Source organism: Pinus tabuliformis, chromosome 9 (genome assembly GCF_031772625.1).
Source record: "Pinus tabuliformis cultivar Carrire ecotype Pingquan chromosome 9, CPIR1, whole genome shotgun sequence".
NCBI classification, from domain to species: domain Eukaryota; kingdom Viridiplantae; phylum Streptophyta; class Pinopsida; order Pinales; family Pinaceae; genus Pinus; species Pinus tabuliformis.
This window is the reverse complement of record NC_142307.1, coordinates 665,570,450-665,642,538: the sequence shown is the minus strand read 5'-3', so window position 1 is coordinate 665,642,538 and position 72,089 is coordinate 665,570,450. Positions and strand designations below refer to the sequence as shown.

The window sequence follows — 72,089 nt, the reverse complement described above, 5'->3', positions numbered from 1 at the left end:
AAACCCAATGGAGACCTTGGTATGAAACCAAAACAGGTCTCAAAAGGAGATCTCTGTGTAGAAGAATGTTTAGCATGGTTGTAAGCATGTTTCACATAACATAAGTGTTCATCCCAAAGCTTGGGATGCTTGCTGCAATAACCCCTAAGCAACTAGATTATTGTTCTATTGACTACCTCTGTTTGGGCATCTATCTGTGGATGAAAGGTTGTGCTTTTCTTCAGTCTGGTGTCCATTAATTCCCATAGACTTGACCTTCCCAACAAATCAGGAGTCTCGATTAGATACTATGGAAGTGGGTAACCCAAAATGCACCCAGACATGCTGAAAGAACAGTTTCGTTGTTTGCTCAGTTGTAATCTTCTTATTACAAGGTATTAAAATACACATTTTGCTGAACATGTCCACAATAACATATAATTAGTCATGTCCCTTTCTAGATTTTGGCAATCCCCCAACAAAGTCCATGGAAACACATTTCCAAGGGCGGGAAGGGACTGGCAATGGAGTGTACAAGCCTAGTTTTCTATTGCTGGGCTTGCTTTTAGCACACATGGTACACCCTCTTACATATCTATAAATTGTTTCATGCATTTTTGGCCAATAACAGTATCTTTGTAGTTGTGCAATTGTTTTGCTTACCCCAAAATGACCCGATATCAGAGAAGTATGTGCTTCCCTAATTATATTAATTCTCTCTGTTTGTGGAATGCATAGCGTTCCCAAATGATACAAGAGTCGGTCCTTAACATAGCAATCCAACTTTTCTACCTTTTTTCCATTACTTAAAGCTGCATATACATCTTTAAAGTCTATATCTTGAGCATATTTTTCAATGTAGCTTTCATGCATTACCGAGTTATGCTTAAGTATAGTAGATGCATTTATGATTGGTTTGGACAACATATCTACAACTTTATTGGGTATTCCCTTTTTATATCCAATGACTAAATGAAACTGTTGTAGGAAACCCATCCACCTATAGTGTCTTGATTGTTGCAACTTAGTTTGTGAGTGTAAATATTGAAGTGGTTGATGATCAGTATGTATAACCTTTTCTTTGCCCATTAAGTAATTTTTCTGCTTTTTCACACTCTGGACTAATGCATACAATTCTTTATCATATGTAGGATAATTAACTACTGCAGAGTTAAAAGTCTCAGAATGGTAGCCTATCGGTTTACCATGTTGCATCAACACTACTCCCATGGCATAATTAGTGGCATCTGTTTCGATCTCAAATGGTTGTTGAAGATTTGGCAATGCTAGTACTGGTGCTGTACTAATTTTTTCTTTCAAGGTGTCAAAGGTTTTCTGCTATTTTCCTCCCCACTAAAACAGCTTGTTCAATCCCGTCAAAGCATGTAAGGGAGCCACAATTAAGGAAAAATTAGCAATAAACTTTCTCCAATATTTTGTTGCCCCTAGGAAGCTTCTAACTTCAGTAGCAGACTTGGGTTTAGGCCAGTTTACAGTGACTGCAACCTTAGAGGGATCTATCTTCAATTCACCACCCCCTACAATATGACCCAAATAATTCAAAGATGTTTTACCAAATTCAAATTTTGATAATTTAACATAGAGATTTTCATTTTTCAAAACATCTAGAGTCTGCTTCACATGCTTCAAATGTTCTTCCAATGTTTTACTGAATACAAGAATGTCATCCAAATATACAATTACAAAATCATCAATAAAAGGCCTAAGTACATCATTCATTACTCTCATGAAAGTGGCAGGAGCTTTAGTTAAGCCAAAAGGCATAACTAGCCATTCATACAACCCTTGCTTTGTTTTGAAAGTAGTCTTCCATGCATCTTGCTCTACTACTCTGACCTGATGGTAACCACTACGTAGGTCCAACTTGGAAAAGTAAATAGCCTCTTTCAACTGATCCAATAGATCATCAATGCAAGGAAGGGGATAACGATTCTTGATCATTATTTTATTCAGTGCTCGATAATCAATGCACATCCTCCACGAACCGTCCTTCTTTCTCACCAACACTATTGGAGATCTGCATGGTGATGTGCTTGGTCTTATGAACCCTTTCTTGAGCAACTCCTGTACCTGCTTCTTGATTTCTACATTCTCTAAAGCGGATAACATGTACATTCTGATGTTGGGCAATGGAACATCTTGAAGCAAATTAATATCATGTACAATTTCCCTTTTTGGTGGCAGACCTTTAGGTTCTTGAAATAAGATATCATATTTTAAAACAAATTTTTCTAAATCAGCTTTTTGTTTAGCATCACAGCCCTCAAATACATTGGTTTTTTCAGGTTTCTTTTCCTTTACAATCATTAGTAAAAATTGCATGCATGAATTTACAATCCTTTTCATCTGCCCTGAGTTTATGAGAGTATAATTATTTTTGAGTTTGTGAGCTCTTACAATATATTCTATTCCATCTTTAACAAGTTGATACTTATTTTCATCTCTATAGAAGATGGCTTTCTATCACACAAGTAAGGACTTCCTAAAACAATTCTACATATATCCAAGGGAATTACATCCAACTCAACCTCATCTACAAATGTTGAACCAATGGAAAACCTAAGTTTACATTGTCTAGTCACTTGTAGCCTTGCTTTATCACATAACCAACCCAATGGATATGGTTTCTTGTGAGGTGTGGTTAGTAATCCCAGTTTCTTTACAATTGCTTCAGAAATTAAGTTTACTTGTGAGCCACTATCAAACAAAGTATCAATCTTTTTATGCTTGGAAATAACTCTAATATGAAAAAGCTCATGTCTTCTTCTCCCATTTTCTTCACTATCAATAGTTTGGGCAGAATTACTAGAATATGCTTCAAAAATTTTACCTTGTATACCTGTGGTTGTGATGGTTGTTTCATCACCTAAGTCTGACCCCAAATCTCTCTGAACAGTAGCAACAACCTTCTTCTTCTTGCCATTGAACTTCTTGGGCTTTATCTCCAGATGCAAAGAAGAGCAATGTACATCATCATGTCCATCCTTCTTGTAGTGAGTGCATGAAGGTTTGGTTTTTTGTACAACATTGGCCTTCCTTTCTTTCCATTTCCGCTTCCTCTTTTCCTTGTTCTTGCTTGCAGTTGGTTTTGATGATCCCCCAATCTCTGGGTTCACATTCTTGCCTCTAGCCTCTAGATGGGTAGCTTGAACAAATACTTCATCTATGCTAGTAGGGTTAAACATGAGAATGGTGTGTCTCAGATAACTATGTAGCCCACCTATATACTTTAGCAAAGTTTCAGGTGAGTCTAAATAAATTCCTAGAATCAAAGAACTTTTTCTAAACTCTTGGGTGTGGCTTTATAGACTTTTCCCTTTTAATTGGTGAAGAGTTTTCCAATTCATCATAGCTTGCTACATATAAGCTAGTGGATAATTTTTTTTTTTTAATTGCAGAAACAAATTCACTCCAGACAGAAAGAATTTTACCATTCTTCTTCAAGTCAGCTTGTGTCCTGCCTTCCCACCATACCAAGGCAGTTCCTCCAAGGCGTAGGCTGGCCAGCTGAATCTTACTTCTATCTAAATCAATGCTCTACACACCGCAATACACATCAATCTGTCTGATCCAGTTATCTAGCTTCTCTTCATTTAACTCTCCATCATATATTAGCAAATCAAATTTAACGTCTAATTTAATCAAAGATTTTTTCTTCTTTTTATTTTTAGGGCTATCAGGTGGTGTGGGAAACTTCTCTTCTTTCTCTCTGCCTTCAGAGTGGCCATCTCGAAGAGATTCTTCTGTTCCTTCGTCATGTTTGGAGGTTGAAGAATCTCCACCTCTACCATTCTTAAATTCTCTATACAACCCTTCCACCATGGCTCTCATGGTCATGAAACTGTCCATGAACTGAGAGGCTGATTCAAAAGGATTTTCTTCTGCCATTTTCCTCCTAGGATAGAGTCTACCAATTTCTGGGTTAGTTTCAATCAATTCTCCTTCTCCTTATTTAATCATTGATCTAGTTATCATTCACAAATAGTCCAACACAAGTTTGTCTAACCTTAGCAACCTAAAGCTATGATACCACTTGATCTGATAATGAGATCTAAGACAATTAATAAGGTATTACAAACCTATGTGCATGGATTTACCTATGTCATTTTATGCAATGGATTGATAAGATTGTGAAATGCACAAACAATAAAGCAGTAAAACAAAACATAATAGGCAACACATAACACAGCAAATTTAATAAGGAGTTCACCCAATACTCCTAGGCCACATCTCCTGGTCTAGCCTTGAATGGTGGCCTCTCTATTATGTCTTCAGCAGAGTTCTTTTTACAACAATGAGCTCAACTTGAGCCTCATACACAACAAAATACAATAATAAGATCTTACTTGAACCTCTCAAGTTCTCTATGAGTACACAGACTCCCCTAATGCTCTCTGTCCTAAACTCTCTCTCGAAACTTGCCTAAATACTGCTCTCTGCCCCTTATTCTCTCTATCTGTAGCTTTTAAAGCCAACTGCATTTCCTATTCGTTTCATATCCTAAGCTCTCAGTCTCCCCGACCTCTTGCCCACCTCGAATTCCTCTTACAGCGTTATGAAATCATCGCTTAATGCCCCAAAGGGGAGGTGGCCACCATTTCCGTAATGTAAGAATGCCTCAGGCCTCTTGAACCTTTGAAACTATTGTGCTCTGTTTCCTCAGTGGAAATGCATTCTAATAGAGAAATTCACCAAAAACATGATATGTCGGACTTCAAAAGTCCTTCAATACACTTCATTCCCCTATCAGGTCTGCCTATCGGTCGTTGTCACTTATCGCAATGGCTCTATCCCTCTGTTTCATAAATACATTTAAAATTGCAAAAATGCATTGGAAAAGGCTCTTCCCCCGACTTGAAATCATATGTAATAGCCTTAAGGTACCCTGTCAGGTATGGCTTATCACATCAGCGCTCTCCGCTTCACATTTCGTTTAACAAATGAAACTGCGAAAATACATTAAAACATGGTGTTTGGCAAACTTCAAAATCCCTGCAATCTGGCTCATAATCTCATTAGGTATGTCCATCGGGTTGCATATATGTATATACACATACCCCCGCTCCTGTGGATCTGCCAATTGCGATCTGGCGATGCAACATTGGCCGTTGATTTGTGCGCTTTATCGATGGTTCTCGTTGACCTCGCCAATCGCTATCGCATCACTTATGAGTTCCCCGCTGATCGCAGTCGCAACTCTTATATGGGCTCTGCCGATAACACCGATAGCCACCACTGATAGCGATCCGCCGATCAGATCTGGACTATTGATCGGCCAGATCCGACGACTACTATGTATGCCACCATTCTGCCTCCGATAGCTCCTTTTTCTTCATTTTCACAGGTTTTTGGCCTCCCTAAAATGTTTCTCCACCCTGATAAGGGTGTCCCTCTTTCGATATTTTAGATCCTTTAAAGGAATTTTTGCCTTGGACACGATTTTTAAAATTTTCATGAAGACTTAGAGGGAATACTTGGATCCATTTGGATCAATCACCTATGTTAGAACTTCTTTCACTGTGATGTTGATCTTCTTGTTGTTTCATTTGATTCTGTGACAAAGTGAGGTTATCCTTTAAAAGTTGGAGAACTTGTTATTGATGCTCAATGTGATCTTCTACTGCTTGAACCTTAGAATTTTCTATTATAGATGATGTGATGGATGGACCATGGTTGATATCCATAAAGTGACATAAATGGGGTCATCTTTGCTATAGCATGGAAGGAAGTGTTATACCACCATTTAGCCATAGGTAACCACTTGAACCATTGTGTTTGTTTATCATATACAATGAAATGAATATATCCTTCCAAACATTTGTGCACTATATCAATTTTCCTGCCAGATTTATGATGATAAGATGAGATATGATTTAATTCAATACCAAGACAAGAACGTAATTCCATCCAAAAATTTCCAGTGAAAATGGGATCTTTTTCACTTACAATAATCTTTGGGTTTCCACGTAGCTTTTGAATTGTTTCTATAAATGAAATAGAACTTGTACTGGCTTTAAAAGGATGAGATAATGTACAAAAGTGTGCTTACTTGGTAAGTCTATCAATTACCACCATGATGACACTATTTCCTTCGGACTTGGGTAAACCTGTGATAAAATCCATTGAGACCTCCTCCCACCCGACGCTGACTTTGAACGGCTAAAGGTTTTAACAAACCCAAGATCTTAATTGTCTCAACTTTATTTTTTTGGAAAAAAGACATTATGCCACAAACTTTTGAATATCATATTTAAGGCCATCCCAAAAAAATTCCTTCTTGACCTTATGGTAAGTTTTTTAAAATATTGAGTTCCCTCCTAAGGGGGAGGTATGCAATTCCAATTGAATTTTTTATTTAAGTCGAGAATTTCTACATAGATATAAGAAATCTTTGTACCATAATGAATCATTTCTCGAGATAAATGTATAATATGTACTGGGATCTTGCTGCAGCTTTTGAATGAGTTTCCACACCTTTTCGTCATTCTTTCATTCCTTCCTTCAGTTATCTAATAAGGTTGGATAATAGAATTGGAATTGAGAAATCCTTCCACGTCCTCATCCTTTCTTTAGAGTGCATCTGTAAGAAACAATTTCTTCCCTTTTTTTTAAATGATTTCAAATTCATAGTCGAACATCTTTGTGACCAATATTTGTTGCTCTTATGAAGATAATATTTGTTCCAAAAAGTATTTAAGACTATCATGATCTTTTTTTACCTTGAAGTATCTTCCCATTAGGTAAGGTCGCCACTGCTTTAGATCATGTATTATTGCCAACATTTTCCCTTGATTGGACGACTTTCAAAAGAAATGGGTCTTCCTTATTGCATTAAAACAACACCAATTCCATTTCCTTTGGCATTGCATTCCACAATAAAGGTTTTTGTGAAGTTTAGTGTAGCTACGACCAGTGCTTGGAACATTGTCCTTTAAGATGTTCGAAGGCCTTAGTTGCTACTAGAGTCCAAGAAAATGCATATTTATTTAGTAATGTTGTTCGAGAAACTTCTATGCTCTCACAATTATTAACAAACTTGCAATAATACCTTGTCAACCTGAGAAATCTTTGAAGATGTTTTATGGTTGTGGGGATTTTCCATTCCTTAATGGCTTTAATTTTGTTAGGGTATACCTTAACACCCTCATGAGATACAATATGACCCAAATATTCCACCTCGTGTACTCCAAATAAATATTTGGATATTTTTGGATATAATTATTTCTCCTCCAATAGTTTTAGAACCCTGTCAACATGCTGAACATAATCCTTCCAGGACATGTTGTAGATTAGTATATCATCAAAAATTACTAACACAAATTTTCTAAGGAAGGGTTTGAAAATGGAATCCATCAAACCTTGAAATGTGGAAGGTGCATTAGTAAGGCAAAAAGGCATGACCAAAAATTCATAATGACCTTGATAAGTTTTGAATGTTGTTTTTAGAATGTCTTCAGTCTTCATTCTAATTTGATGATATCCTAGACAAAGATCTAGCTTGGTGAAGTAAATTGCTCCATGTAATTCATCCAACAATTCATCAATGATAGGAATGAGAAATTTATCTTTAATAGTGATCTTGTTAATATCTGTTCGTTTGTGTTATATTCTTTCCACGACTAGCCTCCCTAGTTAACCGGGGGGTTAGAGGGGGGGTGGATCCCCCCCTTCGTTTCATCGAATGCACAATGGGGGGGTCGCAAGGGAGTTTGAGGGGGGTGGTTAGCCCTCCTCTCTGGGTCCGAGGCAGTGCCCCGGGGAAATTTCTTTTGGACCCTATATTAGGTGGGCAGACCTATCTATGGTTTTGTGCGTGGTTTTATGCACGATGGTTTTCGGTCCATGGTATTGGATGCTTACGCATGTATATATATATATATATATATATATATATATATATATATATATATATATATATATATATATATATATATATATATATATATATATAGATATATATTGTAGCATTGAAATGAACATAATGAAAAATCAAGCTAGTAGTCCCGGTTTTAGGATCTATGGGAAAATCTCTATGTATATGTGTTTTATGTGTTATTCTCTTGATTGTTTATTTTCTATTTTTAGAATTCGTATGCAGGTAATTTATGTATGGGGTTAAAACCTACATTTGGTATCAGAGTTGTTTTGGCTTCAAGGGGACACCTTTGTTCCTGAGGGGATTCGCTTGGGCTTGCGGTAAACCCTGTTCAGTAGGAGATCTATGGGATCGATTCTGGTGGTGAAAGAAGATGGTGAGCAATGGAGAGATAGATATCGAGAAATTTAATGGTCGAAGTTTTGAGTTATGGAAACTCAACATGGAGGATGTGTTGGTGGATAAAGATCAGTGGATCATGGTAGATCTAGGTACTAGACAAAAGGGAATGTACGATGAAGAATGGAAGAAGTTGGATCGGAAGGCAAAGAGCACAATACGATTATGTGTCTCAGATTTAGTATTGTTGAATGTATCAGGGGAAGCTACGAAAAAGTTTTTGTGGGACAAGTTAGGGACTTTGTACCAATCTAAGTCTCTAGTGAATAAAATGTTCCTACATAAACATTTGTATAACCTGAGAATGAAAGATGGAGACTCGGTGACAGAGCATCTGAATGCATTTAATACTGTGGTAAGTCAGTTATTATCTGTTGATATTAAAATTTCATATGAAGATAAGTGCATCAGTTTGTTATGTTCTCTACCAGATTCGTGGGATAGTCTAATTATTACAATAGGTAGCAATGCAACTACCTTGCAGTTTGATGAAATAGTCTCATCCTTACTAATGGAGGAGATGAGATGGAAAAATATGGAGAGCCAGAATGGTGATTTCTTTTTTGTATGAGGAAGGTCGTAGAACAAAAACAAAATTAATTCATCGAGTGGGAGAACTAAATCTAGAGGTAGATCTAAATCTCCAGGAAAACTTGTAAAGGTGTGTTGGAAATGTGGAAAGGAAATACAAAAGGGACTGTAAATCTAAAGCTCCTGACAAAGGAAAGGGATTTGATTATGCTCCTTCCGCAGAGGTGAAAACCACCTCAGATGTAGGTGGGGATGTGTACTTGGCTTCTTCAAGTACACATGTAGATGATAAGGCGTGGTTGATTAACTCAAGTGCATCCTTTCACTTCACTCCCCATAGAGAGTGGTTCTGCGAGTATGAGAAATGTGATGGTGGTGATGTATTCTTGGGGGATGACAGGAAGGCTAAAATTGTTGGTCATGGAAACGTTAAGTTGAATTTGCAAGGTGGAAGGATTAGAACACTTCCAAGTGTTATGCATATTCCTGCATTGGCCATAAATCTGATTTTTGTAAGCAAGTTGGATGATGCAGGTGTAAAAATAGTGTTCGAAAAGCATACATGCAAGACGGTTCAGGGAGCACTGGTATTGATGCGAGGAGTTTGGATTGGAACTCTGTACAAGTTGCAAGGTAGCATTGTTGTTGATGGGTTCAATAGTTATGTGGTTCCTGAAAGTGGAGCAGAAAATCTAGTGGTCTCTGGAGAAAATACCATGTTATGGCATCAAAGTCTTGGACATATTAGAGAGAATTGCCTTCGAATAATTCATGGTAAAGGTATAATAGAAGGTATCACCAGTAGCTCTTTGGATTTTGATTTCTATGAAAATTGTGTATATGGGAAGCAGAATTAGGTGAGTTTCCCCTCTAGTGGTAAGAGGGCGAAACAGATATTAGAGCTTGTGCACAGTGATGTGTTTGGACCTGTGAAGGTTCCATCACTAGGTAAGTCTATGTACTATGTATCATTTAAAGATGAATTATCAAGGAATACATGGATATATTTCCTTAGAAGAAATCTGAAGTTTTTGATAGGTTTAAAGAATTTAAGGCTCTCGTGGAAAACCAGATAGAGAAGAAGATAAAGGTGTTGAGGACAGATAATGGTGGAGAGTTTTGCAAGAAGGAATTTGAAGAATTCTGTAAGAAGTGTGGTATAGTATGGCATAAGACTACTCCATACACACCTGAGAAAAATATAGTTGCATAAAGAATGAACAAGATGTTGATGGAAAGGGCCAGAAGGATGCTCAATGATGTCGGGTTAGGACAGGAATTCTGGGCAGAGGCGCTGGAGATTGCATGTTACCTGGTCAACAAATCCCCTTCATCAGCGCTAGAGGATAAGACTCCACAAGAGGTATGGACTAGCAAGAAACTCTCTCTTTCACATCTAAGGGTATTTGGATGTGATGCATATGTACATGTTCCCAAGAAGAAAAGAACAAAGTTGGATAGTAAATATGAAGAGTGCATCTTTATTGGGTAGAAGGATGGTTTAAAGGGTTATAAATTTTGGAACCCATTAACAAGGAAGGTTGTGTACAGCCGAGATGTGGTGTTCAGAGAAGTGAAATATGTTATTAAACATGAATTCCAACTAAAGGAACCTGAGAAGATGGAGTTTTACCTAAACGAGGAAGAATCAGACTCTACAATAGAATAAGAATCAGAATATGACCATCCACAAACTCCGGTTGTGAGAATATCAATTCGAGAAAGAAGGCAGCTAGAAAGGTATAGTCCATCTAATTTTTGTTCAAATTTTGCTTTATATATTACTGATGATGATCCCAGAACTGTGAAGGAAGCGGTAGATTCAGAGGATGAAAAACTATAGAAAGAGGCCATGGTTGATGAAATGGAATCTTTGCACAAAAATGAGGCTTGGGATCTGGTGGAGTTGCCAGTTGGAGGGAAAACCATTGGAAGAAAATGAGTGTTCAAGAAGAAGACAAATGTAGAAGGAAAGGTAGAGAAATACAAATCTTGGTTGGTAGAAAAAGGTTATTCCCAAGTGCCACGAATTGATTTTGGTGATATTTTTTTTCCTGTTGCCAAGGTAGCTTCTATTAGATTAATTTTATCTATTGTTGTTGCTTTTGATTTTAAGGTACAACAGATGGATGTGAAGACAACATTTCTTCATTAGGATCTAGAAGAGGAGATCTACATGAAGCAATCTGAAGGCTTTGCAATAATGGTAATAAAGAACTGGTATGCAAGTTAAAAAAGTCTTTGTATGGGTTAAAACAGTCACCAAGGATGTGGTATCATAAATTTTATACATTTATACGGGGACTTGGCTTCATCAGAAGCAAAACATATCACTGTGTGTATTTTAAATTAATTGGTGACCGTGTTATTTATTTGGTCTTATATGTGGATGATATGTTGCTGATTGGAAACGACAAAGAAATTTGACATGAAAGATCTTGGTGCTACAAACTATATTCTGGGCATGGAAATTAAAAGAGATCCAACAAAGAGGAAGCTCTGGTTAAACTAGAGGAAGTATGTCGAGACAATACTGCAGAGGTTTAATATGTAGGATAGTAAACTGGTGAAGGTTCCTATTCCTATAGGTGTGAAGTTATCTGCTGAACAGTGTCCCAAGATACAAGAAGAGGAAGAGAACATGTCCATGTTCCATATGTAGGTGCAGTCGGTAGCTTGATGTATGCGATGGTCTGTACTAGACCAAACATTGCACATGCAGTGGGAGTATTGAGAATGTTTATGTCAAAACCAGGGAAGGAGAATTGGACAGTAGTGAAGCGGGTTTTCAAGTATTTGCGTGGCACTAGTGATTATGGTTTGTGCTACCAAGGAAGACCAAGATCAGAAAAAGTTTTGGATATGCATGGCTTTGTTGATGTAGACTGGGCTAGAGATCTAGATTAGAGAATATCTACAAGTGTGTATGTGTTTAACATATTTGGAGGTGCAGTCAGTTGGATGAGTAAGAAACAATCTATAGTGGCACTATCAACTACAGAGGCACAATACATGGCATCCACTCATGTAAGCAAGGAATTCGTTTGGTTGTAGATATTGTGTTCAAGTATGGGGTTAGTACAGGGAGCTATAAGGATAGACTGTGACAACCAAAGTGCAGTTTTCTTGGAAAAGAACCTTGCTTATCATCCAAAGACAAAGCACATTGGTACTCAGTATCACTTTGTCAGGGATGTGATACAAGACAAAAAGGTGTTGCTGGTAAAGGTGGACACTTTGAAGAATACTATAGATGCATTGACAAAATATGTGAGCTCTGAGAAGCTTTCTTGGTGTAGAGAAAAAATGGGGGTTGCAGGGGTGGATAAATGACTAAGCTCTCCTATGGCCCATTGTGAAAAGAAAAAAACAAGTGGGAGAATGTTGGGTTGTGTTATATTCTTTCCAAGACTAGCCTCCCTAGTTAACCAAGGGGTTAGAGGGGCAGCAAAGTCCCCCTTTGTTGCGCTAACTGTGTAGTAGGGTTTAAGTGGGGTGGCTAGCCCCCCTTTATGGAGTCTGGGGCAGTGCCTCAGAGGGAATTTATTTTGGACCCTATATTAGGTGGACGGGCCTACCTATGGTTTTCGCACATGGTTTTGGGCACGATGGTTTTTGGTCCATGGTATTGAATGCTTTGGCATGTATATATATGTATTATAACATTGAAAGGAACATAATGAAAAATCAAGCTGGTAGTCCCGGTTTTGGGATCTAGGGGAAAATATCTGTGTATATGTGTTTTATGTGTTATTCTCTCACATTGTTTATTTTCTGTTCTTAGAATTCGTATGCAGGTAATTTCTGTACGGGGTTAAAACCTACAATATCCCTATAATCCATACAAATACACAATGATCTATCCTTCTTGTGCACCAATACTAGTGGAGAAGAGAATGAACTTTGGCTAGGTTACATTATATCGGGCTCTAGCATTTCTACAACCATACGTTCAATTTCACTCTCTTGTGCAAGGGATATCTATAAGGCTTGATATTTCGAGGAACGATTCCTGGAATCAAGTCAATAACATTATCATGATCACGAAAATGTGGGAGGCCTTTGGGAGTCTCAAATACCTTTGAATGATTGTCCAAGATTCTTTGGAAATTTGGAGAAATGAATGATTTCTATGCTTGACCATATAGTGACAATAATTGTGTAATTATGTCTTATTTTTCTTTCTTCACAATATTTTTCATGCCATTAGATATCATTATCTTCCCTCATTTCCTTGTGATGCCCCTTAATTCAATTTCCTTTCCCTCCCAGGAAAATTTCAAAAAGAAATCTTTAAAATTAAAAGCTATTATCCCCAATTATTATAACCATTGGACTCCTAATACAACATCAACACTGGCCATTGGAATGGAAAGCAATTGACTATTCAATACATATTCCCCCATGGTTATATTGATATTATAACACTTCCCTGAGCAATTTATAGTTACTCCATTTGCAACCATCACTTGAAATTCAAGTGCTCTATATAGAAAGAAATTCAATTCCTTGGTTATATTACAATGAATAATATTATGGGTATTACCTGAATCGATCAACACTATTATCTTTTTTTCTTGATATATCCTTCTATATTGAGAGTTTGAGGAGTGGTAATTCCTGTCAATGCATTACAAGATATGGTCTAATTAATTTCTTCTTTCTCTGGGGTTCATCCTTGTTGTAGATCCTCTTCTTTTGATGTTTCTTGTTCCTTATCTTCCTCCTCTTCACAATCTATGTAAAATAATTTCTTCTTAGCACACTTATGACCCTTAATGTATTTTCTATCACAATTTTAGCGAAGCCCTTTTTCTCTTTTTTCCTGCAGTTAGTGTGGTGTCAACTTTCTAGGTTGTGGGAGGATAGGAGCAACAACACTTCCATATTTATAGTTATGAGTGTTATACTTCCTTGTTGCCATAATTTTTCTTTCAACATTTATTTCCACCTTGAATGCTTTCTCCAATGAATCAGGTTCCCAAAGGTGAACCTCGTGATGGATGTTACCCTTTAAATTCTCTTTGAAGACATCAATCATATGCTCCTATGGAATATCATTTACCTTGATACTAAATCTTTGAAATTCCTCAATGTGCTTTGCCATTGAATCTTTTTTTTTGAGATTTATTAATTGAATAAAGGTGGTGTTTCTCTTTATATCCCAATAATGTGCTACTAATTCTTCCACAAACATTAGCCAAGTGACAATTAATTTACGCGAAAAAAATTGTCGATACCACAAAAACTAATTTTGTTCAAAATATAAAGATGCAATACATACCTTTTGTGTGTGTGGCACATCATGTATATCAAAGAATTGCTCCATCTATAGTATCCATGTTAATGGATCCTTACCATCAAACTTCCCCTTGTCAATCTTTGGAATGTGGCGGGTCTTAAACGCAACATTGGAGTCTCTAAAATCATAACTCATATTCCTTTTGTCCTCATCATGATTTTCATGGATTACCTTGTCACTACTCAGAAGCCTTACTTGCAACAACTTTGTCAAACCTTCCAATTTGACATTCATTGCATCAATGTATACTTTAAAAACTCCCATATATGCTTTTAAACCATCCTTAAAGCCTTCCATGTTTCCTTTTATTTTTTCTTCTAGACCATTTGTCTTAGCTTCTAGTTCATTTTTGGTCACTCTTTGCAAGAGAGAACTTTGTTGCACTTGGTCTCGTAATTTTGATATATCATGTTGCATTTATTCCTCTTATTCATGTTTCATAGTAGAGCTTTCTAGTTGCTTACTAGGTGTTTCCATTTTTTTGTTTCAAGGAATTTTGGAATCAAACAATGATATCTATGCTTCACTATGCCCTTTGAATCACTTAAAACTGACTTTTCAACAAAATTTGAGTAAAATTTAGAAAATACGCACATTTTTTTTTCTTTTTAGGAGCTCGATATTGAAACTGTTGTATCTATATACTTTAAGATCTCCAAGGTCTAAAATTTCATCTTGTTCTAGCCCCCCGAGTCTTATTTCCAATGCCATAAATCAGACTAATATTGGACTCTTCAAGGAAAAATTATTCCTAATATCCCACAATCTCCTGATTATAGAATGTTTTAGTAGAGCAAGCTTGTACAAAATTCCACATGTCATTGTTTTGACCTTTAGCCTTGAAAATCATACACAGAAAATTATAGTCCGTGCACTTTCAGTCACTTTTTACGAATTTGAAATTTGATTCTTGGAGAGAAGGTTATGACGATTTTCCTTATGTCACCTGTTTGAGATTTAATTTTGGAGCTTGCAAAAACCATAACTTCTTTGGACCGTATCATATAAAAAATAGAGAACCAAGATCTAAAATTTGTGCACAAAGTTCACCAATATTGTTTCTTCGCTTGGTAAAAATTTAAGCTTCTAAAGCCTCGTAGAAAAAAATTATGGAAAAAATTCCAAGATGACCTGTTTGAAGCAGCAAAACCCTAGAATCCAAAGCTCTGATACCAAATGTTATGGAACCAGATCATAAAAAAATAAAAGATAGATCAATGACTTACGAATTATCCTCTTCAAAGGGGAAACCTCCTTTACATCACATAAATGAAAAATCTTGGATGATACAAATAACAAGACCTCCTTTCTATATATAGGTGTCTAAGGGGTCACAATATAATTAGAGCCTACATAAAATTAATAATGTAAGGGCACAATAGTAACAATAGTGGGATTATATGGGGCATAGCAATAACAATATGGGGGCTACATTAACAATAACAATAAGAAGGTTACAGTAGCCTTATAGGGACCTTACATACTATTGTAAAGGTAACAAAATAAGATTTCCAAAATTATATCCGATAATACAATTTGAGTTATGAAATTAAAGAAAAAAATCCTTCAAAGATAAGGCATCCAAATTGGGCATAAAAAATGAAAAAATGAATATTTCTAACAATCTACATTTTCCAATATTTACTTTAGTCATATGTAGTCTCCCCTTTTCCTTGACATAAATGATAACAACATTTCCAATAATTCCCCTTTGTCATTGATGGAAACCCTTAGTCAGTTCTGCAAAAATACTGTAGAACTCCTTGTGTACATAATTATTCTTATACCTGCAACTTCTCTAGCTTTGACATGAATGGAAAATGGATACTCCCCTTGAACTTTCCCTTCTCCTTATTTGTAACTCTTCTTATGTCTACAAATTTTCTTAGTGTCTATAATTATTCATCTATGTGCAACTTCTCTTAGTGTTGCAACTCTTATCTAACTACAAATCCTCTTAATAACTACAACTACTCCCTTTGTCAATTATCTTTACTTATATTTGCATATTTTTCCCCTTTGGCATCAATGGAAAATTGTTGTTTTTACGTTTAGATAGAATTTATTCCCTTGAGATCTTAACAAAAAAAAAATACTTCCTCTAATTGTTTACTTCTCCTTTGTATGCAAGTAGGCTCCCCATATTAAGGTTATGTCTATCTACCCCTACATACAAAATTTCCTCTTATATATCTCTATTTTTTGGACTGCTCCCCATTTTCTTTAGCTTTTTTTTACTTCTTATTTTTTGAATTTCTCCCCCCTAGGGTTATGCTTCATTTTGTCTACAACTTAATTATTTTGAAATCAAGGGAATTCTCCCCTTGAACCAATGCATCTCTTTATTTGTAACTCCCCCTTTGTTCTTTTATTTCCAATTGAATTTCACCATTCACTTCATATTCAAATGTTATTTCATATACTACAAAAGTTTCCTTTCATCATATTCTTAATATGGCCCGAGGTGTTGCAATCCCTCACTTATTCTTATATTTATCTTTTACTAATAAGATGAGGGAGATGCAACTCTCATACAACAATCTTCACCTTTAAATTTATTAAGGACATATATACTCTATCTAAAGTCTTGGTTTCTTTTTTTCACTAATCTTCTAGAGCCTTCAATCCTTATTTTATAACCCTTATAATAAAATCGACCACATACCATTTATCAACCATCTGAATTACACATAAAATATTTTGCTTTGAAATTTCAACAAACATGACATCTTCAACTTTAGTTTTTCCGTTGTCGAGGCAAACTATTTTGTTGTCCATTATCTTGGCTGATGTTCTATTTCCAAGAGAGACATTACCATCATTGAATTCATTTGAGATTTAAATTTACTCATATATCCTATAATATGATGTGAACACCCACTATCTACATACCATTGACTTTCTTGCCTTTAAACATATATAGCTAGTCCACATTCTTCTTTATTTTCTCGTTTTATTCTCCACAAATTTGTTATTTCATTTATATTTCTAATAATATCCTCTACTCTAGTTTGATTTGGAAGATTCAATACACTGATTCTATAATCATGGGCTTTGTGACCAAAAGTATTGCACTTGGAACATTCAATATGATCTAATAAGGGGGAAAATTAATTGTAATTTTTTATAACATTCTCAATAAAACTTCTAGGGTTGTTGCTCACACAACCATTCATTAATATCTTATATTTTCTCCTACTTTTGTTTGTCATATAGTCATTTATTACATTAGCTCTGTTATTTATTATATTATCACCAGAATTATTACATGGAAAGTAATAACCATAATTTTGTTTTGGCATCTGGATGAGAAGGGTGTCGAGTCATAAAAAGGGTCTTTTTCACCTCTAATTACCTCACATTAACTTGTCAATCCAAGAACGATTTGCTATCTCAAAGAGTGCACTCAGTTTGAGGCTGTCATTTGTCAGAGTAATGCTAGTAGTATAGTGCTCAAGGAAACACAAGAGTACACAGATGCTTAAAACAAAATCTACTTACAGCAAAGCACTTTAAGACTTCAATCATGCATTCAAAAGACTAAGTAAATTATCAGTCAAGGGTACAGTAGTAATAACTCATCCCTCTGTAAACTGATGTAACTAAAGACAATCAAGGAACAGATGATCAACCTGGGAATTAGACAACGAATGTCAATGCTCACTACAGTTTTAGATCGTTCAACGCAATGGCAATGCAAACAACAAGAAATGGAACAACAACTAGAAAATGTAACAGCAACTGATTCTTATAAACAGCAACACTTTATTTTAGAGTAATAAGTGCAGCAATCATATACTACAGAAATCAGAGAGCAATCCTTACTCTAAGAACAAATCAAATAGCAAATGGAAATAGAATGGCAACCAATTAGCAACGAAATATAGAACAACGCTTAAAGCCAATTGTGAATGTCTAGTAAACCGAAATAAATAACACACACAACACACCTTGGTATTGAGAGAAACAGTAATCTGAATCTGATACCACAAGTATTAATCTCAGTTATAACAGATAACGATCACAATTCGTAATGGAAAAACAATGTTAATTAAACAACAATCGTAATTAAGTATAAACCATAGATTAATACAGTAATACCAACTTAAGAATATTACAGCCTGGTTACTCTATAATTGAACAGCAATAGCATTCTGTAAAGAACAGTAATGTTACATCAATAATTTAAAGGAACATCAATGTGTTATAAAGTCAAAATAAACAATACAATATTCCTGTTACAGAGAGCGATATTGTAAATATAACAGAGCCGTGATATAAAATAACAAAACACATCAGATTACCAAACAAAGCTGATAATGAAAACCATGCACGAACTAAAGATAATGATACAGGAGCAAGTGTTCCACCAGGGCCGGGCCCTTAGCCTCCAGGGATACACCGCTTGAGATTATTCCAAGATCAAAGATGGAACAACAACTAGATTTATATTAAAGCATTCAAACAAAGTTATAGTGGATCACCTCTCAACGAGAGTCAATGATCAAAGTTTTAAATACAACGAGAAATTACATAAGAGTAACAACAACCATCCCCTGGGCTAGCAATGCTACCCCTTTTTATAACAAACGAGCGGAGATATCAATGATGCAAAAATAGTTAAGATTGTGATCCCTCAGGATCAGAGGATCCTGAGGGATTCACCAAATTGTTAATTCCAGTTATCCCTTTGTTCTCTTGCACTGATTCGATATCTCCTTTTCCTTTCCTTAGTTGATATGCTTCAGTTTGGATCGCCTTGTCTGCATATGGTTTCCTGCCACAGGGACAACAGTTAACTCTACTCTGCCTTTTTCCTTGGGACAGCAATCTTTCGTTTTTCCCTTTTTCTACATAAAAAAATGGCGATTATTAGTTATCTTGTGTTACATATAAATCTCATAGATTTTGTCATAATTTCTTCTTATTTACCTAGTTCATGATGCAAAGGGATTATGAGTTTTTAAAGAAAATATGACAAAACAATCAATAAAACATACCTTTTTCATTACTCCACACACCCCCCTGCTTACTCCTTTTCATGCCCTCATGAAAACATTGTAGTTGACATGTAAGGTAGTGAGAGAGTAAGCTGGAGACGGGATCTCATGTGGTGATCTATAGCCATGATGCCTAACTAGGTGTTCAAAAAGATGGTCTGTGTGACCCTCAAGCATCTCATACAGGGCTTGGTACCCAGGTGCAGGGTGCCAAATAATCAGACTCTTGAACCTATATCCTAACCAAGATGGCCCTACCCTCAAGATAAGTTCACCATAGAGGCTCAAGCGATCAGCAGCTAACTTATAGTTTTCATAATTAAATGGTTCCATGTGTTAAATATTCGGATTAGAGGTCTGGTATCGAAATTTAGCAGCTGCAATGGCAAGGTACTTTGTAGAAATTTTGAATAATAAACACATATTCAACAGAGATTATCTTGATTATGCACTATTGCGGAATACATGCACAATACATAAGCTCCTCTACGTTGATCAACAATTTAGCATCATCAAAAACAATGAAACATCAATCGCATGCACACATTAACACAATATGTATCCCGGGGAAAGCTTACAGCTGAAAACCCCACACTATATGTATATTAATGATTGAGAACATGTAACATTACATAGTACAATACTCCTCACAAGTATCCAGCACTATCTCCACCTGTTACACACAAACCAGCTCAGACCTGAACAAGTCACAGGTTCAAATCTTCTCCACTGCTTTGCCTGCCTCTATTGCACATTACCTGTTGAGAATCACTCACACTGGAAATCACGTGAGCACAGGCTATTCTACTGGGCAAATAATACGCAATACTCATTGGCATACTCAATACATTGCTTGTGCAAATCCTCATGCACAACTATAGTCACAACTGATAGCAATCTCAACCTCTAACACCTGTCCCTGTTGAACTATACATGCACTGACATGCAACTGAATTAACTGATGTATTCTTTAGTTGCTTTATGAGTTAATAATTAGTTTAACAACTCATCATTAGTCTATTTGTAGTTAGACTAATTACAACTAGTTTAACCAAATCAAACTGAACACAACTCCATCAACTCCACAATCAACTCCACCAAACTCAACTGCATGAGTTCTAACTGAAGTCCTACATGCAACAACTCAACTGACCCACAAAGAAAGCATATTTCCTTCTGACAGCTACATGTGCCACATTTGTAGCTCAAACTGAAGTGCTCCAAGAGGATAAGATAAAGTTTATAGTCTAAATATTATTATGAGACAATAATATTAGACCTTTCTATTTTTAGCTTGGCGTCTAAAAATAGACTTTGATCACTCCTGCTGTGAACCAGAAAATAGAAGTCCATCTATTTTCCCCAACATGACCAATCATCCATAAACAACATTCTGTAGCTCATAGACTATGATCCATATGTCTAAAACTAGACTTTGCGCCATAATTTGCCTGCGGGCCCACTTAGTGAAGGCGACTCCTTTCCACTAAGCTCCATCATCTTGTTGCATTCTCAACACTCCCTCTCAACAAGATATGGATTATCAGCAACCCCTATCCTGCCTCGGTGGTATTCGAATTTTCTCCTGGTGAGCGCCTTCGTCAAGATATCAGCATCCTAATCCTCCGTTGGAATGTATGAAAGTAACATGATTCTTCGCTTCACACAATCTCTGATATGATGGTACCTGATGTCAATATGCTTAGATCTATCATTAAATACAGGATTAGCCAAGATTAGAGTTTAATGCAGCTCTAGTTATCACAGTAAATCACAGTAGAATCCAAGTGAGAACCGAACAAATCGACCAGAATCTTCCTCATCCATATAGCCTCGCATGCAGCCAAACTTTCTGCTATATACTCGACCTCTGCTGAACTGAGTGCCATAGATCTCGACTTGCTGCTGTACCAAGAAACTGTTGTCGACCCGATACTAAAGACCCCTCCTGATGTTCTCTTTCTGTCCGTTGGGCTCCCTACCCAATCTGCATCCGTGAGGCCACATAGCTTCACCTCATCCTCCTATCTGTACCACAATCCATATCCCGATGTGCCTCTCAAATAACGCAATACATGCTTGCCCTCCTTCCAGAAGATCTTGGTTGGCTTAACCATATCTTGTGAAAGATGGTTAACAACATAACATATATCGGGTCGTGTATTGACCATATACATAAGTGACCCCACCAACTGTCGATAAATAGTGGCAACCACTTCTTCTGCTGAAGTGGCATCCTCCTTCCTCCAACCACCAGGAAGAGAAGTATCAACAGGCTTGCAGCCATGCATGTTGAACTTCTCCAGTATCTCCCGAGCATACTTACCCTGAGAAACAAATAGTCCATCACTGCGCTACCAAATTTCCAATCCTAGGAAATAATGAAGGAGGCCCAAGTCCTTCATCTCAAACTCCTTAGCAAGATCATCCTTGCATGAAAGTATCAACAGCTCATAACCCGTTAGAATCAAATCATCTACATAAAGTACAATGATAAGCAACTTACCCTCCACCACAATCTGGTATAGGTTAGTATCCGCCTCACTCTTGGAGAATCCAAGTCCGGTGAAATAACTGTCTATCTGTGTGTACCAAGCACATGGTGCTTGTTTCAACCCATACAGTGCTCTCTTGAGCCTGCACACATGTGACTCGCTGCTGAAGATCTCAAAACCTTCGGGCTACTCAATGTACACCTCCTCCTCAATGACTCCGTTGAGGAACGCAGTGTTCACATCCATTTGATGAATGTGCCATCCCATCTGCACTGAGAGAGCAAGAATCGTCCGTATGGAAGAATACCTTGCGACAGGTGCAAAGGTCTCCTCATAATCGATCCCCTCTATCTGTGAAAAGCCTCGGGCAACAAATCTTGCATTGTACTTCTCCACACTGCCGTCAGCTGCCTGCTTAACTTTGTAGATCCATCTCGAACCCACCACTGATTTCCCTTCTGGTCTAGGAACAATCTCCCATGCATTGTTTCTGACAATAGAATCATACTCTTCCACCATGGCGTCTACCCATGCGGGATCCTCCACAGCTTCCTCGAAAGAGGATGGCTCAGTCACAACACATTTTCTCATAAGATCCATGTATCCAGTGTACCGATCAGGTGACTGTCTCTGCCTGCGTTGGGCTGTAGGTGGTCCTACAACTTTCTCTGCATCTTGAGCCAGTCGCTCAGCTTCTGTCAAGCACTTTCGTCCTCTGATGGTTGGCGTTGCATGAGTGGTTTCTTCCACTCCATGAACCTCGTCCTGTGGCTGATCCACGTCCTGAAGCTCATCCTTAGGAACTAATAGCTCATCATCTGCATGCAAGTATAGCTCCCTCTCAAGCGAACACTTCATGGCTTTCTCCTCCTGAAATTTTATATCCCGTCGCACAACAGTTTTACCACTATCTGGCAAATACACACGATAGTTGTGGAGCGTATCAGTTTACCCCACAAATATCCCAACTTCTGCGGTCGGCTCCAACTTCTTCTTGGCATCCTTCGTCACATGCATGTAAACGTTAGCACCAAAAATCCTCAAATAAGAAAGATCAAGCTTCTTACCAGAATAAGCCTCCTCGGGTGTACTCATGCCAAGTATCCTGTGAGGACAATGGTTCTGCACATAAATTGTTGTATTGCATGCTTCCGCCCACAAGTGAAGGGGTAGGCCCTGATCATGCAACATCGCCCATGCAGCACCCACAATCGTTCTGTTCTTCTGCTCAACAACCCCGTTCTGTTGTGGGTTATGGGGAGCTATGAGCTCTCTTCAAATCCCTTCTGCCTTGCGGAAATCCTTGAACTCATCAGAGATGTATTCACCACCATTATCGCTCCTAAGAGCCTTCACCTTCTTCCACGACTCCTTCTCGACCAGTGCTTTGAACTTGCAGAACTTTGAGTATGTCTCGCTCTTCTTCTGCATGAAGAAGATCCAGCACTTACGAGAGAAATCATCAACAAAAATCACATAATACTTGTGTTTTGCTGTCGAAGCTACTGAGAAAGGTCCACACATTTCTGTGTGAATTCTCTCAAGGATCATCGTGGCGTGAATATCCTTCTCGTGAAAGGTGGCTTTCAAAAACTTTCCCAAAGTACACCCCTTGCACTGATCTAACTGCACAAGAGTGCCTTTAGGAAGCCCTGTAGTGATCTGCTGTAGTATCTTCAAGGCTCCATGGTGAAGGTGACCCAATCTCCTGTGCCATAGCTCGCCATCATCCCGGCTCACCAATCCTTCTGCCTGTCATGCCATTGCTGCGCATCCATCTACATGCAACTGATAAAGGTTCCTCACTCGAACCCCTATCTTCTGGGTTTCTCTAGTTGTCTTGCTGCGCAGGAAAGCTTTTCCCTCGCTGAAAACAACATCATATCCCTTGTCCTCTAACATCGCCATAGAGATAAGATTCTTCTTCAATCCTGGAACATGCATCACTTCCTTCAATACGAAGGGTTTACCAGACTCCCTCTCAACAGAAATGGTACCAATACCGGTCGCATTGTATCTACCATCATCGCCCATCTCGATGTGCACTCCAAGATCTTTATCCTCCAGATCGAAAAACAGATCTTGATCTCCTGTCATGTGAAAATATGCACCACTATCCAAGAACCACAACGATCCCATCACACTTGAAACCAAGCATGTGATCAATGAAAAATCAAGCTCAAACTGCGAGGCTAGAGCCTCCCCTACTACAAATCTAGCAGCTTGTTTGTTCTGCTTCTTCTGCGGACAATTAGTGGCATAGTGTCTGTGATGGTGATAGTGAAAGAACTTCACCTTGGACATGTCCTGCTTCTTGCCTTTCGTACCAGACTGAGAAGCTTTCTTGCTCTTCCCCTTCTTTGCTTTGGCAACCAAAGCGCAATTTTCTTCATCAATTCCCTTTGATGAAGATCCATCCCTGGTATTCCGCCTGATCTCCTCCTGCACAAGATCTGACCAAAGTCTCTCCCATCCTGGCAATTTCTCCCGACCATTGGTAGAGTCCTGATAGGAATGCCAACTCTTCAGAAGACCAAGGAGAGCCAAGCTCACCAAGTCCTCATCATCGACAGTCACCCCAACACTTCCCAACTCATCTCTGCACTGAGTTTATCCTTGAGTGCCAGCTTCCTCTGGTCGCTCTTGCTTTGAAATAGATCTGTCAACGCTTTCCACATCAAGTATGGAGAAGCCTTTCCATGCAGGTTGGACACAATTTGATCCTTCACGCCCTCCAATAGAATCCTTCGACACTTTGCTGTCTTCTTTTGCCAAGCATCAACCTGAGCAGCATCAGTAGACTTTGGAACATCAGCCTCTATGAAATCCTTCAGCCCATTATCATCCAACACTGCCTCCATCATGTCCTTCCATGCAATATAGTTCGAGCTGCCCTCAAGAGCATACTCCAATCGCAATCCATTGAAAGACATTGCCATGTTGATACCAAGAAAACACTGTTGCAAATTCGAATTCCACCAGCTCCAAACTCAACTGCCTCCGATCTAAGATTCGTGAGAATAAAGTATTTCTCGTACAGAGATTGACTGTATGGGCTTTTACCGGATATCTCACCTTCCAAAGGAAGGATGAATCCAGAGGCTACCTGGCCCGATTATAGACTCTGCCTGAAGAAATAGAATGTAAACACTTTCTGAATAGTAGATCTGATGATCAACAGCTCTAATACCATGTAGAAATTTTGAATAATAAACACATATTCAATAGAGATTATCCTGATCATGCACTATTGTGGAATACATGCACAATACGTAAGCTCCTCTACGTTGATCAACAATTTAGCAGCATCAAAAACAATGAAACATCAATCGCATGCACACATTAACACAGTATGTATCCCGGGGAAAGCTTACAGCTAAAAACCCCACACTATCTGTATATTAATGATTGAGAACATGTAACATTACATAGTACAATACTCCTCACAAGTATCCAGCACTATCTCCACCTGTTACACACAAACCAGCTCAAACCTGAACAAGTCACAGGTTCAAATCTTCTCCACTGCTTTTCCTGCCTCTATTGCACATTACCTGCTGAGAATCACTCCCACTCGAAATCACGTGAGCACAGGCTATTATACTGGGCAAATACTATGCAATACTCATTGGCATACTCAATACATTACTTGTGCAAATCCTCATGCACAACTATAGTCACAACTGATAGCAATCTCAACCTCTAACACCTGTCCCTGTTGAACTATACATGCACTGACATGCCACTGAATTAACTGATGTATTCTTTAGTTGCTTTATGAGTTAATAATTAGTTTAACAACTCATCGTTAGTATATTTGCAGTTAGACTAATTACAACTAGTTTAACCAAGTCAAACTGAACACAACTCCATCAACTCCACAATCAACTCCACAAACTCAACTGCTTGAGTTCTAACTGAAGCCCTGCATGCAACAACTCAACTGACCCACAAAGAAAGCATATTTCCTTCTGACAGCTGCATCTGCCACATATGTATCTCAAACTGAAGTACTCCAAGAGGATAAGTTAAAGTTTATAGTCTAAATATTATTATGAGACAATAATATTAGACTTTTCTATTTTTAGCCTGGTGTCTAAAAATAGACTTTGATCACTCCTGCTGTGAACCAGAAAATATAAGTCCATCTATTTTTCCCAACATGACCAATCATCTATAAACAACATTCTGCAGCTCATAGACCATGATCCATATGTCTAAAAATAGACTTTGCGCCATAATTTGCCTGCGGGCCCACTTAGTGAAGGCGACTCCTTTCCACTAAGCTCCATCATCTTGTTGCATTCTCAACATCCTTAATGGTAGAGAATTATTCTATCCCTTGCCGATTGATTGTTGTATGAATGGGTCCTAATGCTTCAGTCATGCCCAGAGTCCTCATGAGACTCTTGTGTTTATTCCATAACTGTAATGGATCTCTAGGCTCAGCTCTTACCCATAAGTCTAATCCGTCTTCTTGTCTTTGGAAGGCACTATACACTTTAATCCATTTGATTTGATTAACCCCAAATGAAACAAATCACTGCGCTTGGATAGCCCCAACGAAAGGGTCGGGGTTCTGCTCTGTCTCTTGATCTAACACGAGGTTGTGCAGATAAAATTCACACAATAGTCTTTGAACCTTTACTCCATAGTGCTTACAACAATTTATGAAATCATCAATAGTATCAATTTGTATAGGGGATCCTACGTTGACAACCTTAATTTTCAATTGCAAATATCGTTCCATAAAAAACAAGGCATAATTCTTAGCAGGGGCTCTACATGCAACTTTCTCTTCTTCCTTCCGCCATCCTTCAAAAGCCTGGCTTTCGGATAGATTGACATTCCTTAGCTATTGTTGTAATTCTTCATACATTTCTCGAGAAACCGTTTGTTTTGTGGGTTTTTCTACTACTTGTTGAGCTTGCATCAAACCCTCTCGTAGGATTACTGTCCTCGGATCACTATCCCACGTAGTAGTGGCAAGTGGAAAATTTATTTGAATCTTCTTATTGCGTCGCCTCGTGTTTATAGTCTGCATTCCTTCAGAGGAATGTGCCTCTATCTAAATTTCTTTATCACAGGCTGATATATCATTTGTTTGCACTTCAACATGGGCAACAGTTGAATGTTGTTCCTTTGGCTTTTGAACGACAGTCTGCACTTCAACAGGGTTTTGAACGGCAGACTGTTCTTCAACAGTGTTTTGAATAGCAGACTGTTCTTTGTCATGGTTTTGAACAGCAGGCTGGATGTGGGTCCTCTGAACATTTTTTCTTGGGGGGTCTCACCAGAGTGGTTGCATGTCTTACCCCTGAAGTCCTTTTTGCTCTCTTTCTCATTTTCAAAACCCTGATTTGTTGTCGAAGTCATCCTATCACATTCAGCAATCTTCGTTGTTCTTTTCGAAGTCTTCTAATTTCTTTTGTTTCCTTAGAAAGAACAGTTTTCTGTTTAGTCGGGCCTGGGCTTGGCCAATTCCCTGGTTTTCTTCTTGGGGTGCTCCTTCGTTGTTTTGTTCAGGTTGCTTCAGAGTAAAAACCCTAGTTGGATCTGTTATTTCTTGGGTGACTTCTTTTTCCACCCCTTCTTCTTCCTGGAATTCTTCTAGTGTAGTCTCGCTGGGAACAGAGTGTTCCTCCTCTATATCACTTTTCTCTCCTTTCATACCTTCATCATGAACAAGATGATTCTCTTCTTCTACTTCCCTGTCACGTAATTCTTCAGGTGCATTCTTGTCCTGAGCATAATGCTATTTTGGTTCCTCTTCAATATGGAGGCCTAGTGGGCTGAGAGGTTGGGCATATTCACCCATATTGGCCAATTCATCCTCTTGCAATGTATTTTGCAATGGGATATCTTCATGTTGCTCTGTTTCTACCTACTTCTACCCAGGCTGCTCGGCCTTTTCCTCCGTTTCTACTCCCTCATTTCCTTCCAATCCTTTCTCATTCTCTTCTCCTTCCAATTGCGGGGGTTGCTCATCCCCTGAATCAGCTATCTCCACTAGTTGGCTAGTATCCCATTGGGAATTTTCCAGCCTCTCTCTAATCCATGCCAATCTGATTGATTTCCTCCGTTTCAATGGTCTATCTGATGTACAAGTTGCATGCTTACGTTTTGGGGCTGGCATAGTCAGTGCCCCTTCTATCATGGCAATTAGCTCTTCCCAGCTGCTCTGTTTTTTAGAAAGACTGTGGCTAACTATTAGCCATATCAGCCCATGGTGACTTACTACCGATTCTACATGTTGTGATTTCCTCATACTTCGGGCGACATCATGAAGTAATGAATTTAAAAATGCAGGTAAGTTCACAAATCATTTCTCTTTTAATACAGCTAAGAGTTTAAGGTGTCGTAGTCTTACCACGTCTTTCCTACCTTCACAGATGATGTAGCTCTGGATGATCTTCGCCAATTCTGCCCACAGCTCGCCCAATGTTGCTGGTAGGACTTCCTTTCCTCTGACTGTCAGGTTCTGGCCTTCATCTTGGAATATTTTCATGATCTTACGCAGTCTCTCCTTCTTTAGAGTCCACACAGGTCCAATGGCTGGAAATCCCCAGACCTCTGCAATTACATCATCGGTGACTGCTATGTGTCTCCCTCATAATGTGGAGTGATATTCTTGCAAGTTGTGCAAGAATTCTATTGCTACGGTATCGTTGGATTCCTGTAAATGATTAACATAAACTAGCCATCCTACCCTTGCCAGGATTTCCCATGCAACATTAGAAACTATCAATACCTGTGGTTCTCTCCGAATTGATCTCCCTCCAATGTTTTAGCTCACTGTAAAAACGTAGAGATGGCAATGGAACAGCACGCTGTTCAAACTGTTAGAAATACAGAGGAAATAACGAAACAGAAGGGCTCGTTCAAATCTTGGGTAACTTACTAATTGCTACAGAGCATAATATGGAAATGGCTTAGGAATAGCAAGCCATGCAGATTGAAAACAATATACTATTGAGCCTTGCTATTCCCAAGTAAAAGTTTGCCGAATAATAGTCTGACACGTATGCCAACAAATTATGAGGTCAGCCTCCCCCCTGCAATGTGATACGCTGTCCTTGGCCGTCAAATGAGGGAGCGCGTGCCGATCTGCCATAGTACAGAGTCATAAAGAAACAACGTATGCCGAAATGCCATGTTTTACAAAAGGCGCAGATTGCCGAAATCGAGGTATATAGTAGGATCACTTAACAAATAAGAGAATTCTATGATATGATGCGACGCTGGGAGGATAGAACAGCTGATGGGCACAAAAAGTCTGATGCGTTCATTATCAACATTTTCCATCATGATTGGTTGTAATAGATTTTCATGTGTTTAATGGTTCGGGGAAATAATATACATAATCTTGTGTGACATATTACAAAGGTATAAGACAAAAAATGGTGTTAATGATTACTATTAGTGTATAAGGAATTTGACTTCAATACCATTAACAGAGCTCTGCTGCCGACAGGTGTCCATAACCTTGACAGAGTTGTTTGTTTCACCCATAGAACCATGATCCTTTGTGTATTCTTAGGAAGTGATGTACAATGTCAAAATGGAGGCCATAATGCTGGCTTGGTAACCAGTTAAACCATAATGCCATTCACTAGGAAGGAGTGAAAGGTGGGCAGGCTGGCTCGTGATGAGACCTCCTGTTCCAAGGACTCTTTATTTTTTCTGATATGCCTCTTGGATCATATCCCTGGTGTGGAGGCCATAGTGGGAATGCCACTTCACTTTCTTCCTTATGATCATGGTAGGCTGGCTCTTGATGAGACCCCCTATCCTGCATTTGACAACCCATAAGTTATATAATCATTTTTCTCTTTCTTTCTTTTTTCTTTTTATAAAGTACTTTCCTATGTATACACAAAGGGTAGTTCAACACTCCTTAAGAGTAGGAATGGTGGAAGAAGTCTTAACATCTCAATAGAAAAGTATACCCTTTGTTCTGATTCCTTAATAATGATGAAAGAAGATTATGGGAATTTTTTTTTTAAAGAACCACCATGATAAAGATAAGCAATCATATCAGTATTAATAGAATAATGACAGCAAAAGTGATGGATAGTTGTGTCATTTCCTCTTTCTTCTTATCAATTCAAAGCAATTTCCTATAAAAATAGCGATTTTCATATGATTTACTGATTTCAGTATGCTCTAGTTTTGTATCCATTGCATAAGTGTATAGCTATGCTCCAGAAAGACTCGAAATTATCATATATTGAGAAGAACGACAGTTGTCCCTTAATTGGAACAGCAAGGAGAACAAGCATAAATAAAAGGAATATGAGAATGTTGTTATTTCAAGAAGGAAGAGAAAAAAGTACAAGTTTTGTTCCTTTGGAAAAGGAACAATAGAAAATGCCATTGCCTTTCCTTTGGAGAATGAACAACAAAAAAACACAAGTGTTGTTCCTTTGGAAAAGGAACAGCAAAAACCAAAAGTGTTGTTCCTTTGGAAAGGGAACAGCAAAAACACCAGTGTTGTTCCTTTGGAAAAGGAACGACAAAAACCAAAAGTGTTGTTCCTTTGGAAAAGGAACACCAAAAAATGAAAGTGCGTTCATTTGGAAAAGGAATAACAAAAACCGAAAGTGTTGTTCCTTTGGAAAAGGAACAGCAAAAACACTAGTGCTGTTCCTTTTCCAAAGGAACAGCAAACACCAAAAGTGTTGTTCCTTTGGAAAATGAACAGTGAAAACCAAAAGTGTTGTTCCTTTGAAAAAGGAACAGCAAAAAAATGCAAATGTCGTTCCTTTGGAAAAGGAATAGCAAAAACCAAAAGTGTTGTTCCTTTGGAAAAGGAACAACAAAGTAAAAAAGGAATAGCTAATGTAAAAAGTACTGTTCTTTCAGAAGAGGAACAACAAAACGAAAGTGTTGTTCCTTTGGAAAAGGAACAGTAGCAAAACAAAAGTGCACACAAATGCTATCCCTTTGGAAAAGGACCAGCAAAAACAACAGTGTTGTCCCTTTTGAAAAATGAACAACAAAAAAATACAAGCTGAAAGAAAAGAATCAACAAGATAGTGAAGGTGTTGTTCCTTCTAAAAGGAACAACAAAAACAATAGAATTGTTGATTCTTCGAAAAGGAACAGCAAAGTGCAAAAAATATTTACAAAGAATAATTTATGCTAACAAAACAAAAGAATTATGTACAAAATGTAAAAACAGTTAAATCACTTTAATGAACCAGAGGTGAGGAAGATTTCTCTTCCTCCACCAAAATTTGCATGTCGGAATCTTCGCGGAGTTGCTGGTAGAAGGATTCCCAAGTAAGTGGTTTGCGGTATAGTCGAACTCGGTGTCCGTTTGCCTTAAAGGTATGTCCAGATCCGTCAATAGTGACTAGAGTAAGGGTGCCATTATCATGTACCTTCTGGATTTCATATGACCCCAGTCAGCAAGTCTGAAGCTTCCCGAAAAAATCTTGAAACCTAGAAACGTATAAGAGTGCCCAATCTCCCTCACGGAAGACTTTATTTTTAATGAGAGCGTCATGCCATTTAGCTCGTTGGCGTTGGATCAATGCAGTGCATTGGAGGGCAGAGAGCCTAATTTCATCTAGCTCATTGATCTACTGTAATCTATTAATTTGTGCCTCGTTTATATCTAGGCTGATTTCTTGTGTTGTTCGTAGTGTTTGGATTTCGAATTCTATGGGAAAAATGGGTTGCTCTCCAAACACCAATTAGTATGGTGAATAGCCGGTAGTGCTTCTCCATGTTGTTCTGTAAGCCCACAAGGCTTCTGGTAGTCTTGCAACCCAATCGCGTCTATGTGACACAATGGTTTTTGTAAGACTGCTTCTATTATTTTATTGTTGCTTTCTACTTGACCGTTTTCCTGTGGGTAGGAGTAGTAATTTTATGCTGGATATGATAGTTTTTAATGTTGCGCCAATCTTGTTACCAACAAACTGTGGTCCACCATCTGTAATTATGTCTCTTGGAAGCCATATCGCACAAATATATGGAATAGGAACTGTATGACGAAATCCTCTGTAGCTCTCGGCAATGCCTCTGCTTCAACGCATTTGGTGACATATTATGTTGCCACTAGAATATATGTTTTCTGGTTCCAGGATGGGTTAATTCGACTAACAAAATCGAGTGCCCATCGCTCGAATGGTGTAATAACCAGCTGTGGATTCAGGGGCATTTCGTCACACTGACCAGGGCGTCCTATTCTTTGGCAATTGTCACAAGCTTGAACGAACTTCTTTGCATCTTTAAAGATCGTAGGCCAATAATACCCTGTTTGGAGCACCTTATGTCCAGTTCTCCGATCGGCAAAGTGTCCACCACATGGTCCATCATGACAAGCTTTCAAAATGTCAAAAATTTCATCCTCTCGGACACATCTCCTGATGTGCATATCTGCTCCTGTATGGAACAAGTAGCCCCCAATCCAGGAAAATCGAGCACTTCACTGGACAATCTGTTTTCGTTCATTGGGGGTCAGATGTTTCAGTAATTTGCCTACTGCTAAGTAATACGCAACATCAGCATACCAGGGTGTTTTAATAGTGACACGGAACAGATGCTCATCTGGAAATTGATCTTCAACTGCTGCTGCATCCACCAGTTTGGGCATCCGTGAGAGAATGTCAGCTACAGGGTTTTCTTTTCCAGGGCAGTCTTTGATTGTGATATCAAATTCCTGCAATAAAATCAGCCATCTGGTTATTCTAAAATTTGTGATCAATTTATTTGCTAAATACTTTATGGCAAAGTGATCTGTATACAAAATAACAGGATATCCAGTAATGTAATGCTTAAACTTATTGACAACATGTATTACAGCTAGAAATTCCTTTTCAGTAATGGTATAATTCAATTCAGCAGGGGATAAATTCTTGCTAATATAATAAATTGCATATGGTTTTTTATCTTCTTCCTGCCCAAGGACTGCTCCAATAGCTGTATCTGAGGCATCTGATGAAATTTGAAATCGCTGGTCCCAATTTGGTCCTCTAAGGACTAGGGCCCTTAACACAAGCCTCTTCAGATCCTTGAAAGCACAGTCACATTTTTCTGTCTATAGAAAGTCAGCATTACCTGTCAATGCATATAGAGGTGCAGCAATATGCGAAAAATGTTCTATAAATCTTCTATAGTAACCAGAAAATCCAAGAAAACTATGTACCTTTGTTTGAGTGGTAGGAGTGGGAATTAGCAAAATTATTTGAATTTTGGTTGGGTCTACCTGTATGCTAGCTGCTAAGATATAATGGCCTAGAAGAAGTCCTTCAGTCATCATCATATAACATTTTTCATGGCTCAAACAGAGCCTAGTGGCAATGCAGCGCTGGAAAACTTTTTCCAGTGTGTCCAATGTTGGATCGAAATTGTCTCCGTATGGTGTAAAATCATCCATGTATACTTCGAGTCCTTCATTTATTAAGTTTGAAAAGATGCTGAGGATAGCCTTTTGAAATGTGGCAAGAGCATTGCATAAACCAAAAGGTAAAAATTTGTAGGCAAATGTTTCCCAAGGACAAGTAAAACTGGTTTTGTCTTGGTCTTCAGGGACAATCTGAATCTGATTGTATCCACTGAAGCCATCTAAGAAAGAAAAGAATTTCTTTCCTACTAGAATGTCTAATACTTGGTCAATGAATGGAAGGGGAAAGTGGTATTTTTGTGTTGCTTTATTTAGTTCTCTATAATCTACACAAATTCTCCACTTCCTGTTCTTCTTTAATACCACGACAAGTGGAGAGACCCATTTACTATCGGAGATGGGATAGATGAAGTTCACGTCTAAAAGTTTTTGAAGTTCACCTTTTACAATGTCTTTTAGGTGAAGATTAAGTCTCCTTTGTGGTTGGCGAACAGGTCTCACATCTTTTTCTATGTAAATGTGGTGTGTACATAACTGGGGATCAAGTCATTTCATATCAGGATAGTCCCATGCAAATGCTTCTTTGTATTTCCTCAGTAGTTGGATGAGCTTCTCTTCTTGTTCAGGAGTCAGGTTGGCATTAATGTTTAAAGTCTTTCCTGGGTCAATTTCTACAATTTTACTATTTGAGACAGAGGTAGTAGGTATTGTTTGATCGTGCGTATCTTTAAGAGGATCTTCTTCTAATTCATTATCAAATGCTGCTTCTATCATGTGACATTGTATGCGGGATTTGGTTTCAGTTTGGCTAATAAAATTGTTAATGGCATCATCTTCTGTTTGGTCTTTGAAATCGAGGGCCTCTTCTATGGTTAATGGAGATCTAATATTTTCGGTAAGGTATGATACAGGATGCTTGTTAGTTTTTATTATTGTAACACTTGGCTACGCTCGGGGATATAAAGCTAGATTCTTGATATTTTCCCCCCTAACTATGGTTATACTGCCTTGTCGGCAACCAATATAAGCATCGACAGTTGCAAGCCAAGGTCTGCCTAAAATCAATGGATGTCCATCAAGTCGGTTTTTGGGGTTTATTATCAGAAAATCGGCCGGATACTCCCAGGAGTCAACAGATACCATGACATCATGTAGTGTGCCTTTTAGTCGAACCACAAATCGGTCAACCAGTTCTAATAAATTGGAGGTCGGTTCTACTAATGTAATGCCCAGTTTTTGGCAAGTGGTGGTTGTTAAGATATTAATTGCAGCTCCTAGATCAACTAAGGCATTTGAGAAGGTTTTTCCATTGATTTGTACGGTTACTATTGGCTTTCCTGGGTCTTCGTATTTAACGGTGTTTCTTTTCTTGAAAATAAATCGAATAGAGTGCCAACTGCTTGGACTTTTGGGTTGTTTGTTATTTTCCTCCTTAGTTTCTTTATACATAATTCTTTGATAGTCTTTGCATATATCGGAATGTCTTGAATGGTTTGGAGGAGTGGGATTTTTATGTACAAGTTTTGTAGTTCTCCCAGAATGTCAAAATCCGAGTATTGTATAGGTCGAGGTATAATTAGACGTTCTGGGAATGGAGAGGATGTGGTCGCTGGATTATGAATTTGTTGTCTGGTCACTTCCTCTTCTTGTGTCGGTTGTTCCATAGGTAATTGATTTTCAATTTGAGTTGTTTTATCTCCCTCTGTTTCAATGATACGCCCAGATCTTAATTGAAGATCATTACACTCCCTTAGATCGGTTCCTATCTCTAGTGTTTCCACTATTTGAATAGATTGGACCACCCTGTTATTCAGATTAGGGTTGGGTTGGGCTGGGAGTTGCGGTCTTAAATTAGACTCGGGGTTTTGTTGTAATGCTGGTAGTGTAGGTTGAGGGAGCGAGATGGTTCCTACTAGCTGATTCATCGGTCTTTGACAGTGTGTCTGCCAGGTTTGACTCTGTGAGGTAGGAGGGGTCCATTGTGTTGGATATGCATTATTTTGCCAATATGGTTGGGTATAGGGAAAATTTGGCCAACTGGGTTGGCTTGCTTGATTTGGCCATGGAGATGATGAAAGAAATGATTGTTGTGACCAATTCGGGAAGGGAGGTTGATTTTGCCACATTGTATTATATTTTTGAGCATGATATTGTGGAGGCTGAAAAGAAGAAGTTGGGTCTGAAAACATACCTGATTGTCGTGGCTTCCATTGACGGTGCTGCTTGAGTAGATACATTGGTTCTGGTTCTTCTTTTGCTTCCTTGTATACTACTTTCAATCTAGGAAGTGAGGGGCAGCTCTCTATGGAGTGGTCTTTTGTACAAATGACGCAAAATTGGACTGCATCTAATGGACACTCCTTATGGCTATGTTTCTTTCTGCATCTGGGATAGAAGATTGCCAAATTCTGTTTTGCTTTTGCTTGCTTTTGTTTGGGCTACATAATATCAAGTTGTGTTGTCAATGTCCCCAATATGTCAGTTTTAAAATTTTCTAATAAATTTCCAATTTCTGCACGAGTTAGTCCTTCTACCAAAGTTCTCTTATCTCTTGTAAACCGATCATGTTCTGCTGGTTTTAGTCTTATGCTGCCTCTCGAGCTCCTGATACATAAATCAATAATGTCAGCAAAATTTTCCTGATAAATATCTCCTTTCCCCATAATGTTTAGTGTTTCAATCCATTGTTCCTTCATTCCCTAATTAATGTTGTTTTTAATACATTATCAGGTAAGAGTAATGATGCATAAGGAGATCTTTGAAGATTGTACTGGAAACGTTCTACATATTCTTCTAATGTTTCATTTGGTCTAGCTACTATCTGAAATATTTCATATTTTAACTCTCTAGACCTACAATAGTCCTGATATTTTTTTAGAAAAGACTCTTTCATTTGGTCCCAGTTATTTATAACACCACCACCTAATCCAATAAACCATCTTAGAGAAGCCCCTTTTAATGTAGAGGGAAATAATTTCAGTTCCTAGGGATCGGTGGTATAGTCATATCCTGTACACAGCACGTCAAATACGAATAAAAATGCATCCGGATCTTCTGATGTAAAGCCATGGAATGTAGGGATACGCTGGAGAGGAATTGCTTTCATAGGTGCATTAGCTGCAGTATCCACAATGGGTAATTGCAGTGTAGAGGTTTGGGTGTTTGGCTGGTTCTGGGCCATTTGGTCAAATATATGCCAATAACCTTCTGGGATGTCTAGGAGGGTATTCCTAGGTTGTCGAGGGGAACGGCTCTAACAGGAATGGTCTTAATAGCACTTCCTTTATCTGGGATGATGAGAGTGTCTAATGTCTAGGAGGGTTGAAGTTCTTGAATTTCTTCAACTTCGTTATAAATGATTTTTGCAGCACTTTCTTTATCTGGGCTACTTAATGGCTATATTACCCCAAGAGGAGATTTTGGTTCTTCAGTTTCTCCTCTTCCTTCACAAAGATTGTTAAGGTTCCCTTCTTGCAATGATTTTGGGCTAGAATTTTCAATTTCTTGAAAATCTTACTCTTCGGTTTGACTGTGCACCTCAGCAAAAACTACAGATGGTGATCCTGTGGCCTGAAGAGAACTAGTAGGTTGTCTAGAAGCAAATTTTCTAGGTCCTACTAAAGGCTGAGATTCTGCTTTTTAAAGGATTTCATCTATAATGGTTGATCGGCCAAGGGTCACCAGCCCCTTAGTTTTATCGGGCTTGGGTAGAGGTTTGGGATTCTTTTCAGGCTTTTTCTGCTTAGTCATGCACTCAAATCAACTGCTAAGTTCTACCCAATGAAATAATAACAAATCTGTAGGAAAGCGCGCAAGGGAGCAGGGCTATTACATACTCCACACGCAGGTTCTTACCTTTCGTTTTTAAAACCCAGTTCTTTCCTAACAAGTTCTTACACTACTCTGGAAAAGAAGAAAATGGATACAGTCTTCCCCGGCAACGGCGCGAAAATGTCGAGTCGTAAAAAGGGTATTTTTCACCTCTAATTACCTCACATTAACTTGTCAATCCAGGAACGATTTGTTATCTCAAAGAGTATACTCAGTTTGAGGAGGTCATTTGTCAGAGTAATGCTAGTAGTATAGTGCTCAAGAAAACACAAGAGTAAACGGATGCTTAAAAGAAAATCTACTACAGCAAAGCACTTTAAGACTTCAATCATGCATTCAAAAGACTAAGTAAATTATCAGTCAACGCTACAGTAACAATAACTCATCCCTCTGTAAACTGATGTAACTGAAGACAATCAAGGAATAGATCACCAACCTGGGAACTAGGCAACGAATGTCAATGCTCACTACAGTTTCAGATCGTTCAACGCAATGGCAATGCAAACAACAGGAAATGGAACAGCAACTAGGAAATGGAACAACAACTAAGAAATGGAACAGAAACTAGAAAATGTAACAGCAACTGATTCTTATAAACAATAACACTTTAATCTACAGGAATAAGTGCAGCAATCGTATTGTAGAGAAATCAGAGAGCAATCCTTACGCTAAGAACAAATCAGAAAAAAAATGGAAATAGAATGGCAACCAATTAGTAATGAAATATAGAACAACGCTTAAAGACAATTGTGAATGTACAGTAAACCGAAATAAATAACACACACAACACACCTTGATATTGAGAGAAACAGTAATATGACTCTGATACCACAAATATTAATCTCAGTTATAACGAATAACAATCACAATTCATAATGGAACAGCAATGTCAATTGAACAACAATCGTAATTAAGTATAAAACATAGATGAATACAGTGATACCAACTTAAGAATATTACAGCCTGGTTACTCTGTAATTGAACAACAATAGCATTCTGTAAAGAACAGTAATGTTACATCAATAATTTAAAGGAACAACGATGCGTTATAAAGTTAGAATAAACAATACGATATTCCTATTACAGAGAACGATATTGTAAATATAACAGAGCTGTGATATAAAATAACAAACACATCAGATTACCGAACAAAGCTGATAATGAAAACCACGCACGAACTAAAGATAATGATACAGGAGCAAGTGTTCCACCAGGGTTGGGCCCTTAGCCTCTAGGGATACACCGCTTGAGATTATCCCAGGATCAAAGATCGAACAACAACCAGATTTATATTAAAGCATTTAAACAAAGTTACAGTGGACCACCTCTCAATGAGAGTCGATGATCAAAGTTTTAAATACAACGAGAAATTACATAAGAGTAACAACAACCGTCCCCCGGGCTAGCAGTGCTGCCCCTTTTTATAACAGACGAGCGGAGATATGAATGATGCAAAAATAGTTAAGATTGCAATCCATCAGGATCAGAAGATCCTGAGGGATTCGCCAAACGGCTAATTCCAGTTATCCCTTTGTTCTCTTGCGCCGATTCGATATCTCTTTTTCCTTTCCTTCGCTGATATGCTTCAGTTTGGATCACCTTGTCTGTGTATGGTTTCCTGCCATAGGGACAGCATTTAACTATGCTCTGTATCTTTCCTTGGGATGGGAATCTTTCGTTTTTCCCTTTTTCTGCATTAAAAAAATGTTGATTATTAGTTATCTTGCGTTACATATAAATCTCATAGATTTTGTCATAATTTCTTCTTATTTACCTAATTCATGATGCAAAGGGATTATGAGTTTTTAAAGAAAATATGACAAAATAATCAATAAAACATACCTTCTTCATTACTCCACAAAGGGATTTCTTGGGGGAATTGTTCTCCTAAACCCATTCATGCTATGTTTGTGAAGAAACTCATATAATTTGTAATTTTTTTCTAATGTTTCTCCCTTTCATTTGAAAATAAAATCTTTACTGGTCATCAACTTCATTTATGATGTTACTTGTGTTTATGATAGTGCCATGTCTTTGTTGATTCTTTGCTTCATGTCCAACTCTACCTATATTGCTACTAAATCTTTGAACACATTGGCATAACTTTTATGTTCTTCTTCTTCTGGTATCTCTAAGATTGATTCTCCTTTGAATGAGTAATGTTCATATTTATAGCCAATACATGTTTTAATAGACAGGGATATCTGGCACTAGATAAATATTATCTAATTTTTTGGTCCCTTTTAGAAACATTAAGTTCATATTTAACTGAGAATTTCTCTACTCTAGCTCATTTCTTAACGATACAACCTCTTCTTCTAGCATCTCACAATTTATTTCCTTTTCTTTCAGCTAACTTACTAGTATCTTTTCTATTTTCTTAGCCTATTCTATTTTTTCCTTTAGGAGGATGATGACTACTTCATAAAAATAATGATCTCTCTTCTCATATTGTGTAACAACTCATTTTTCTTTTTGTTCTTTCCTTTGCGTCTCTTTATTTATTTTAGGGCACCTTCAAGATCTACTTCACTTTCAACTTCTTCCTTAGAGTATGAATCTTCATTTTGATGATCAGTGGCTTGAGAATTCATGTTTAAGAGATATTTTTCATCGTAACTACCTTATTATTCTACAAATCGACATATATAAGCAACATGACCTATTTTTCTACAATTATGAGAGAATAATACCTTTCCTTTGTGTTTTCTTGATCTTATTTTCATCGATTTCAATTATTTTGCATCTACCTTCAACTTCTTCCTCTAATTTTGAATCTTAATTTGGATGATCAATAACTTGAGAATTCATGACCTTTCCTTTGCTAGTTTCCCTTAAGATAAAGTACACTTCTTCTACCTATGATACAATCTTGGAGTAATTCCAAGCTTTGAGCTCTTTTGTCTACTCTAAATCTTTAGAGGTTTCCTCCTTTTTAGTTGACTTTTCTTTCTCCATTTGATATGTAGCGTGAATTTCATCTCCCTCATAGATGTTTTGCAACTTATCCCATTTTATTTTATTTCTTTACAAAGAAACACCTTATAGAACTATGATTTTATAGTCCACTCAAGATGGCACTCATGAATTTTGTATTATGGTTATCATCCTTCCTTCCATCTACTATAGATTGGAAAGCATTGAAACTAAAATAAATCAAATATTCCTTCATCCTTTTCTTCAAGAAATCATAGTTTGATACATCAAACACAACATCTTTAATTGAACCTTCTTGAATAGACATGGTCGCTGTAAGATATTCTTTTTAGTGGCTAGACTATTTATGAATGAACTTACTTTGATACCAATTGTTGGATTTACATATGTACTAAGAAGGGGCGGAGGAGGGGATTGATTCAGTATAATGATTAATTTTTCTTATTTAAATTCATTCAAACTTCATAAAACATCAATCTCATAAAATAAAAAAATTATACGAGATATACATGGAAGCCATTATGAGAGAAAACCACAAAAATTATTTATAGGAAAGAGTCTTGTTGGCACCAACCTAATATTACATGATTTTATAGGCACCAACATACAAGAGACACCAATACCCTCTATTTTTTTGTACACACCAACCTATAGGAGACACCAATCCCCTTTGTTTCTTTGTAGGCACCAAGCTATAGAAGACACCAATCCCCTTTGTTGCCTTCTAGGAAACAAAATACGAGAGATGCCAATCTGCTTTGTTTCTTTGTAGGGACCAACCTATATGAAACACCAATCCCCTCTACTACAAATATTCATTCGAACCAACCTACTTCACTTATTTTTCTTACTTCTTCACATTGTCTATTAGCTGCTTATTCTTTCACCAAATTTTCTCGCTTCTTCAACCATCGCCAGGCCTATTAATTGTTTATTCCTTTGCCAAGACTATTAAATTCTTATGCCTTCACCAAGTCTACTTACTAATTTTTCCTTCTCCAAGTCTACTTGTTGGTTTTGGTAGCTTCTCAAGAAAAAACTTGTACAACATTCCACACATTCAACTCTGCAAGTCTAGTGGTAGAGCTTCTGGGTACCTATAGATCTGTTTTATGTCCTCTCGATAGTTCACAGTCTGAAACATCCCAAAAAGAATGTTATAGCAAAACTCTTAGGCTAGCCTATTTGAATCATGTTTCAAGAGCGCTCATGAACACTAAATCCCTCACCCATATCTCCAAAATTATAGTGTAACAAGGTCTAAAATTTATACCATGGGTACATTGATATATTTTCTCTATCTCTTCCAAATTTCACAGACTAAAACATCACAAAAGGAAATTTATATCAAAAAATACCACGCTGACCTATTTGAAGTAGATTTTATGAGCATTCAGAAAGCCTAACTTCCTTATAGCAATCCAAAGTAATATATATATATATATACTCGAAGTTTCATGTTTCAAAACATTTCATTACAAAACAAATGTTATAGATAAAATACCAAGCTATCTTGTTTGATGACCATTTAGGAAGACTAAATTCTTTAGGATATATCTTTGAAGTCATAATAGACCAAGGTTTAAAATTTTAACCACAAGTACATTGTGATTCTCTATCTATACACTCCATGTTTCACATTCCTAAACATCACAAAAGAAATTCTATAGCGAAAATTCCACAATGGCTTGTTCACCCCATATATCACATTTTTTCTTCTAACTTTAGACTCCAATAATCAACCAAAAAAATATTACTTGGATTCAGTTGCAACCTTAGATATCTTTTTTCTTGGATTATGTAAAATGCACTCATATGTCCTTTATTTATTGTGCTTTTCCATTCACTTATGGGGTTTACTTGTATAATTGCTTAGGTCGGCTTACTTTCTTTGGTTGGCTCACCCCAATGAAATCTTTCATATCTCCTCATGTCTATGGAGCTAGAGGGAGCGTAATAAACTGATGAAAATGTATAAACATATAATTTCCAACCATATATCCTTTGGTCCAATCTAATTTATGAAATCAGAGTAAAATACCCTTCAAAAACAAGGTATCAAAATTGGACATTAAAAATCCAAAAAAAATATTTTTAACAATCCTTACCTTGTACATACATAGTCTTCCTCGATATTTGACCTCACTGAAAACAATATTTCCAACATATAACATGTCCCCTATAGTTAAATTGAAATATTTTTTCTTTATTTAAGCTTCATTAAGATGGGTTTCATCTATTTTCCCTTTTTAAAGATGAGATTCATTTATTTGTCCTCCATTGGAATGCGTTTCTTTGATATGGATTACAATGACATAGGATCAGTATGATCTAACTACATTTGAAATAGATTTCATTAGTTTGGACTCTATTGAAGAAGTTGGTAGGCATTTAAACCACATTCAAAGTTGATATTCTCTTTCCAACAATATATAGATCTAGATCTAGTGTTTTGGCTCTTGATTATGAATTTATAAATATTATCCTTTTCATGATTTTCATTAAAATGTTTACCGTATTTTACATTGTTGTTGGATTTAATTCAATATGAGATCTTATTTTTAGTTTTTTGTCATCGTCATGTTGGTGTAGGGACATCAATTTCAATTATTTCAAAGGGAAATGAAAGATGTTGGTATTGGATTGAATAGTTCCCTTCAATGCCATGGTCCTTGGATTGAGATACCTAAGAGATATTAAGATGAGAAAACTCCAGTATATAATGTCAAGGAGAAAAAAAGATCTATTCATGTTGATGCTTGATTGTGCTAGCACCCTAACCAACATGCTTGATGATCTTAAAAATCAAGTTTGTCTACTAACCTTTTTGAAAATTTTATTTTAGAGTATGTATTTTTTCTAATGTATACAACATTGATAAGAATTTTCTAAAAAAGTGATATGCTTGTCAACTAAAGGAATGTCAAATATTAATATGTCTTTCAACACTGGATTAGAATAAGATAAATACTTATACCACAATTCATTACATAAAATTTAAATATAAATAACATATTTTCTTTGCAATTACATTTATATAATATAAGGTTTAAAAATTTTCATTGTTGAGAATTACCATATATTGTAATTAACATAATAATTAAGTGAAACCCAACATTGGTTGCCCTAATGTGGAGATAAATTCCAATATTTGGATATATATTTATTTCTTCCATGACTATCTACTCAAAATTTGAATATATTATAGATAACATCTACTTACATATTGATTATAGGGGCTTGGAATGTGCATGCATAAAAATTATCATATATATTCTAATAAACTTAACCGGTAATGTAAACAATTGTTTGGTTAACCTAACATGCATATATATTTAGCATCATTTCATGTTCATTTAGATTGCAATCACATAGGTGACCCTTATTACTGCTACTCTAAGATCAAGAGATACAATGATTCAATGATAAAGAGATTCTAGAAACAAATTGTAATACATATGATACATAGATGTCATATAACATAAATCCCTAGTCTAACTAGGTAATTTATAACATAAATCCCTAGCCTAACTAGGTAATTGATGGGTAGGCTATATTTTATCATCAGGTAGCCTATATTTTATCATCTCACACAAATTTGTCCCTACTCTAAGATCAAGAGATACAATGATTCAATGACAAAGAGATTCTAAAAACAAATTTTAATACATATGATACATAGATATCATATATATAAATCTAGAGTCTAACTAGGTAATTGATGGGTAGGCTATATTTTATCATTTCACACAAATTTGTGCAATATCATGTAAACATACCTTGGTTGATAATGTGTTGAAAGTTTTCATCATAGGGTCAAAGTACTTCTAAATGATATTAAATAAGGGGGAAATGATTATTGTTTAGGTGTTTATATATACAGTTTTTATGGACATAGGTTAATTAGACAAATTTGAACCTTGAATCTCATATTTTACATAATTTTTCATAACATCTCAATCACCAATTGAGCATCCTTCCTTGGGTTGTCATATATTAGATTTGATGCAATATATTAGATTTGATGCAAGAAGAAATCCTTGGAAGTATGCACTAAAAGAATATGTTTATGAGGAAAATGATGAACATGTATGAAAATGAGAAGAAGCATTATACAAGTATTTTAGAAAATTTGGCCATAGAATCATAAGATCACCTCATTTGTGTAAGCTCATGGTCATGATCATATTAATGATAATGTAGTTCTAGACATACCTATTGCAATTATTGATAATCATTTCAATGATTTTTAAGGGTTGAATTCAAATTCTAATCTTAAAGAGTTAGATATTAAATTGATGAAATTCAAGATCAATTTAATTTAAGTTTTAATAATATTATTTAATCAAAAATTTGTTTTAAATTGAGTTCTATTATGGTTTATGAATTAACAATGGTTTTATTTCCTTTTAATTTTGTAAAAGGAAATGGAGGAATGGTAAAACTAACCAGTGAAAAAAGATACCATATTGTATAGTCTAGGTGTTTAGCACATGCTCACATTTTCTTAATTTATTAGAATGTAAAGTGGATGTATAATTTTCTGTATGAATGGTATATTTCCTTTGAAAAATTCTCAAATTTGAATCGCCAAGTATATCTTGAAAAAAATTTCCACATGGTTAAGGTAGATTGGTTAAGGTAGATTATTGAAGGAGTTTTATTAAAAAAATGTATATCTTGAAAAAACATTTTCCACATGGTTAAGGTAGATTATTGAAGGTTGGGGAGAGGATTTACAAATTAGAAATGTAACTAGGATTTATTGTTGTGACACTAAAGTCCTTATCATGAGGTAGATTATTGAAGGTTGGGGAGAGGATTTACAAATTAGAAATGTAACTAGGATTTATTGTTGTGACACTAAAGTCCTTATCATGAAAAAAATTGTGAAGAATAAATTTCTCAAAGAAGCTTGGAATGGTATAAAATCTAGTGGGCAACATTTGAGGTAGATTATTGAAGGTTGGGGAGAGGATTTACAAATTAGAAATGTAACTAGGATTTATTGTTGTGACACTAAAGTCCTTATCATGAAAAAAATTGTGAAGAATAAATTTCTCAAAGAAGCTTGGAATGGTATAAAATCTAGTGGGCAACATTTGAAAGTTTTTAGTTGCATATCTTATGTACATGTTACATGAAAATTGAGAAACAAGCTGACAATAAAAGTCAAAATGTATATTTATTGGATATAGTAAGCATTCTAAAGAATCGACACTGCAAAATCCTACTTCTAAGAAGTTTATATGAACCATGGTTGTTAAATTCTAAAAAAAACTAGCCATGGGATAATCAAGTTAATAAGACAATTAGAAGTCAAATTCCTTTTCTAAATGTACATGCCGTCTGGATTCTAAAAGATAGAAAGCACTAAGACTTCCAAGATTACATGTAGCAAGAGAATCTTCGAGACAAGAAATTTAAACAATATATAATTCTTCTTCCAATAATTGGGATCCCACTATAGCCTCTCTAAGGAACTAGAAAATGACAAGGAACTAGAAAATGAGCAGTTTGAGATAAATTTATGCAAAATTTTGAAAAGGACGGAGTACATTTTTTGTATTATCATCTAATCCAACGACTTTAATAGTGGATTTAGCAAGTGACAGAAAACACAAATAGAATCTTGTATCTTTAGTAGCGAGCAAAACAAGTATCAGAGTTAAATGGGTTTACAAAACAAATAAATGGATTTACAAAACAGATTTTAATAAGAAACAAAAAAGTAATATCTCTTGTTAATGTAAATATTTTGTTTTTGCTGTAACCAAACAAATTATTACTATTTTTAAATTATAAACTCTTCTTGAATTAAGTTATGGAAAGATGAATTTGTAGTTATTAGTGAATACAATTTTTTTGGATTAATTAGTTAATGTTTTTATTGCAACCAAACAAATTATTACTATTTTTAAATTATAAGTTCTTCTTGAATTAAGTTATGGAAAGATGAATTTGTAGTTATTAGTGAATACAATTTCTTTTGATTAATTAGTTAAGAGAGACTGTTCTCTGTTCCAAGAAAACCAAAAAAATCTTGGAGTATTTTACTTAAGAGATTAAGAAGATAGGGGTATCTGAAATCAACAAGAGAAAAGAGGAAAAAAAACTGTGCTTAGAGGTCAGACAATTTGTGATAACTACCTCTGGTTAAGACCAAATAGCTGAAAAAACACTAGGTCTCTAAGGAGAGAAGAAATTTTCCCTGGAATCAGGGATAGCACAGGGGGAGATTTGTTTGGTTAAGACCAAATAGTTGGAAAAGCACTAGGTCTCTAAGGAGAGAAGAAATTTTCCCTGGAACAAGGGATAGCACAGGAGGAGATTTGTTGGCATAGTAAATCTCACGGTAGGGAGGAAAAAGAAAGTCTAAATCTAAGTGCAGACCAAATTATGGAAGCAGCATATTCAGATAAGTGAAAAACTTCTTGAAGTTATTTAGATAAATAAGTCTATATTCTGAGTTTATTAAATGCTTTAACCACTTTAGACTGGTTAATTAAGAGAGGTATTAGTAGGTTATTTTATACTTACGAGATAGATTTATTCTTCAAAGAATTCCATGAATAATGAGTTACGAGTGGTGTGAACAAACGAAAGCAAAAAGGAACCATCTTTATTTTTCCCAATGAAATTGGAGTGCAAATATTAAAGAGAGAGCGAATACCCCTAAATGTGAAACTAGGAAAGAATAACTGATAACAGAAAAAGTCCAATAGTGAGTACAGTTAAATTTTAGACGGAGCTATATAACATAAATTGATAATTAAACTGGAAAGAATTCCAATAATCATCATTCTACAGGAAATTAAGTCCAAGAGTCTAACGTAAAATAAATTACCGTAAAAAAAGAAAGCTTCAATATTAGTAAGAACCCATACTGGCTATAGCTATTTGTCTGCGAAAATAAAACCATTAAAAACATCAAAATCCTTTAATATTTCTATTCACATATATATATGAAATATCAGTGATAAAAACCCTAGTTGACTATTCATTCTAGCACGTTCTGGAATTTGTATATAAGATTTAGAAGGGAATCGTATAACATTAAAAGCAGAAATGCTACTATGAAATAACTGCCACATCTAAAGGGCTCCACGCGCTACTTTTAGCCCCAACAAAAAAAAAAAAAAAACAACATAAATAACTAGACTCTGCAGAACGATATTATGCATATATCAAACTGAGAAATTTCTGAACTGTAACTATACTCTGTGCAAGACGATATTATGCATATTTGCCATATAATAAACTGAGAAATTTCCGAACTACGAGGGTTCCAAATTTCAGAATTACAATTTAATCAAGTATTCAAAACCTTATTGAAACCATATATATATATAAAGCTGTCATTCACAATGTCTGGACAGAGAAAGACTGTATTAGTGAGCCAGAACCATATTTTTATTAAAAGTTCAAATGACTGTGCCATGTACAGAATGGCGGTCTGAGAAAAACGCCCAAATTTCCAATATATGGGCGGAAGCCGTAAAGACTCTTATAGTTAATAAAACCTAAACTCTATGATCATAGCTCCAAATAGCCAAGAAAATCTACACAATTTCAATATCTGAAATTTTAGAAACCTCGGCTCCTTCAGCGAGAACCATATTTTTATTAAAAGTTCAAAGGACTGTTCCATGTACAGAATGGCGGTCTAAGCAAAATGCCCAAATTTTCAATATATGGGCCGAAGCCGTAGAGACTCTTATAGTTAATAAAACCTAAACTGTGTGATCATAGCTCCAAATAGCCAAGAAAATCTACACGATTTTAATATCTGAAATTTCAGAAACCCCGGCTCCTTGGCCGCAAGACTTTTCCATAGAAAGAGAACGAAAAGGAGTTAAATACCAGGTGCATGGTAGGTTCGGCCCTTGGAAGATGAAGCTGGTAAGAGGGTTTTCTCCACAGCGCTGTCCAAAAACTTCTGCACCTGTAAAACCTTCCACCAAGACAGTTGAAAAGACAACGTTAGAGATTAACCTTCAACAAGGAACTGTAATAACTCTCAAGAAGGAATAAACGCGGAAAAACATTGAAAACTTACCATTGAGAAGCAGTGTGAAAACCCTGTTGCAGAAGTTTGGAATCCAGAGCTCTGAAAAAATCAATGGCGGTATGACAGATAAGTCAGAGTAAAGCCAAGATGCTGGAGGACGGAGTGGATTTACAAGTAAACCACGACTACCGGCAGGTGACCAGGAGAACCAGAACCAGAATCATAAGACCCGAAACAGAGCCGAAGTTCGTCGCGATTCTGGAATGACACAATGACAGACAGAGATAATACCACCGGGAAATCAAGGTATGATTCCTCCAGCACTGTTCGATCCAACGAGTTGCCAAGAGCCGTCGATGGGGAAGGCGGATCCCAAGGGCAACGCAGGATGTGGACAACATGGAATACATCGGACTGCCACCTAGGCCAGAACAACCAGGGCCATTAAATATGCATAAGCCAAACGGCAGGTTTCGAAGCTAAAGCCAAATTTCAATTAAGTGCTAATCCAGTGTAGTACTGGAAATATAAATGTAGTTTGATCGAAAACTATATATTTAATCCAATGCGCGTGTAAGCAATTCCGCCATAATCATGAATCCAATACATAGATAAAAAGTTAAAATTTCAACTGTCATTTCATTTAAAGGTTTAACAATAGACTGTGTCATTAGTTATATAATGTTAATCACAGAGTATGATAATGCCAGGAATTATCAAGAGACAGTACTTGGTAACATGGTAATAATTTTTTTTTATACATATGCTATATATTAATGTATGGATGTGTTACATAATTGCATAACATAAATTAGATTTATTGCAAATTAGTTTTTCCAATAATGAATATTAGATTGATGATGTAGAAAACTTTTCTGCAGTATTAATGTTCTACATAGTTATAACAATTTTGTCGATTGTGATCCAAAATAGTTTTTTTTTTTTTTTTTATCAAATAAATATAAATCAACCTTTTAAATGGTAATTTAAAAAATGAAATTGATATGAATGACCCACGGATCTTTGTTTTTAGACAAAAGAAAGATTTGTATAGACTGAAGTAGCGTGCATGAGGTTGATCCCATCACATCGATTCTTATTATTTCAAAAACAAGTTCAACAAAAGAAATAATGAACCCAAACTTTACACGAAAATAAATCAGCAAATTAATATTCTAGCTTTTTTTCCTTTATGTTTTGAGAGGAGGAAACTCCTATTTTATAGACCATAGAAAAGTAAAAGCTGCCTGACATGTAAGGCAGATAGCTTTCGTCCTCTCTCTTCAAGTTGCTATCTCGATTCACGTGCTGTCACTCACAGGGCTAAAGCTATCTGCCTTGCATGTCAGGCAGCATTTACTTTTCTATGCTCTATGAAATTTCGCTATCTGCCTCGCATGTCAGTCAACATTTACTTTTCTATGGTCTATGAAATAAGAGTTTCCATGACAAGATATACACACAATACTTGACGTTAATAATTTCAAAGCAACCATGCAGTGATATTTTGAGATGACTAATCCTGATCGTATGAAACATTTTCTTGAAATTGAGGTTGAGAAATCTACATATTTTCAAAAGGTTCAACATCTCTAAAAGAAAACTAGCATATACACTAGTTTTAATAGGTAGAAAATTCAGTAAAAAAATGATAGATAGAAAGTGCCTAATCTTACTTTGTACAAAAGAGGAACCTTTTTTATTTTTCTTAGATACGTAAAAGAAAAGAAGACCCATACCAAAATGTTTAATTTTTTCCAATCTTTATGATTTTATTATCTATTCGTTGGCTACTTTTGGTTTTCAGCAATGGATATGAAGGAAGTTTAATTTCATAATTAGTAGGAATGGGTTTTAAGCAAGTTTCATCTTATAATTAGTTTATTTTCACATTTACTCATTCCTTTTTTAAGGTGCAAATTAATTTCAGTTTTACTTGTTATTTTTACATTTTATTATTATTAATTTTTGTTTTTTATTATTTAAGTTTATTATTTTTATTTTGAAAATTATTATTGTTCTTTTAATTTTCTCTGATTGTCTTTTGTTTTGATTTTGAATTGTCAAGAGTTTTCTACTCATCATTTTCTTGTGATATAATTTTATTTTATTTTTTGAGTTTCACACACAAAGTTATAGCCCTTGGAAGTTTTGTAATGCCATACTCTTTCATTGATGTGATAGATGACTTGTCCACTGGATCCAAGTGGAAAATGATTTTATTAAACATGGAATTTAATGTAGTAGATTATTTATCGTGATAACGTGGCAGGTTATTGAATATTCAGATCTGGACCTTTAACATTGCAATATTTTTTTCATAGATACATTTGGTCATGGATATATGTAGGATCTAAGACATCGACCTCATGGATGTCCGGGATATATGTAGGATCTAAGACATCTATCTCATGGATGTCCTAGATCCTTGATATATCTAGATTTGAATTTCATTAATTTTATTTTTATCTATGTTTATTTTTATTTTTTATTTTTTTTAATGTTTATATATTTAATTTAGTTTTATTGGACATTTAGACATATGGATATTCTTTTCATTTTACACAACATACATTTATTTTATTTTATTTTTTTAATACTCGTTATCTAAATTTTCTAAGAATATCCAAGCATCTAAGTGTTTTTCTTAGATACTACCTATGTTGGATTTTGGATGTGAATCTTGGATATGCAAATGCAACAAAAATTTAGGATGGGCTTCATGTTCCATATTTCTTGTAGCTTCACAATATCAATGCCATGAAATTTATTTCCACAATACATATTGGATAAATAATTAAGACACAAATCATGGTCTAAAATAATCTATAACGATAAGAAATGTTTGGTCCAAAATATGGAAATGTGAAGAACATTTTGGGAATTTTTTTTTCATTAATAGAAAAAATTTCCCTAATTGTTGGTGAGATAAGAGCACCCTAATTTGTTAAAAAAGAATTAAAAACCCACAAAATTAAAACTTAATAACTTAACATTATTATTTAAATTTATCTAATGTGATTTTTTAATTTGAAGTTGAATTTTTTATTTGATTGTATTTATTAATAATTTCATTTAAATATTTAATAAGATCATTTTTATAAATTATACAAGTATTTAAAATAAATTTACAAGTCAAACGTTACAAACTTAATAAAATAATAAAGATTTTTTTCTACCTATTAAGATATTATTAATTCTTTTAATTAAGAATTTTTTTAATATTTCATTTATATATTAATGTATTTTTACTTATTTTAGAAAAACAAAAACTATTTTTTTAAATAAATGAATAAATTGGTGAATACTTTAATTAATACTTCTCTTTTTAATTCATTTATTTTTTATTTTTTCCAAAAATATTCTATTTTAAGAGTAATACAAATATCTCTGTATAATGTAAATATCAAGAAATATATTTAAATGTTGCTGTGCATGCAAAAAATGAAGGAAAGAAAAGTAAACTAAAGTTGGAAAAGTAAAAAAACAAATAACAATAGAATGGTTTAAAAAGGTTATATATATCTATCTATATATATATATATATCAACATTTTTTAAGAAAGTTTATTGGAGGATCAATCTAATAAGAAATTAGTTGTAAGAAGAAAAAGAAGATTAACTATAAAAGGTTACTTTTTGTATGTTATTTGGGCTAGATTTGCTTGCTAGGAGACTAGAACTTTTGAGAATCTGGGTGTATAGTTTCACGAGGAGAAAAAGAAGGGTTTTTGTTTGTTAAGCTTTTCCTACTAAGAATTCTTATAGTGGGAATTTTTATGGGAGGATGTAAGTTTTGTTATTTAATTGAAGATAAAATTTTATTTTTCTACATTTCTCTAAATTAGACAATATTTTCGTTCATTTTTTGTTGTAAAAATATTTTCTCAGTTTAGTTATTTGGAATCCATAGGTAGAGTATGTTAAATTCTTCAATTTGGTCATTCATAGGTATGAGAATATGTTTATTGAAATTTTATAAATAATTATTTATTAAAAAAATAAATATATCTATATTTGTGTTTGATGTATTATTGTAAGAGAGAATTATTTCTTTTATTCAAGAGTTAATTATATGATCTTGTGAAACAACTGTTTTGGTAGTTATCTATAATGTATATAATTACAAATAGTATTTATTATAGTTGAAATATATATTATAAAACGTGGATGTTAAATGGCTATTTAGGATGTATATTAATTACAAATAGTATTTATTATAGTTGAAATATATATTATAAAAAGTGGATGTTAAATATTTATATCAAATTTAGTTGATTTCAACTTTTTTTTGTGGCAATCAGCTCCACATATTGATGCATATCATGATACCAAACAAGTATAGCCCTAATTCATACCTTGATTGGGTGATATTTCTCTTGTTGTTGGTAGATGAATTTTTTCACCTACTAACCATTGGTGCTACAAGGAGGGATGGGAGAGAAAATCTTACAAATCCTCTTTTAAAAAATTTGTAATTATTAATGACCTCTACCACTATTGGAGACATGATTTATGTTTTCCTACTATACTCGAAACATTTCCATAAATACAATCACTTGATTCTTGAAAGTAACCTTTACTAGAGATGGTAAAAAAATAAATTTCATTAATTTCTCAATTTAATCTCATTTTCTATTACTTAGATGTATGTAGTGAACATGAGATTTTCATATTATTTACTCTTATTTTACGTGGGAGAATAAGGAGTTGGCCTCACTCATTGAAATAGTTCATGGAATTATTTCTTGCTTCCCATCACAAGTGTGATTATAATGAAAAATATCTCTTCCATAAATTTAATGGAAGGATTTCTCTATTTTTGCTTTTTTCCTTGTATACAAAGATAGAAAAGTTATGACAAACATAAAATGATATAGTTGATTCTTTTGAATTAACTCTTAACATTGAAAATGTTGTTTAATAACATAAGATTAAACATTTTCATACACAATTTCCAAAATGCAAAGATTTATATATATATATATATATATATATATATATATAAATATAAATATATATATAAATATAAATATATAAATTAGCACCCGGAAATGAACCTTGATAATCATGATCATTCAACCAAGAGTAAAAACACTTAATCATCTATGCTTTGAGAGCTATTCTTCATTGTATCCTAATCTATTTATTGATGGTAATATATGTAAGAATTACCCATTTCATTTAGAATTCTTTTCATATATTAATTGATATTTATAAAATAAATAAATTATTATAAATCACAAGAATTATAGGTTTTCTATTAGTCTCATTAAAAGTTATGAAATAATAAAAAATTACATGCATATATGTTATTTATTCTAATGATGTTATTGATTCTAATCTATTATTCATTCAATCAACTATGTAATAATTATATATTATAAAAATAAATCATATAATGAAATATTTATTATATATTATGAAAATAAATCATATTATTAGAATCCTTTTATTTTTTAAATTTATTTTTCTATAAACATAGAAACTTACAATTTACTTATTTATTTATCAAGAACTAACAAAAAATAACTGCAGAGGCACATTGACCTTTTGTAAATTTTGCTGCCTTGACAATGTTGCATCATTTCAAAATTGATGTATAAGTTTGATAGGCCGTATCTATGATGATTAAAAAATGTCAATCTCAGGTGACAGACAGACTCTCCCTAATCCTCAGCGTTGCTAGTCATAAGTAAAAACGGATAATGCTTGGCATTAAATCCGGATGGCCTTTCATGTGAAAACTGGCCATAGACAAATAGCCCAATTTCAGAGATCCATGTAGCATACAGTGGATTGGCGCAACAGGCTAAATCCAAGTTAGCCAGTCAATCGTTGATGGTCTTCGACTATCTGCACATAAATAGCAAAAGTAATGTATAGAGGAGTAACATAAACAAATTATGTGACAAATAAAGTCTAGATTACGGAGCAAGAAATGAAAATAGAGAAAAAAAAGTTGTGCAAAAAACAGGCATTTGTGTGAAAAATAGACTTACTTCCACAAACCTAAAATAGACTGCCCATGCAAGTGATTGATGAGGGGCGACATATACTCACAGCTTTCAGTGTGGGCTCATGAATACCTTCTCTGCGTTAACCTCAAATGCCAAATTCTTTGCTAAAATGAGTATTTCTATAAATTATTGATTTTTATTCAAATGTATATTACTGTATATATTAATATACAGACTTCTCATTGTTAGATTCATTAAATAAATTCATATTACTACATAGGTTGATAAACATCCATCACACTGTTTGATTTAATTTTGAGACGGTAATGATAAACCCATAATCTTTAAAAACTTTAAAATTAAAGAGGTAATGATAAACCTATATATTTTTAAAGATGTTTTTTTTAATTCCTGGCTTTAAAAGTTGGTAAATTTATATAAATTAAATAAATCAAGAATTTTAGCAATTCCAAATTAGTTTATGTATTAAAAATGTATTTGAAGTAACACAAAATAGCTATTTCAACCAAAATTGTATAAAAATTTAAAAAAAATAAAAATAAAATAAAATAAAAACTATATTTTTATTTTTAATATTATAATTTAATTTCTTAAATAAATTTATATTAATATTATAATAATAATAATAAACCTAATTTACTCCACAGCATGTGGATTATTGTCTGAACTAGAAAATTATCCAACATTCAAACTCCATAACTTAACCTAGTTTATAGAGAGAAAGACAGTCATAGAGAGAAAGACTGTCATAGGAGCCCTAACCAATTATTGATTCATGTAACATTTTCTCAAAAATTCCTGGAATGAGATCTCTGGATAACAATCCCACTTATTGCGGTTAGAATTCCTTCTTTGGAAGATAACTTGACAATGATTAGAGCCAACATACTCTAGGGTTACATTTAGTCTTTCTTTTACATATTAAATATTTAAATAACAAAAATAATGATTCAAATTAATAAATTATTTTCCGAGATGTTTTTGAAATCCTAGATAAGCTCTAGAGTTTCCTAGATCATACCAAATAACATGTTATTGTGTACTTCTTGGTGGATAAAGATACAATTCCAAGAATTTAAAGCAGGTTCCAGAAACTTCTAACGATATTCCAAAAATTTCTAACAATAAAATTCCAGGATTTCACTGTTTGACTTATTATATCCGATTTATTATCTTCCTAAGTTAAATAATAATAATAATAATGATTCTAGTCTTACTGAAACAAATTGATCCATTAGAATGGTAAGACGATAAATTATATGGAATACTCATTTGAGCAAGAAACTTGACAGCAGAGGACATAATTAGACGTAAAACTCACAAGATCAAAGATCAGCCTTCACACAGAAGCCTCAGCCGAATTCGTTTCTTGATCCGGAAACAAAGCACAGAGTCGAAATTCCATAATAAGTGATAAAGTTTCACCTGTTACGACTCGTCCACCTTTATCAGCACTGTGTAGATCCGCAGTTTTATAATTGCTATGCGATTCCATATATGAAGTTCCACCATTCAACAGGGCAGTGCCAACAAAAATGTATTGCAGGGCAGAACTGTAGGTCTGGAATCCTGAATAAATAGGATTCTGTCGCTAGCTTAGAGCGTTGCTAAAGAAATGAGGCCACATGATCAGGAAGCTGTTTTGAACTCTGGAAAACTGGAGTGTTTACTTAATGAGATTTTTGGTTAGAATTCGGGGAAAGAATTTATGGTTAAATATTAACTTGCGTTGTTTTAAAACTTTGTTATTTTAATAAATCTAGGATTCTAGACCAATTACAATGGAAAATAAACAGAAAACTTTTTAAAAAATCTAGAAAACCCATGTGGGTAAGCTGTACAGACCAAATATCTGTGTCGACAGCTTATTGCTTGGTATTTGAAGCGGCAGGCTACTGTGTGTCTGTTTTCGGCCCATTGGATAAGAGTAGTAAGAAGCTTGACGAGAAGTTTCCGCCGGTATGGCAGCTCCGTGCAAACCTACTCCCAGCTCACAGTTCTGAACCAAATACCAATCAATTCTTCGATACCACAACAAAATCGGATTCCAGTAAAATATCTAGAACACACTTAAAACGATTACTGACAGCTTTGTGTTTCCACGAAAAGCAAACGAAAGGTGCCAGTTCCTCCTTTATTGTGAGTGACAGTGATCTAATTTGTGCGAAAATGTCATTGAGAACGAAAAGTTCAACCCTTTGTTCACACGTGAAGGTCTCTCTCTGCACGTGAATGTCACGTGAATGTCTCTCTCTGCATATATAAGTAGCCCCACGTCCGTCGCAAAACAAGATAAACATGCAACATAATCCAATGCCTTGGGAGGGAAGTAAAGTATCATGGATTCACCGATAATATTTGGATTTTTGTAATAAAAATAAAAGTAAGGGTTAGTCTAATTTATAGGGGAAATAGGTTTTTTTATTAAATCTATTAAAATTTAGGAATATAATTTCAAGATTTTTTGTGGTTTAAAATACATTTTTGAGTCTATATAGATTTAATGTCCTAAAACTCTAGGGCACTCTAAATATGTAAATTAAATAATTTAAACTATTTTTTTTAAATGTCTCTTGGATTTTAATAAAATATAAAGGCTCTAAGTTTTGCGAGTAATTAATTTACAAGTGATTACAATATTTAAATTGAAATGGTTTTTTTTCACCAATATGGACCATTATTTAATAATTAGTTATTAAAAATAAGGATAAATATGTTTATTTTAAAATAATATTTTTAGAATTTTAATTTAATTATTAATATTATTTATTAATATTTAAACATTTTTTTAGTGTATTTTTTCATAATAATAATGCGACAAATAAATACATGAATGTTTTTTATGATCATGTGGCTTCATTGAGGGGCCAATAGCATACCATCATGTGCATTCATATTGGGAGATATATATTGAAGAAAAAATGACATAATATATTGAACATATACGAATATAATTGTGTAAAATTAATAAAATAGATAATAAATAATAATCACAATAATATGTAATTAGAATAATCACTAGTTAAACAATGACACATCTCTCTACAGATATGACCGTTTGTGAAATGGTACTTATCTAGCTATAAATACAAGTCCCTCACTCTCAATTGTGTCATCATTCATACTCATACAGTTTTTAATATATATTATTATATCTCAATGGAGATCTTTATATTCCAAGTCTTCTATGGCATTTAACTTGAAGAACGAACTTTGTTCGCTTCATTTGGTATCAGAGTGCTCCTCCAAGTATACGAACTTTGTTCTTTCCATTTGGTATTAGAGCTACGTTGGCAGATCTCAACCATCAACTTGTCGTCGCCACTAAAGCATTTCGCTATACGAGTTGGAGTTTTTCCATTGTTGGTGAGGCCCTTGGCCACTTAAAAAAAAAAAATTAAATAAAAGACTTGGAAAAAAAATTATAAAAGAAAATAATAAAGAATACCTTTGGCCATTAACATTTCAATTATTCTAGGAAAAAAAAAGGGTATAGTCAGATGTAAATTTTGAAAGAGAACATTCATATATATAAAAATAGGTTCTACGTTATCAATAAAAAGTGCATGATAAATTGAAAAGGGAAGCTTTTCAAATATATTTAAAACTACACGTAAGAAGAGGAAGAGTAGATAATATTATTTTGATTCTTCATTAAGTGGTTTACAAACTCGTGGTATTAGCAACCCATGGTAATTGCCCATGGTATTTTCAGGGTCAAAGAAGAACAAAAAGAATACACAATACCTTTATGTGAATGGCAAGTTTTACTTTTACATGGAGAAAATTAACCGAGTCAAAGGAACATAAGTGGACATATATTTTATATTATACCCAAAATAGGTGAATACCCAAAATAAATGAATAACCACGTTTCACTAACTTGTAACTTTTCAAAAAGAAAAAGAAAAGATTATAAATAAAAGATATATAAAGAGAAGTTTTATATTATAAAGGGGTATTTTTAAAGAAAAGCTCAAGTCATAAAATTATTGAAAATATATATAAGTACACAGCAGGTATTATTATAGAAGGTTACTTAAAAGATCCATATATTAAAATATATAAAAGGTTAAATCTAGAACTATAAAGAGACATAAGGATAACAAGTTATAACAAAGGAAGAGTACTTTTTAAAAGCATTATAATAAATATAAGGAGCAGTTTATTTAAATAGTGGAGCTATATTAACTTTTTTTAAGTGGGAAAAAAATATGTATATTTTATAAATCAAGAAGGATATTTTTATAAGAGATTATAAAATGAATGATTGAAATAAATCAAAATTAAGGAAGTATTTTTCAAGAGTAAAGGGAGGAAAAAAAAAAGCAAATTATTGAGTAATACAAGTAGAGTCAATCATTGGTGTATCCAAAGGAAAGATATTAGTATTTTTATTAGTCCAAACATCGAGGGTAATTACATCAGTATTAATTTGGAAAATCAACTATTAGTTCTAGAGCCAAATATAGGCTAACAAAAAGGTTTTTTTGCTGAAAAAAATATGAAATTAATAATTTACAAGTGAAAATTGATCATTATGAGTAAATATCTCAATTGTGTGTGAACTTGGTTCAAGGAATTAGGTACGTTCATTTTAAACATGAAAGAAAAAAAACCTTGTTGTTCCCTTATAAGAAGAAGATGATCACGTTCTAAGACATGACAACAAAATCAGAACTGATAATGCCTTCAGCAAAAGATCTTACGTATATTGTGAAACTAATGTTTTAAGAGAATCTAGAAACAATATCAAAGAAGTAGAAAGAGATTGAAGAAGCCATATCCAACAAAAATATGGAAAATTCATGTTTGAAGGAGCATAGTAAAAAATTAATTACAGAAGTGAGTAAATGTAAAGCTAAGAAACACCAGTTAGAACAAGAAAAGGAATTTTTTTAAAAGAAACTCAACAAAAGTACATCAAGAAAATAAGAGGAAAGTTTATGCTTAAAGAACCTTAACCAAAGGTTATTGGAACAAATCAAGTGTTTAAAATATGAGAAGCTTGAAGACCAAAATAAAATTGATTTAGAAAATGAGGAACTCTTATGTCTCAAAAACCATAATCAAAGTCTACTAACTCAAATTAAGAAACTTAAGGATGATAAGAAATCATTGAAAAATAAATTAGAAGAACTAATCACGATAGAAGTGTCAAAGTCTTTAGTCCAAGTGGAAGGAAAAACAACAAATACTGATCCAGTCAATTTCACAACTCAAAAAGATGACAAACTCGTTGAAGTGAAGATGTACTCAAAAGTAGTAGTTTTGTCAACAAAAGATTCAAGTGAACATCCACAAATTAACCATTCAACTTCCATAATTAAAGGAAATCGGGAACTTCAAATAAATCAAGAAAACGACACAAACAAGATAAGGGAAAATCAAATCACTAGAATTCATTATCGACATCCGAATCACAAGAGTAGATGAATAAATCATGCTATGTATTGAGAACATAAATAAAAAACTGATGATCCGAAGAATACTAATGTCAGTGTAATCCACTCATGTGATAACAATTCATTACAAGTTTCTAGTAACCACAAGATTCTACCAAAGATTAATTTAGGATGGTTTGATCCCTTTTCATTGCAAACCTTTTTCATTCTCACTTAGAAGATGATATCCACTTGTATCAACAAAGATGACGGTTCCAAAACGAGAAGACATTTGAAACAAAAGAAAAGATCAAACATTTTCATTAGCAAGCTTTTAGGACAAAGCTTTTTGAGGAGGAAGGCAATGCTATGAATATAAATATGTAAAATTAATAAATATAGATAATAAATAATAATCACAATAATATGTAATTGAAATAATAAATAGTTAAACAAAGAGGCATGTCTCTATATAAATGATCCTTCATGAAAAGGTACTTACCTGAATATATATACATTACCCTCGCTCTCAATTGTATCATCGTTCTTACTCATACATTTTAATATTTATTCTTGTATCTCGATGGAGATCTTTATATTCCAATTCTTCTAGAGAATTTAACTTGAAGAATGAACTTTGTTCACTTTAGTATATAATAGGGTTAAAGGGTTTTAAATTTGTCAACCACACACCAATATAGAAAACATCCAACTAGATCTAAAAACCACCTAAAGACTAGGAACAAACTTCTTCTAGAATTAATGAGCATGCCAAATATAAGTAGGAGTTATATTCTCTATTGCTCCCACTTAACTACTACCTGTTTTAATCTTTATTTGTTGAGGTTTTCATCTATATCTTCTCTCTAACACACACCATACTGAAGATCCTCATATTCAACACAATCTACCTTTAGTCTAACTTGGCACTTGCACATTGTACCTTGATCATGAAAATGTCATCAGACTGTCAATGTCCATATAAAGCAACAACCATCCACCAAAATGCATGGGTACCTAACTGCTACAACTTTTGGTCTAATAGGAAGTCTTTCAGATACATGGTTCATCCAACTTCTTCATGAACTCCCTTTGCATATAAAATTTCACTTCATGGAGTGTAGAACCAATATGTTCTACCTAAGTATATCCATCCAACACATGGAACACTCTTTTAGAGTGTTAAAAACTCTATAAGAAAGGCTACTAAGCTAGGCTAGAAAAGAAACATCATGCCACTAGGGAACACATGACAAAGGGGTATGCATTCTTATTCATATCTTAAAGTGATATGAGCTTTCCAAGTTACATAGATCCATGTACAATACACTCCAACTTAAAGATACTAGGTACATAAAACATTTCAAAGACCACAAAGAACCACTACAAAACGTGATATCAACACATAACATGTAGACTTTCTATAATTACAATGTGTGATTCACATTATAATATGGCATGCTTTATTTCAGACATGAATTTACTTACACTACTACACAGAGGGGGGGTTTTAAGACTATTGAAAACGAATTTTGAGTAAATTATCTTAACTTGAGACAAAAACAAACTTGTAAGTTGTCTTAAATATTGTCTTTAAGTGAGTGTCTGAAATTATTGTCTTAAAAAAATGTCTTTATAAAGACAATATAGAACATATGTATTATTGTCTCTCAAGAGACTATAGCTACCATTTAAGAAATTGTCTCTATATTGTCTCTATAGGGACAATCTATCTCTAATCCTACTTATTGTCTCTCTAGAGACAATAAACAATTATCTTTACAAACAAATTAATAAAATGTGAATAATTTTGTTTCTTCGGTAATTAAGTCAAGTTACGGTATGATGGAATCAAAGCACCAACCTCCTTCTTGCAAGGTAGGTTCTCATGCATTGAGCTAACAACCTTTAAATAAATGTGTTATTTAGATCGAAAAAGATAAAAATCAATAATCGAAATTGTATCATTATATTAGTGAAAAATTATGTTACATATTGCTACATGATGGATTTCAATGGAAAGTTACTTCGTTGAGTTAAGCTAACATTTTTAACTATTCTAAAAAATTGGAACTTAAGGATATATGGTACTTACCCTCTGAAGATGAAGCATTAAAATCTCAAAAGGTGTTTGTAGAAGCATGGGATATTGAGAAAAAATTGTTGGTGATAAATAATCCCTAAGGCCAGTGTTGAAATCCTCAACAAAGCGGAATAGATCAACCAACAAAAAACACTCAATCCAGCATGCCAAACATTTGAATTACTAATGTTAGACTTAGGTACATACACAGGGGTCCTATGTTTGAAGCTGTTCCCATAGGGTCCAAACCTTCTACTTCCTCTAAGAGGTGCAAATCTATAAATCAATGACAAAAGCATAGATAGAATATATAATTCAAAGTACATGCATGAGAATATGTTAGATCATTATAAATAGCAATTCAAACTATCATTCATAAGATGACAACATATATCAGGAACAAGACATGAATTTATTTATTGATGAATAACAACAAGTACAAGATAGATACAACCTGATCCAAGGCAAAGGCACTGACAAAGATTTCCTCTATATCCGTCTAGCCCAAGAAACTAAGTCAACCTCTATAATAGATGTAAGAAGATGCTAGATAAGGGGAATGAGAATCTATACAAAGGAAACCAGGGTTTCCTAGAGACTAGGAATGTAAGAGGCACGAGAAAAGCAAACTTGATATGGGGGAAATCAAGTATAATGTCATATCTCTCTTCTTCTATCAATTAGGCCTACCCAAGGGGTGTATATATACCACCTCAAATTGGTTATTTCAATTAGGCCACGGGCTCCTGTAGGTGGGTTCTCAGTAAAACCTATAAACATCACCCGGAAAATAGATTTTTATTTATTTTTTCAAATTTCAAAATGTATACATGGGTATAGTGTTATGGGACCCACATATGTACGCATTTTTTTGTGGGAAAAGTAATGTTTGGAATTTGAAATACATTTTTTAAAGATAAATTCAAGTTTTCAAGGGTAAAGGGACTGCCCAAGGCCATAAAAGAGTATTAGATCTACATGAGTGTTGGATGATGCTACAACATATGCCCCCTAATGTATGTGTTTAGAGGGTAACATGTTAGCCGAAATAAATTAAGTATAAAGATAGGATACATTCTAAAACTTAGGAGGATATCACCAAATTCTAACCCATCAAATACTTGTGGAAGGAGTTAGAAATAAAACTCTTGTATGAGGCGAGCATACCCATGCTTAGAAGTAATAAAGCATGTCTGATGATCAAGTATAATATGGATCCAAAATGTATACATAAGTGTAAAAAATGAGTTGAAGAATATATAATGGATCATCAAATCATAGCCACGAAAGAACGCAATAGAGCTATGTCTCAATAACACATAGAAGGATGTCTGAACAAATATGTTGTATAATTGATCCTCATAAAAGTACCAAGTCATGTAAGTGAAGTAGTGGTACTGCATAAACTTTGGTGCCAACATATAGGATGTTTCTGAGAAAGTGTGTCACATATAGCGCTAAGAGGTGTCACTTGGAGAAAGGTGGAGGTATTATCAAGTGAACCAATATGTTGACACAACCTGAGGTCTTCACTAGTCGTAAATGGTACATTTCTACACCATGATAATGCATGAGCCGAAGTCGACCATCTGAGAAATAATTTGATTCCCTGTCATTGATGTGTATAGTGAACAAATGTGAGACAACTCACTAATAATGATAATGAGTGCCAAGGTTCCCCAATAGAATCTAACAAGTGTGAATAGATGTGTTGAAGTCGAACACTTGAAAGAATATACTAATTAGGAGACATTGATGTATTCTCACTGCCGATAGGGAATGTGTCTGTCACTAATGACTGCAAACCGTGAGGTACTGAAAAGGGACTCTAGACCTTGTTCCCCAGGCAATGAGTTAGAATCGATGGGAGAATATCTTCTTAAAGGAAGAAATTAAGGCATCCCACATCAACCAGTTCGAGCTTAACCTGTAGGCCAATACTTTGGAAGGACTCATATAAATAATTATGAAAGTAACCACCCCAAAGTACATTTTTGGTGTGCATAAAATGTAGCTAGTGCACGAAATAAATCCTCTAAACCAACAAATAATGAAAGTTGACACAAAGGTGAGGAATTCACCAATAGGGTTAAATGGACACCAACTAATTGCATGAATCCCATGTGTGATAATGTAAGATGGCATTGAATACAATAGAAACCACTCAGTGAAAGACCCATGATACTAATTGATGTTGATCACAAGGTCACCTATTAATAATGTAATTAGGGCTAGGGTGGAATCTATGTCTACTCTCATAGTAATTTTTTAGAGTTTATAGGAGCAGACCTACCAGTAAGAATTCAATGGGGACCTTCTTAACTGACACAAGTAAAGAAAGTAACTAATGTGATATTGATAATAACTTGATAGACCAGGTATGACTAACATAAATGAGTCAAGTGATAACTTAGAATGGTTGAAAATAGGTTGACTTCCCTTGAACAAAAGCACGAATTTATGTGACTTTATGGCAACATAAAATATCTTTGTATAAGTTTGTGATCGAGGAGGAATCAGCAAACCCTTCATATGATTGGAAGAGTTAACCAATCAGTGGAGGATTGGATTAGAAACAAGCTTTAGGTTTCCCTAAAGTCAAAGTAAGTCCCATCCCAATGGTGGAAAGACTCATTTTTAAGTGCTTTATTAAAGGATGACATGACTCACACTTGTTGCCATCAAATGATGAAGAACTTATCCCTTTCGCTCTATTTTTTTGGAATGTCTAATGTTTTTTTTTCATAGTATAAAACCTAAAAAGGAATAAAAGAATGCCTATATTACAATGGAGAGAACAAGTGTCAAGGGCAAGTACATTAGTTCCTGGGTTTGGAACATTCCTATCCTCAATTCAAGATGGCAGATACTGGTCATCGACACTCGGGGAATGTTCCCTCCATGGAAAAATGGTTTCAAGTCGCAAAGGATAATGAATGCATGGCTTTATCTTGTAGAAAGGTCATGGTCAAAAGTGGATTATACAAGAGTCCAATGAAGCCCACTTAAGACTAAAAGGGGTGCAAGTGGTCAATATGCAATGCAATAGTATAACTCAACACATGGGAGCCCGTAGGGTATGAAGCCATAATAAAAGCGGAGAATAAGAAGAATGTAACTTCAATGTAATGTCATGAAGGGACTAAAGAAGACTCCTGATCCTACACAAGATTTGCAACATGGGAAACATATTCTAATGAGGTTCTAAATACGAATCCCATGGAAGGAAAGGCTCTACCAATTATTTACAATTTTACAAAATAGTGAGTGAGAGAGGTTAAAAAGTCGCAACATAGTGGGGTCGACCCTGTGGCTAAGTATCACAGTATGCGGTCAAGAAGAAAAATGCAACAGAAGATGATATTAGACTATATGCCATTTTAGAGTACAATACCTGCCATGATAGGTTAGCGATCGTGGAATCGAAACAATAGTAAAACATCACTGGGTGATAATAAAAAATTTCATTACCCTAAAAAAGGCCCTTCCTAATACTTCAAGCAAGGTCAAAAAGTTCATAAAATTGAAATAATAAAGTGAAAATGAACTTTAAAAAGTGGGTTTGAGTTTCTTACTATAAACAAATTTTTAGAACTTACTCAACTTCATTTTAACCATCCAAGTGTTGAGGAGATAGCTTTGAGAGCAAACCTAGGCAAGGAAATTCAATCATTTTCACCAATGAATTTGGTAACCGCAATCTTCAAGTAATTCTTGACCACATTCTCATTCATTTAGAGAGAATTTTAAATGATTGGAATGATTTTTGGATTGTTTAAATTAATTTTAGAACCAGTTCTGCATATACGTGAGTCTGGTTCTATCAGGACGCGTATAGAAATCCCTATGAGTGAGTTTTTTAGAAGGAAAGTTGCGTATATACATGACTATATTTTTCAGAAACTGCATACACACATAGCCAGATTTAGAAAGGAATTTTCTAATGGTTTAAAATGCCAAATATTTCAGGATGTCAATCATTTGGAGAGAAAGAGAACAGATTGATGTTTTTTACTTAAGTCTTAGAAGACCAAGAATCATTGGATGGACTTAAAAATTGTGCTTTGCTCAAGTTTTTCATGATGCCAAATATGAGAGCCCAAGCTAGATTATTGGAATTGTTAATCAATTATTGGGACCTAGGGTAGGAACAATTCTTCATAGATTCGATGCCACTGCAAATTTAGGTGGAAGATATTTCCTTCATCGGGGATCTCTCCAGAAAGGGAGAAGTAGTCAATTTCAAGTTTGCGTAACAAATTCTAATCAAGAATATCGCAAACCTCGTAATAAATATCATTATTTTCACAATTTCTAGGGTATCAGGTTCAACTTCCTTGCATCATGCTTCATGACTGACACTTTTTCTAGTAGTAGAGTGCTTGAAACTAGTAGTATATGGTTGGTGCATAATGTTATAAGTAAACATGAAGAGGAAACTCTCATCCTGTCGACGAGGGAAGACAATTTTCTTTTGGTATGGCACCATTATATACTCATTCTTACTTGAGTGAATCCCTACATTACGACCTAGAGTAGCATCTGCCATTAGCAATCCCAGAGATCCTAAGATTGCTAGATGGTCAAACTTGATGAAGAGACTTGGTTGAGGTCAAGTCACTCAGGTGACATTCGATGACAAGTTCTTCTAGTGGTGGGAGGGACAAGTCATAGCCATTAAGGACTACCCCTATGCAGGGCTGGACTTCAAAGGGGACCTAAAGTTATCACTCCCTAAGGGGGCTTCATGGGGCAACATTGGTAAATGTTTAACATTTTTTGTTTTTTTGTTTTTTTTAAGGATAATCTCAATAAATTTGAAATAATTTTTTCATGAAACAAAAATCCTAAAAATATTATAATGATCGTGATGAGGATGTGGGACCGATTAGACCTGAAGGTCTATTGAGGCCTAGGCATCACGACAAAGACATGGAAGGTGAAACTGCTATGTCTAAGAGGGTCCTTTGAGTAGTATAAATGAACTTTTATAGTTTACTCTCTAGGTTCCAATGGCAGCAATAGAGAACCTTGTAGAGACCATATAGAGACGGGTGGTTGGAGCACCATGTGAGTGGGTGTGACTTTTCTGACAAGTGGTGATACCATCATCTTCTATCGAGAGGCTCATCTAAGGTAGGGATCTTAGACTTAGATTTTTAGATAGACTAATTGTTTGATTACAGACATGATCGAGCATAAGCCCTAATTTTGCAGGACATTTGTCCACATTTTGTAATATTTTTTGGAACCTATCTATCTATATATACACATATTTTAGGATGAATTTATCGTATATTCAGATGATTTTTTATGTTTTGATTTAATGTGATGAATGATTAATATGCCAATACAATGCTTGATTAGCTATATAATCAACAAATGCATTATTTGATCATGGAACGTGAATGGAAGTGATAAAATTAAATGATATTTGTAATAATATCACTCTCATAAATTGACAATGTAATGAAGGATTCCTCGCACGATAAAGGTTATTTAACTAAGACACCACCAATTGTGAGTCCAATTACACAACTAATGATTCAATAAAATAAGATATTTTCTCTAAAAATAAATTGACAACGACATTGTATTCAACCAAATTATGGGAAGAGAGACCAATACATATGGTTCTTGTGACAAAGAACTAACTATATGGATAATGAATCACCCATTTTGTAGAAGCTATATTCATGGTATGCCTACTAGCATTGTCTGTGAATCCTAATTACATCAAGTTACCCATTGATACTTGCCAATGAAGATTGAAAACTTCATTGTCACCATGATACTCATAGATAGAAACCAAAACTATATACAATATCTACAAAACAAATCAATTACTTAGGCAAGAGCCTAAGCATAAAAATTCTTGAGATAAAGCCCATTTTTGGGCTCCGACAACACATTCCCTTCAAAATCAACTAACTCATAAGCACCTTTTTTCAAAACTCGTTTGACAATGAAAGGATTGTACCACATAGGTCTGAATGTTCCTTCCCCTAAGGTGTATTTATCTCGTTGATAGACCAAGACAAGGTCACATTGAGAGAAAATACTAGGTTGAATAGACATATCATATTGAGCTTTAAATATTCTCTTATTAGCCTCATTCATTATGCCTGCAACTCAACGTTTCTCATAAATATGTTCCAAGTGAACAAGTCGTTCTTCTAAACTTGAGGTGTCTGGAAAAAGTTGGACTTCCAACTTAAGAGATTGAATCTTGTGTTCTATAAGAAATATTAATTCCAAAACATAAACTAACTGGAAGGGAGTGAACACTATGGCAGTCTTGACAGACATTCGATATGCCCATAAAGTCGAATAGAGCATGATATGCTAGTTGGATTTAGCTTTATTAATCGTCCTATGTAGGATGGCCTTAATGGATTTGTTAGTGTCTTCAACATTTCCATTAGCTTGAATATAATAAGGAGACTAATGCTCCTATTGAAATCCCAGTTTCAAAGGAAACTCATATATCATTTTATTCTGAAAGTGACTTCCATGGTTAGTGATAATTTCTTTAGGTATACCAAAATGAGAGATAACTTGATTAAAAAGGAAAAGTGTTGTTGTCTCACCATCATTATTGAAAGTGGGCATAGCTTTGACCAACTTCGTAAAGTAGTCTACTGCTACGATAATGTACTTGTGTCCCTTAGCTAAAGTCGGGTGATAGGTCATAAAATAAATTCCCCACTTGGTAAATCGATTGACAATGATGATAGGAAAGAGTGGAGTTGGATGAGTGTGCATTTTTCGAGTATATATTTGACAAGGGTGACATGTTTTAACCACTTCAATGCAATCTTTGAAAATCGAAGGCCAAAAATACCCTGCATGCAAAATTTTCTAAGAAATTCCAACCCCGAACAAATGACCACCTAAAGCCCCACTATTGTAGTCATCCAAAACTCACTCAACTTCTTTTAAGGTCAAACAATGTCTAAGGATTGAATCAACCCCACGATGATATAGGGTATCACCAATGATTAGATAACTCTTAGCAAGGTGACATAATTTTTTGTGTTCATCCTTAGAAAAAGACTAAGGGAACTTCAAAGTCTGGAGATATACGATGATGTCCCCATACCAAGGATCTTGTGAGGAGATAAGAAAAATATGTTCATCCAGAAATGATTCTTCATAAGTGAAATCTCCCTCACAAGGAAATTCTGAAATTAATTCTGCAAAAACCAAAGATTTCTTTGATTTGGCTGACATGAACTCGAGATCGAACTCTTGTAAAATTACAATCCATTTGTTGTATTTTCCCCCAATCACTCGCCTACTTAGGACAAATTGAAATGGATTGATGTCAGCAACTACAATGGTTTTTCTTAGCAAAATATAATGATCGAGTCGCTAAACAACATGGACTATTACTAAAGGAAATTTCTCAACATTGGAGTATTAGAGTTTAGGACCAGCTAAGACATGACTTAGATATTAAATCAAATTTTTTCTAAGGGCATCATCCTCCTAAACTAGAACCATACCTATGGTTGATTTTTCCGTTGTGAGGTACAAAAGGAAATTTATGTTATAATCAGGTGGAATCAAAAGGGGAGCAGAGTTCAATGCCTTTTCTAAAGCATCAAATGAGCATTGGTCGAATTCATCCCAACTAAATGGAAATCCTTTCTTAAGTAAGCACATAAAGCCTTTTGTAATCTCATCATAATTCATGATAAACCTCCTTAAAAAGTTGGATTTTCCTTTCACACTTTGAAGTTCATGAATATTAGACAGGGGAGGTAACTGAACTATTGCCTCAACCTTGAAAGGATCAATCTAAATCCCTTGATTAGAAACAATGATTCCCAGCAACGACTAGATGTAATAGAGAATACACACTTATTAGGGATCACCCAGTTTTTATAGTGAAGACATATTTCAAAAACTAAACGAAGATGTTTTAGATGTTCCATTCTCTTGCGAGAGAGAGCAACTAAATAATCCAAATAAGCCTCAGTTATGTGCTTGATATCATGGAAATCATATGGCATAGCCTGTTGGAAGGTAGCTCCTACATTTTTAAGGAAAAAAGGCATTTTCCTATATGAAAATGTACCCGAGGGACAAGTAAACATTGTTTTATGTTGATATTTAGGATGGATTGTTATTTTCTTATACCCAGAGAATTCTTGTTTTGATATATCTAGATAATTTGTCCATGAATCCTAGTTATTGTCTCTTTAGAGACAATAAAAAATTATATTTACAAACAAAATTAATAGAATGTGAATATTTTTGTTTCTTCAGTGATTAATTCATGTTAGGGTATGGTGGAATAAAACCACCAACATCTTTCTTTCAAACTAGGTGCTCTTCCATTGAGCTATCACCCTTTAAAGAAATGTGTTATTTAGATAAGAAAAGATAAAAATAAATGAGCCAAACTATATCATTATATTAGTGAGAAATATGTTACATGTTGCTACATTTATATGGAAAGTTACTTCATTGAGTTAAGAAGACTTTTTTAACCATATGACTTTCAAATGGTTGGATCCTTTACTACATCTAGGCTATTCAAAAACATTGGAACTTAAGAATATATGCTATTTACCCTCTAAATATGAAGCATTAAAATCTCAAAAGGTGTTTGTAGAATCAAGGGATCTTCTAAAAAAACAATTTGCGGTAAATAATATCTAAGGCTAGGGTTGAAATCCTCAATAGAGTGGAATATATCAACAAAAAAATAACACTCAATTGAGCACGTGAAACATTTAAATTACTAAAATTGGACTTAGGTACGTACCCAGGGGTCCTACGTTTGAAGATGTTACCATAGGGTCCAAACCCTCTGCTTTCTCCATGACATGAAAACCTGTAAATCAATCACAAAAGCATAGATATAATATATAATTCAAAGCACATGCATAAGAATATGTTTGATCATCATAATAACAATTAAAACTATTATTCATAACATGACAACATATATTAGGAATAAGACATGAGTTTCCTTATTGATGAATAACAATAAGTACAATATAGATACAACATGATCAAGGCCAAAGGCACTAAAAAATATTCCTCCAAATTTTGCGAGCCCAAGCCACTAAAACAACCTCTCTAATAGATGTAAGAAGATGCTAGGTAAGCGGAATGAGCATCTATACAAAGGAAACTAGGGTTTCCTAGAGACTGGGAATGCACGAGGCATGGAAAAAGAAAACTTGATCTATGGGAAATCAAGTATAATGTTGATATCTCTCTTATTATATGAATTAGGCTTACCCAAGGGGTGTATATATACAATCTCAAATTGGTTATTTCAATTAGGCCATAGGCTCCTTTAGGTGGGATCTCGGTAAAACCCCTAAAAATCACTCGAAAAATAACTTTTTATTTATTTTTTCAAATTTAAAAATGTATATGTGGTTATAGTTTTATGGGACCCATAGATGTACATGTTTTGTTTTGAGTAGATTCATTTTTTGAATTTAATATATATATATATATATATATATATATTTAAGATATTTTTTATGGAGAGTAGCAGTCATCTTTTGACTTATGAATCCAACGCTTTTCATGTCACTGTACCTCTATTGTGGTCTGCTCTTTCTTGGAATTTTGAAGGTGTGATTAGATCAATCCATGTGCATAGAGGAGCATGGATGTGTTGGGCCCAAAAAAAATAAAAATAAAATAATGACCAACTTCGAACCAACTTCAAAACTAGCAAGTTTCTTCCTCCTCTTCGGATAATGACTAAATTCATTCTGTTTTCCTTTTCGACTTTGTGTTGTGGGGAAAAATGCCTATGCAGGACGATCCTATCCACCTAAGGTGTGACAGTGCCTTAGCAACAAACAGAGACAACTATTCTAGTATTCTTCCTTTATGAATTAAGAATGAAGAGAGATAGATGGACTAACCGGTGTCTTCCGTTTGTCCCTCGATCCGGTCTCTCTTCTCTTTGAGGGTTCCCAGCTACTTGCCTTCTCGCTCGCCCAGCTTCAAGAGGTTTCTGCAAGATCACAAGAAGAGAACACTACACAAGACATGGATTCACATTCATAACTAGTTTAGGATTAGAAATAAACTAAACATACTAATGCAATCATACATCAAAGATACATCGATATATAGGAGAAACCAAGATAGCTTTATTGATAAATAACAAGGTTCAGGAAGAGATACAACCCAGAGGGCTCCAATCCAGCATCTCCTTCCCAGCAAATGGAATTCCTATCTTCACCCCCTTCAAAGCATTAAGCACCCAATGATTCCAATCTCAAATCAACAACAATTCTTTGCAATAACAAAATTCCAGCCTCTAGATCTCATGGAGGAGAGATCCATATATAGATGTTTGGAGAGAGGATGAGTCAGCTTGAGATCTGACTAGTGTCCTCTCCCTCTGTCAGTTCTTGATTCCACTTGGAGGTTCTTGCTTCCACTTGGAGATTTGGAACCTCTTACTCATCATAGTCGAATTCCCTGAGGCAAGTGTCATTGAGGAAGATTTTGGAAGCTTCCTGGGTTTTGACACCTCGTAGAATGAACTTGCCACATGTCAACTCTCGCTCAGCGCAGGTAGCCAGTGTTGGCTTTGACATTCAGCGTAGGTAGCCAGTGTTGGCTTTGACATTCAGCATAGACAGCTAGTGGAGCCACTGAATTGATCCTGAATTGACTTGTTTTTGAGCAGTTTCTGGTGGAGAACTTCTGTGAATTGTTGTGGTTTGTTAGCCTTGTTCCTCTAGGGGTAGGAACAACATGTTTAGGGACTTTGGATCCCTAAGATTATGGACATTTCATGCTTATAGCTGTAAGGCACAAAAATGTCTATAACAGTTGCCCCCTAAAGTATGAGGCCGTTTATCGGGTGAAATGCTTTATCAGGGGGATCCGAAGTTCATCCAATGCTGGGAGGA

At 35.0% G+C, this 72,089-nt stretch overlaps 2 long non-coding RNA genes across 2 annotated transcripts; both read right to left on the bottom strand.

Moving 5' to 3' along the window:
* Positions 1-47,122: 47,122 nt before the first annotated feature.
* Positions 47,123-48,474, bottom strand: LOC149150426 (uncharacterized). The gene is made up of 2 exons (XR_016262607.1): positions 47,787-48,474; positions 47,123-47,681 (listed from the first exon to the last, which is right to left on the bottom strand). It is a non-coding gene; the product is annotated as an uncharacterized LOC149150426 (long non-coding RNA).
* Positions 48,475-53,266: 4,792 nt separating this feature from the next.
* On the bottom strand, positions 53,267-55,555 carry LOC149150425 (uncharacterized). The gene is made up of 2 exons (XR_016262631.1): positions 53,740-55,555; positions 53,267-53,593 (listed from the first exon to the last, which is right to left on the bottom strand). It is a non-coding gene; the product is annotated as an uncharacterized LOC149150425 (long non-coding RNA).
* Positions 55,556-72,089: the final 16,534 nt, after the last annotated feature.